A 63,099-nucleotide genomic window follows, 5' to 3' on the forward strand; every position below is an offset into this window, starting at 1 on the left:
GCTTATCGAGACGCAACAAACAAAAGTCTAGCACGCTGAGACAGCCGCTATATATATGTATCATAGGAGTATATAATATAATAGCATTGACAATATATTTATGTGGATGAAGTCCTGAACTTGGACTCATCAATGCCGATTCCTTCCTCGGCAGCACGCTCGCCCCCGGATTTGTCAATGGTGGTGAGGCCGCCCTTCCGCCCCATCTCCTGATAGCCTTCTCTCCCCAGCTGCTCCTTCCGCGTCTGCCCACCTCGGCTCCCCATTTCCTGGTACCCTTCCGTCCCTAGCTGCTCGCGTCGAGTCTGCCCACCCCGGCTTCGCCCTTTCGTCGCGCGAGAATGATCAATAACAATCAATTTTTTGCAATTACTAAAAAATATACTCATATAATTAAGAACATTCTCTGTACAATTCTCCTAATTTACTAATTTTATAAACATAAAAATAAATTTAAATTACGACATTTAATTAAATTCTGGACAGTCAATAAGATTCAAAATAAAAATATTATACACAAAATTTCATAATTTTAGAAGAGAACAATGAATACCTTGGGCGAGGTGCTCCTGGGCTTCGAGGCTCTTGCCGCCGGTGCCGCCGGGGATCACCGTCTCGCCTTGTCTAGCCCTGGCGTCGAGTTCCTGTCGCTCTTGCTCCGAAGCCATCTCTCTCTCTCACACACAGATGTTATTAATTTGTAGAATTGTAGCAAAGCAAGCAAAGGCGGCGGCGATTGAGAATCATATATAGTGCCGACCCTGCGAAATGAAGATGGAAGTTCTGGAGAAGCGGCCACGTGGACATCAGGTGCAGACGTGGCGGAAGAATGTGAGAGAGGGTGGCCCTTGCGGACACGCAGTCGCTTACTCGACCTCTCATGCCTGACTTTGGTGCCACGGATGCATCATTACTTTTTTTTCTTTTCACTTTTTTTGCATGCTTAATAATCACCTTTTAATTTTCAAATTTCACTTAATTTTGGTATACACTAAAAATATAAATTAAATATAATAATAATAATAATAATAATAATAATAATAATAATAATAATAATAATAATTGAAAAAATAGATGAAATTATCTTAAAGCAAACGAGCCAATGGGGCCAATTTGACTCGTTCTAACCAAAATTTTAATCTGGTATGAATATAGACTATTCTCATGCGTTGTACGAAGTGTATCACGTTAATTAAGCAGTACTATGATGTTTCCTTTATACAAAAATTGACTGTAATTTATTAAAATCAATCAAGTGGATATAGTTTGATTTTCCAATATTGTACTCCCTCCGTCTCCGATTAGGAGTCACAGTTTGACCGGACATGAGATTTAAGAAATGTAAAGAAAAGTTGGTTGAAAAAGTTAGTGGAATGTGGAACCCACCTTTTTATATTGGTTTTATAATAAAATGTGTGTGAAGTAAGTTAGTGGAATGTGAGACCTACTTACCATTTATGGTAAAAATGAAGTGTGACTCTTAATTGGGGACGGACCGAAATGGAAAAATGTGACTCTTAATGAGGGACGAAGGGAGTATCAACGATTTCCTTTTTATATAATGTTAATGCCAACGATGTTGTTATATAGATCTATAATATGAATTTGCTAGGAAAGCTAGTGCGCAATGACTGAAATTTATTAAAATCAATCAAGTGGATATTGTTTGATTTTCCAATATTGTATCAACGATTCCTTTGTATATAATGTATAATGTCAACGATGTTGATATATAGATCCATAATATGAATTTGGTAGGAAAAATAGTGCCCAATGACTGTAAATTGTTTGTTATATACAGGCACCAGAAACTTAAACTTTAAATCAGAATAAGAATTTCAAGATTTTAGCGATTTTTTTTTTGCCAAGAAACAACATATCACAAATAAAAAAATATTAATATAATTCTGGAAACAAATTGTCACTATATATAGGAAACAACAAATCACTTCAAACGGAGCAGCTCTGTTTAAATTATCACACTAAAGCAAATTTTCAAAAGAAAGTAGGAATATTGAAGTAGCAAATCAATAATGTTACGGACTCCTCCGAACTCTGTCTTAGTCTTTTAAGTTGAGTTCTCCTTTATCGTACAGCAGTTATAGGACCAATGCTCATCGCGGGCTGTTGACAGGATGGATCATATGGCTGTTCAAACTATGCTGCCCAGTGCTAAAATCCGAGCTCATTTGCTCCGGCACTGCATACAGATCAGAATGCTGCTCCCTCATCAACGGGACACCTTCCTCTTCAAGCTGCTGTTCGGTCCAAGGATGCTTGCTGAGCTTCCTCGAACCTTCTAGCTCCATCGCCACCTCCTTCATTGTCGGCCTATCCTCGCTGTTCATCTTCACGCATCTCTTCACCAGCTTAGCAACGTCCTGGATTTGCTTGATGCTTCCTTCCTTGAGCACCCGCGGATCCAGTATCTGGAACAGACGATCCTCTTTCAGTGCCATCACGAAGAATGTAGCAAGGCTCTTTTCTTGGTCGTTCTTCGTGTTGGAAAGGGGCTTCCTGGCTGTCATAAGCTCAGCCAGGACGACGCCAAAACTGTACACATCACTCTTCTCTGTCAACTGGCCTGTGTGGAAGTACTCAGGGTCCAGGTAACCTAAGGTTCCCTGGACCAGAGTGGTAACCATTGTCTGGTCAATTGGAACTAATCTGGATGCACCAAAATCAGCAATTTTAGCTGTGTAGTACTCATCCAACAATATGTTGGGTGACTTGACATCCCTGTGGATGACAGGCATTCCGGCTGCAGAGTGGAGATAGGACAGTGCGCCGGCTGCCTCAGCCGCGATTCTCAGACGATTGTCCCATGAAAACCAAGGCATCCCTCCGCTGTTATGGATGTGGTGGAAGAGTGTGTTGTTGGAGACATATTCATACACCAAGAGAGGGACGTCTGCCTCGAGACAACACCCCAACAGTTTGACCACGTTTCGGTGGTTGACTTGTGTCAGGATGATCACCTCGTTGATGAACTGCTCGATCTGGGTTTGATCCATCACTTTTGACTTTTTAATTGCAACAACTTGATGATCGCGGAGGATCCCTTTGTATACCGTGCCATAGCCGCCCTTTCCTAGTATCCGATCCTCTGCGTAGTTGTTGGTGGCCTTCTCTAACTCCTCAGCCGTGAAGATCTTGGTCAATTTCATACTCTGCTCATTTGAGGAGATTTGTTGCTTTAGAAGCACACCACCATTTTGCACAAAGAATTTCTCTCTTTGTTTCATAAGCTTCCTTTTCTTCACACCAAAGATTAGGACAACTATACCGATAGCTAATGCCAACAAGCCAAAGCTTACACCTGCGTATAGGTAATAGAAAGAAAAAAGGTGATTGGATTATTTTCACTAAAAATGATACTCATCTTATTAAGGATAAGAAATGAAAAAACATGATTATATTCTGTGAACGAAAAAAGTATATACCTAAAGAAACCTTAGTGGTAGAAGTCCCAGACTTCTTCATGCAACCACTCCCGGTCTTCTTGCCATCACCTGAGTATCCCTTTTTGCAAACGCATTTAAACGAACCATTAACATTCTTGCAAATCGCATGTTCACCGCAGGGATCACTTTCACATTCATCAATATCTGCAACAAAACTAACATAATTAAGCAAGTCTTAAGATTGAGGTGAATAATACTATTACTAAGCAAAGCACCTGTGCAGCCGGGGCTAAGATATGGATTGCCATCAAAGCCTTGACGACACAAACACCTATATCCTCCTCCCTCAACATCAACACAGTCGCTATTATCAAGACAAGCAAAGCCACTTGATTCCTTAGCTTCCTTGCAACCACTCCCCTCCCCGACCGTAACATCAAGAACAACCGGCACGTTGTCAATCGTCCTGTCGCGGAAGCCCGGGTCGTTGAGGTCGGCGATGCTGAATTTGTAGCTCTCGGCATCCCCTAGAAACGCATGGCCGCACGGATCGAACGACCAGATGGCGGTGTGATTCCCGAGCGGGATGAGAGTGGTGTTGAAGTTCTTCAACCCCTTTGGCACGACCGTCTGGCAGCATCCGGCGCCGGTGCATTCCCCGTCGATCATATCCTCGGGGCTCGAGCAGATGGAAATGCACCCACCGGTGTAGTTGCGGCCCAGCGTGCCCCTCACCAGCGCCATCTCATGGCAGCCCACCACGGTGAACCTGTTGTTCAAACCAATCAAAATATCAATGCTAAAATTAGAGCCTGTTCATAAAACAAGAAATCCCACCGGTCCTATTTAAAAAAAACATCCTAAGTCTTAACTATAAGAAACTAAGTAGTCTGTCGGCAATTGAAACTAAAAATATAACTGTTCCACATTGGTGGACCACTCCTTCTATTACCAATTGGTTTTAGGATGTAACCCATGGATTTCTATCATAGTCATCACAAATATGATTGGATCCATAATACTGAAAATATTTTGTTAAAATTCGCATGTCCCGGTTCCATATCCTGAAAGACCATCCAATTTAATCCCCAAAAAACTGAAATGTCACCAATTTAATTCCATATTCTCAAATCTCAGTTTGTTCCTCAAGAACACGAGATTCGAACCTAAGACTTTACTATCCAATTACATCTTTGAAGATTAGCTGAGCTACCAGTGCAATTATATATTTACTTTCCTTGGTAACGTGGAATATAATACTATCACTCTATATAAAGACTTAAAATGTATACTAATAGAGTTGAAATTCAAGTCAAGAGTAGAATGCATCATAAAGTTTTTTTTTGCAGTCCTATCTTTTATTTTCTGCATTTGTTATTATCACCTGTTCTTGTCGGAGAAGGTGTAGGGGGACTCCGCTCCGAGGCTGATCCACGCTATCTCGAGGTCCAACGTCTTGGCGCCAAAGCGGTCGAAGCAGGAGGAGGCCAGCCAGTTCTTGACGCGGACCTCGTTGATGGACATGTCGACGATCTCGATGTTGCTCTCGGAGATGAATGCCTTTGGGGGGTCGAAGGAGGAGTTGCAGTTCACGGCTAACCAGGGGCTTATTGAGCAGCCGGAGTTCAAGCCGATGCCGAAGGGATATGGGACTGTTATGTTTCCGCATTTGCTCTCGCAGTTCGGCTTCGCGACGCTGCTGGTTGCGGATGGGGATAGAGAGAGGAGGAGGAAGAGGAAAAGGAAGACTGAGGGAAAGAGAGCGTGAGACATTATGGGAATGTCAATGGGAAAGAGTTAGGACGTGTGTGAAGTTATATGCTTGATGATTTTATTTTTTCTTTAATATTCAAATTCATAGTTTTGCTAGGTCAAGTTTACTTTTTTATTCGTTTTGTCCTATCTGTGTTTTTCCTTGACTAACACAGAGCATTGCATTTGTCAATAATACCATGGCAAAGTTTGTGTGAGCTGGCATAATTCACGCCTGGTTTTAGATTATTCATGTATGGGATAGGTAAGAGTAGTATACTAATCATTATGATATGTATCATAGTCATATGATTGATGCGGTTGAACATTTAATCAACTTAACTCTACTTTTAATTGTCGTTTTAAACCTTGTACGTGGATTATCCCGAACTATATATTCACTAAGGTGGTGTATCAAGCTACAATCTAGGATTGAGTTGTGAGATTATTTTAGTCATAATAAGAGTTAGCTATGACTAATTATCCCATGATTATTCATCTAATATTGAATTGTGGGTTTCACGAACCAAACACACTATAAATTTAATGTGGGATATGCAAACCGAACCCCCCCTAAGAATACATTCGTACCAAATGCACGATTTGATAATCGATAAGATATGAGCTCTTGTTTACACACACTCCTTTGCTGTAGAATTTACTTGGTGTTTTGTGGTATCTTGACATAGTGGATGTTTTAATATTATTTGTAGAATTTGCTTTTGTTTAATTACGTTGTATGTTAATGTAAATATGACATGTTGACTTACAAAACTTGACTTGGTCAATTTATGGTAGAGTGGAATATATAAGATATAGTTTTGTCTACATATAAAAATTTCTAAGGAATATTAGGAAACGGAGTCTAAGTCGTTTTTTATTGCTAAGAATATCAAGTTGCTAGAGAGGTCATTGTACCAAACTTTCGACAGTGTGCTTGATTAGTTTACTTGACCAAGTTGGTTTTAAAGAAATATAACAAGTGCTTTCTCTATCTAGAAAACTTAGCCATGCCAGGGTATTATGCATAAAAATAATGTATAATGCTATCTTCATGTCGATTTGAGTGAGATTTTTGCATTCTTTTATTGTTAAGTCATCTGTATGCCAAACATGATCAGCCCTTCTTTCCGGACTTCTAATTCCCCTTCTTTGTTTAATATGGCCAATGATTTCCAATCTATCTCGTAATAAGTTGAATCCTAAATTTGTTGGATGGATGAAACACGTAAATTGAGATGCACTTCACCTCCAACTTCCAATCCCTCCTATCTTATGGTCAGAGTTTCTGTAGTTTACTATTTTTAGTCAAACGTAATCATGATAAATTGTAACCTTCGAACTTTAAAAGCATGTTAAACTATATTTTGCTTTCTTATTGGTTGTTGGTTAGCCATGTAACTAGATGATACATTTAGTTGCATTTGTTCTTTGAGATATTATTCCAACTAGATATTGACGTTTGAAACTCTCATCAACATCAAGTTCCCTTAAAAATGTATGTCAATTATCCCAACACAAAAATTAACATTTCATTTGTGAACGTCTATGAGATTAATATAGTTAAAATATACTACTATCAATTAAATTTAATTTATTAAAATAATATAAATCACAATACAAAGCGATTACCAGTTGAATTTGTATGGGTTGTACTCGCGTATCTGGGATATTTGGTTCAAGGGTGTAAAATAATTATATCTCATTGAGAGTACAAATTAAGACAAAAAAGAAATACAAATTATTCATTAATATACATTAAAATTGTGATAAAGAAAGAAGTGTACATATTGAGATAAAAAAACAGAAAAAAGAAGAGTAAAAAAGAACTCGATCCCAGGTCTCAAATTGAAATTAAAACAGAATACAAACTATTCATACATATGAATTAAAAATAAGATAAAGAAGGAAAGTGTACAACTTACGATAAAGAGAGAAAATTTTGAAAAGTTAACTCCAAGGGGAGAGACTCAAACACGGGGCAAGTAGTGTAAATGCTAGAGATCTACCACTAGATCACATGCGATAATACTACCAAATATTACCTGGATAATACTATCAGAAAAAGTTTTGGGTCTAATTTATAAGACTCCTTAATCCCCAATTTAACTATAGGCTCAAAGCCCACTTAATCCGGCTGGATTGGGTTGGGTTAAGTTGGGCTGAATTAGTTTGAAATTGGTGCAATGCATTACATCAATGCTACAAATAATTCATAATCAAACACCACCCAATTTTATGACTATGAATTACAGTTTATAAGGCATTTCCTCTCTAGCCAATAAATTAAGAGTTTGAATCACCACAAATAAATGAGGAATCACTATTGGTCCTTTATAAAAAAAATGCCACTCAATTTTATGTAATATTTTTCTATGTATTAAGTGATAAAAAAATAAAATAAAGAAATTAATGCTAACGTCTTTCGAAATGTATGGTAGGACATACTGCATCTCAAAAAGAAAAATGCACTATAATTTTAAATGACAGAAAGTGTTTTATTATTAAAAAAAGTAAAAATTAGGCAACGCAGTGTGCATGAGTGCACACAAGACTACAAGAGTACTATGTGATATCGAGCTTCAGATTTTTAATTAAAAAAGTTACATCGTCGTAATTATAAATAAATATTGTGAGATTGTCCAAATTATAAAAGTTAACTCTCTTTAATAGATAAATATTATGACTAGAACACAAGAGTACATTTATAATGTGTGCGATGACATGATTAAATCTTTAGAAAAAAAATGGTTTTGGATTCAAGTAATTAATCGAAATATAATTTTGAAAAAATTCTATTAATTTCTTCATTAAAAAAGACCATGATATTCGAAACTTCAAATAATTAATATAAATAATAGCTTTAAATTATCGTGATTATAAATACGAACTCCACTATAATACTGAGCAATAAAGAATTCAAGATACAAAAACAGACCACATTTTCATCATTTCAATTTTCACGTATGAATTAATACTTGCTAAAATATATGCACTTTTGTCGTGACATTTTTGTGAATTAAAATGAAAATTTAGGAATACAGTTTCTTATTTTGGGGGGTGGTGGGGCCAGGGCAACACTCCAAAACCCTACCCTAATCAAATCGCAGACAGAAACCACATTATATAAAGCACACTACTATTGCAAATTTGCAACTCAGCCGACCTCAACCTCTTTCCTTCAACTATCCTTCCCTCACTCATAAACCCTAGCTTGATTCATTTCTCCCCCAACTTCTGCACATCAATCTTCATTCGTAAGTTTTGCGCGTAATTCGATTACTTTCCTTTCGTAACTTGTTAACCGTCTTCTCAGCTTAATAATCGTTTCGTTGATTTATGTATTTCATTTCTATTGTGGATTTCTCTAGGTTTAAACGATGTCTGATGATGAGCGGGAGGAGAAGGAGCTGGATCTCACCTCTCCTGAAGTCGTCACCAAATACAAATCCGCCGCTGAAATTGTTAACAGTAAGTTTTCATCTTCATTTCGTGTTGCACTTTGCACATACACGGTTCATTATGTTTTGTTGTGTATTTTTGTCATCATGTGTGTAAAGTAAGGTGCTGATGATTTTTATTTAGAAGCTATCCGTTAGGCAAAATTCAACTATTATTGTTTTATTAATTTGCGTCACTGAAAAGTTTGTTGTTATATGCAGAGGCACTGCAATTAGTGTTGTCTGAATGCAAACCAAAGGCTAAGATTGTTGACCTTTGTGAGAAAGGAGATACTTTCATCAGAGAGTGAGTAGTCTCGTTTGCCTTATATTGTATTTGAGAAAATTTCAGGAGTTGAAATTGATAGTTTGATGATATGTGGGGTTAAGTGACCTGAGTTTTCACACTTGTTTATTATGATAGACAAACTGCCAACATGTACAAAAATGTGAAAAAGAAGATTGAAAAGGGCATAGGTTTCCCAACCTGCATATCAGTGAACAATACGGTTTGTCATTTCTCGCCGTTGGCCAGCAATGAGTCTGTTTTGGAAGCAGGAGATATCATAAAAATGTAAGTGTCTGTATGCATATTTATTTATGTTGGTATTTTTGGAGACTACAAATGCTGATTGTGTATTGATATGATTGTTTATTTGCAGTGATATGGGATGTCACATTGATGGTTTTATAGCTGTAGTTGCGCACACCCATGTACTTCAGGATGGACCTGTTACCGGCAGGGCAGCTGATGTTATTGCTGCTGCTAATACTGCTGCAGAAGTTGCTCTGAGGCTTGTGAGACCAGGGAAAAAGGTACTTTTAGCTTTTATTTTTGCTTTATTCAACCTGCCCGTTATTTTTTTCCCAGTCCAACATAGTGATTTTCTTAGGCATTTAATGCATGCACGTTTGTGTTTGATCTTTGCTGTATTATGCTATATTAACATTTGAGATGTTACGAACTCTATTAGAGATTCGATCCTTGACTAATACTTTCTATAATTTGGTTCATTTTGCTATATCCTCGATAGTCAATACTAGTATAATTTTTATCTTTAACTTGAATGCTTATTGGTGCGCCTATATGATGAACACTCTGAATGAGCTATGGTTTTATATCCAGATGATGCTATATTGTCATAGTTACTCTGATAGGTGCCATTGTTTATTTTCATCAGATACATCACATGTATAATTTGTATATGTATTTTTAAGATTATGCTTGTTTCAGATATTCACCTTATATGTTTGTTGATTGGTCTACATGATACTCTGAATGAGTTATACGTTTGTTTGTCTGCCTATATGATGAACACTTTGATTGAGCCATGGGTTTATATCCAGATGAGGCTATACTGTCATAGTTACTCTGATAGGTGCCATTTTTTATTTTTGAGATTATACTTTTTTCAGATCTTCACCTTATATGTATATTAATGTGCCTGCCTACATGATGAATACTCTGGATGAGCTATGGGTTTTATCCATATGATGCTATATTGTCATAGTTACTCAGATAGGTGTCTTTTTATATTTCATTTCTATATACTGTGTATAATTTGTACATGTATTTTCTAAAGTACTTGTTTCATACCTTCAACTTACACTTCTGTTAAATGTATTAATAAGTATTACTAATATTTTTACTAGTGGGGCAACTTTGCCGAGGTGATTGAGACCTTGTGAATCTCCTCTTTTTCCCTGTTGCCTAAACTGATGTAGGCTTAACATCAATATATTGGATGGTACTGTGTATAATGTGCTAACCCTCTATGGTGAGCCAATATTGGACTTCTGTTAAAGGTGTAATTTAGTATTAATATTTTTTATGAGTGGGGCAACTTTGCCGAGGTGATTGAGACCTTGTGAATCTCCTCTTTTTCCCTGTTGCCTAAACTGATGTAGGCTTAACATCAATATATTGGATGGTACTGTGTACAAGGTGCTAACCCTCTATGGTGAGCCAATATTTCTACACTTACATAAAAAGTATTTAAGTATTTGTTTGTAACTACATAATCTTACATTATAAATATAATGCCAATCTATTGAGTTGGTTTAAATTCAATAATTTTGAATTAATATTCTAGATCAAAAGCATGACTTACTACATGATGATAATAAACTTGAGTGATGGATTTTACGTCCAATGAAGTTCTCTGTAGTCATAGTTACACTGATAGGAAGTCATGCTTTCTTTTAAGCCTTTTCATATCTTGAAGGTTCCAGCCTCAATTGAGCATTGTGGAAGGACCTTTGCAATGAAGTTCTCTGTAGTCATACTATAACTGCTACTTTTTCCTATGTTTCTTTTCCAATACTGAAAGAGATGGAAAGGGCAACTTTGCCAGGTGATCGGTTTTGATATTGATTTCCTCTTTTCCCTGTTGCCAATATTGTGTTAGGCTGCATATCATTAATTGAGATTGATATGCTTCTTGTCAGTCTTGAAATCTTGTTCAGCCAAAATTTAAAAAATCAAGCTGTGAATGCCCAGAATATTATACTTATAATAAAATAAAATTTATTTATTACAGTTAAATTGCTGCTTCTGTCTTAGTCCAAATTGGTTCCAACTGACTTACAAATATTTTTTAAGTTTGGTAAGGTAATGGCAACTTTGCCAGGTGATCAATTTTATATTGATTTCCTCTTTTCCCTGTTGCCAATATTTATGTAGGCTACATAATTTGTTGAGATTGATATTTATGCAGTCTTGTAATGTTATTCAGCCAAAATAATTAACAATTATAGATACATTTTGTGTCCAAGTGCTTTTGTCTAAAGTTTTGATAGTCCAGTATGTATTTTCTTAAATTGTATGTGGCTTCTAATTCAATTTGTTGTTGAGAATCTGGTTTCACTATTTGACTTCTTTATTTTGCTACAACTATATGGTTTCTAACGAATTTTTTTGTTCTCAATGCTGGTAGAACAAAGATGTATCGGAAGCAATTCAGAAAGTTGCTGCTGCTTATGACTGCAAGATTGTTGAAGGAGTTTTGAGTCATCAAATGAAGCAATATGTTATTGATGCGAACAAGGTAGTTTTAAATGTCCCAGGCCCTGATACAAGAGTTGACGATGCAGAATTTGAGGAGAATGAGGTATATGCCATTGACATTGTAACAAGTACTGGTGAAGGCAAGGTAATTATTTTTCCTTGCATGCTTTCCATTTTCATCACCTTGTCATCAAATCATTTTATTCTTCAGCCTGAGATGAGACATGGGATATTGTATTAATTTTGCAGCCAAAATTGTTGGATGAGAGGGAGACAACGATATATAAGAGAGCAGTTGACAAAAATTATCACCTAAAAATGAAAGCTTCTCGGTTCATCTTTAGTGAGATTAGTCAGAAGTTCCCCATCATGCCATTTTCTGCTAGGTATGCAATCTTCAGCTTACGTGGTACATGCATGCTTACTTTCAGTTCTAAAGAGTGGGATGATTCTGTGACAGGGCTTTGGATGAGAAGCGTGCTCGTTTGGGTCTTGTAGAATGTACGAATCATGACCTCTTACAGCCATATCCTGTACTTCATGAGAAGCCTGGTATGGATTAATTGGATCCTTTTATAATGCCATATGTGGTGTACTAGCTTCTATCAAAGCTTATTTCTTACACTTTTTGCAGGTGATCTGGTTGCTCACATCAAGTTCACAGTTTTGCTAATGCCAAATGGGTCCGATCGGGTCACGTCTCATCCACTGCAGGAATTGCAGCCCACTAAAACAGTGGATGATCCTGATGTCAAAGCCTGGCTTGCATTGGGGACCAAGACAAAGAAGAAGGGTGGTGGCAAGAAGAAGAAAGGTTAAGATTGAATTCAGATTCTTGACTGAATCTTCTCCGTTATTTGTGTATGATATTTTTAGTCTTTAGTCGTAAACAAATTGGTTAAAATGTTATATTTTGCAGGCAAGAAGGGAGATAAAACTGAAGAAACAACTGATGCTGCTGTGCCTATGGATGAGACAACCAACGGTGCTGCTGCTTAAGCTATCAAGACATGCGATAAATCTGAATATAGAGTTGTTGCTGAGCCATTGGATGTGCAGCAACAACGACTCAGCTCCACGAGAAGAAAGAGGAGAAAGGTCTTGTTTTCATTTATCTATCTAACCATGGAATGAAATTTTGGCCTCTCCAACTGTACTTGGTTGCTTTTAGTCATGAATGTGAAAAATCTACTTGAGATGCTTTGAAATGTCTTTATTTGCACACGGCTTCTCGACCTTTTTACTGTATTCATTTTGTTGTTTTCATATAAAAAATGTTATTCATAGGTCTCAAATCAAGATTAGATTTACAAAGCAATGAGTTTTTTTACGCTAAGTTTGTTTCTTAAAAATATTAATGATAATTTCTCCTTATTCCTTTGAAATTTGAACTCTCGGCTTATTAGTTGGAAACAATGTATTATCAACTACGATAAGTTAGAATTATAAATCAATTGAGTTTTTGTATGCTAGTTTGTTTTGTAAAATTGATCAATAATAATTTTTCATTATTATTGAAACTCTAGGCGTATTAGATGGAAAAAAGTGTCTTATCGACTACGATATGATTCATTGTTTTATGTATATACTATGTGTCGTTCTTTTCTTTTGGGCTATATATATTTAAGATTTTTTGAATATAAAATTTTAATTTGCAAAACGTCAGAATCATTTTGATTGCAAATGATCTTCTATCATTAGATAATCTTCGTATTTTTCTGAATTTCTCCACATGAAATTTTGTTTATTATTAGTAGTGAACTGATTTAAGTTGACTTATTGAAATTAAAAAAAACAGTCCATTAAATAATTAGGCTCGCATTTGGCGTGCTTCATATATATATAATTTCTAGTACAATTACGGAATAACATGTGAGTGGCATATGAAAACACATAAATTTAAGTATCCCACATTTGGCATGAGGCAACCATTGCAATCCATATGCTCTGGTTGCAGTGGAACATGTCCAGGTCATATGTAAATTAGCTAATGTGGTTGTTACAAAAATCTTAAAAATTAAATGGACTACGATTCCATTGGTCTAGTTTACTTTTGTGGAAATAATTCATCATTAAATATTGTGTTGTATCGTGTGTGACATTAGTTATTTATCTAGTAAAGAAATCCTCTACTAATAATGCTCGAAGTTGATGGCTCTATTAGATATTGTTCTTTATCAATTACTAGTATCAATTACTAGTATCAATCCCGTGTGTTGGATGACTCAATTTTCTTCACTCAAAATACAAAATATTATATTTAAATAATTTTTTCAATTCACATTTCTTCAATAATTTTAAAACTTTAGGTGCCAGAAAAGAGGATATGTGATCGTGCAGTAACGGGGTAACAAATAATTATTCTCAATATAATTTGGTATAAATAAAAATTTATAATATGGTCAAACTAATTTAGTTAAAGATTACACAAATATTGAGGGACGAAACTAGAAATTAAAGTAAGCCGCCGGTCTTTAAAAAAATAAATTAATAATTATATTATTAAAATTTCGATTTTAATTATAATATTTGCATTCTCAAATTGCACAAATGATAAATATAATGTCTAACACATATAGTTAAAAGATACATTAATTCTTTTATATAGTAGATATGAGATATTAGTGTACATATGTACTAGTTTGTGATAATTTAATTTATTAATTTATACTGATATAATTATGTTCTTAATTATGTGATGCAGTCCTATAGTGGATGTCAAAATGAGCTGAAAACGTTTTGTGTCATAATGACTTGAAATTCACATAATACCATAGATATAAAGATAAACCATAATAATTGAATAACACATGACTGAGCCCAATATCTTTTCCCTCACACAAAGCTCCTATCTCTCTCCCTCTTTCTTCTACTCACAAACGCTGTCACACATGCCATCCGGAAGCAAGGGGTGGCCATGGCAAGACTAGATAGTCAAAAGATTCACTTGGAGTTAGTTAATTACTATCTCAATCCTATAAAAATAGTCTTTTTTTTTCCATATTGATCCGTCTCACAAAAATAATCCATTTCTATTTTTTAGCAAGTTTTTTTTCTCTCTTTTATAAGATGAGTCTCATTATCCATTAATAATACTTCAATCACTTATTCTTTCTATATCTCTAACATTTTATCAATTTCGTATTAAAATTCATGCCGCACTCAAAGTTTCTATTTTTATGGAACGGAGGGTTATAATAAACTGGAAAAATATGCTGATTATATTTGGAGTTTAGAGGTCATGTGTTAGACTAGACTTGGATAGTCAAGAGATTCAGTTGGAGTAGACAGAAGCTATGAATTAAGGTCTGTGTCCCAAGTTTATATCAATTGGTGAATAGTGAGACCATGCAATGCAACCATCTCACACACGTGTCACCGAACGCCTGCCTGCTTGCCGATCGCCACGTGTCCGTTCTCTCGCTGCAAACCCTATAAACCAAGTGAGCAGCTCTCCGATTTCTTTTTCCCTACGCCAACAATAATAACTCATCGATATTCATTTCCATTTTTTACATTCATGCATCCATATTAACATAAAATTGAGATTACTAAATCACTCTTTTTTACAAAGATTCATTAATTTATTTTGATGATTATATGAATTGGGTAACATGGTGAACTGGCTACTCCTAGTTTTTAGTCGATAGAAAAAAAATGTAGTGATAAAATATTAAGGGAGGCATTGGATTCCAATATTCCTGGGTGGATCCCATATATAATTATGCCAATTTTCTTATGACTTGATTACATTTCCCACAATTTTCTTATGCCAAGTTAAAATTATACTTCCTTGTCCTATAAAAGATATCATACTTATGGGACGACACAAGATTTTAAGAGTTTTTGTTTTATGTAGTATTAAATGAAAAGAGAAAATATAATATTTATACTATGTGAGGGTGAACATTTTCCAAAAATGAAAATGTGATATCTTTAGTTGGATAAACTAAAAAGGAAAGTGAGACATGTTTTATAGGAACGATGGAGTACTAGTATTTTTCATTACACTACTATTTTTTTTTAACTCTAGCCTCACAACTCACAAGAGAAATACATAAACAATGAGGAAATACTCCTTAACACAATAAAAAGTACAGATTTTCTATGTGAAATAACTCCATTCTTATTTTGTAAATATATAAAGATTGGACTAAAAGTCATTTCTACAAAGTGAAGATTAAGATTAACTCTAATATGGAAATAGTAGTAATTTTTATTATTCGTCCCTTAATTCGCCACCGAGAATAGATTTTAATTGTAACGAAACATAAGGTTAATTGTGAATTGCTTTTTAAATACGCAACCAAAAATATTCTTAGTTGTAACTTTCCCTGTAGGCGCAATAATTTGTTTGATCGTGAATTCAGTCCTAAATTTGTGAATTTAAGGCAAATGTATAATTTGTACCAAAAAATAGCAATTGTTCGTTTTGTGGTTATTTGTATTTTTTAGAATATGAAAATGACTATGTTGATAAATTACCTCAAAAATACAAAATGACTATCTATCATTGTATATATATGTATGTTAACATACAACTAATTGACTTGGGATGTTGAGTAAACAAGCTATATTTGTAGTAGTATGATTTTATATTTGTTGAACGCCTCATAATGTGAGTAGAAATCTCATCCTAATGTCACAACCTTTTTATATTTATTTTACATGGGAATATAATCTTTTGGATGATAATTCAGATATACTGCAAAAATAAGGGTGGAAAGTTCTAATCAATGAATTATTTTATTTTGAGCCAGTTTGATTTTATATTTCTTAACATAGTCTCAGTCTCATTTATCAATTAAAGTAAAGCGGCATTATGCATTAAGAAAATTACGTGGTGACTCTTTTTATTGCTGATATAAAGATCTTTAATCCCATTCATTGCTGATTTAAATTACTTAAGCGACTTTCAATTATTTGCATCACCTACCAATAAATGTATACACATATATAAATAAAGGAAATATTACATTAATCTTTTAAAATCAAAGCATGTTATATTTTAAATCCGTACAATTAAAATACATAACATCCAAATCATTATTGATTTGTTGATAACAACGTAAGAGTTGAAACACCGACGAAATATATTTTTAAAAATATAAATATTGTATCACTCCACAATTATATGACTCCACGTGAAATTACTTAGTAATACTAGTATTATTTTTTAATTTTATTTAATTAAAATATTATTTATTTTTGATATCCATTCACGTGATGATTGAGTATTTATAATTATAATGCACAAACTGCCCTTCCATACATCTATCGTATATGTATGTCTAATTTTGTCTGAACTTTTACATTATGATTCAAATCCTGAGGTTTACCCTTGCTGCAAGTTTCTTATTAAATTTCACACTGAAGTAGTAATTAATTAAATTTCACACTAATTATGATACAGTATCTTCCATTTTTAAAAACTTGATCTCATTTATTATTTTTCTTTACAAAATTAACATAAACATAATACTCTTCATGACGTCATATATTGTAATGCAATTTATTTTGTAATTACTTTGTGGACAAGAAATGATACTACTAAATGATAAATTGAGAGAAAACAAATTAGTTTTGAAATGAAATTAATTGTTTTTGCTTACCACCTTTCTCTTACTATGAACACCGCCCCCTGTTTAAGCATCTTCCAATTTTGCTCCCAATTCGAAACCTATAGATAGGTCACTCAGATTTCCCTCTCTCACACCAAATCAAAACTCAAAATCATCTGCATTTTCTCTCTCATTATGATACAGTATCTTCCATTACATTAAAACTTGATCTCATTTATTATTTTCATCACAAAATTAACCTAAACATAATACTCTTCATTACCATATACGAACATAGCATTGAGCTTAATTGTCTAGCAAGTAAAGTAATTAACAATTTAAGATGTTTATGGAGTATACCACCACGAGATTCAATATACCATACAAAAAATAAAGAGTTTCTTGCATCCAAATGAGAATACATAAATACTGTATTTTTAAAAATTTATTGTCATTTTTATTAGTTAAAAAATTGATTATTGAAGTTTATAAATTCAATAATATTGTAATGCAATTTATTTTGTAATTACTTTATGGACAAGAAATGACACTAAATGATGAATTGAGAGAAAACAAATTACTTTCTGTATTATTTGAAATGAAATGAATTGTTTGTGCTTACCACCTTCTCTCTTACTGTTAACACCGCCCCTCGTTTAAGCTCCTTCCAATTTTGCTCCCAATTCGCCACCTATAAATAGGTCACTCAGTTTTCCCTCTCTCACACCAAATCAAAATCATCTGCATTTTCTCTCCCCAAACAAACTTCTCAATTCTTCTCTTTTACTTCGTTTTCACTCTCAATTCCTAATGGAAACCAAAATCGGTTCATTGAATTCATGCAACTCGGCGAGCTCCAACGACGTCGGCTGCCTCCCTTCCAACGGCGTCGTCTCGTCGATCAAGCCGTCCGCCGTCGCTTTCAACTCCGCGGAGGCGACGCTCGGCCGCCACATTGCGCGGCGGCTGGTGCAGATCGGCGTCAGCGACGTGTTTTCCGTCCCCGGAGACTTCAACCTGACGCTGCTGGACGACCTCATAGCTGAGCCGGGGCTCAACGTCGTCGGCTGCTGCAACGAGCTCAATGCAGGCTACGCCGCCGACGGATACGCCCGTGCTCGCGGCGTCGGCGCCTGCGCGGTCACGTTCACCGTCGGAGGGCTGAGTATTCTCAACGCGATCGCCGGCGCCTACAGCGAGAATCTCCCGGTGATTTGCATCGTCGGAGGTCCGAACTCGAACGATTACGGCACCAATCGGATCCTGCATCACACCATCGGGTTGCCGGATTTTAGCCAGGAGATGCGTTGCTTCCAAACCGTAACCTGCTATCAGGTTCAATTATTTCCCAATTGCATTAAATCTTCATCCTCTTAATTTAGTCAATTTAGTTACTCAATTTTGTGTTGATTTTAGGCTGTGGTGAATAATTTGGAGGATGCGCATGAGTTGATTGACACGGCGATATCAACCGCGCTCAAGGAGAGTAAGCCGGTGTATATAAGCATCAGCTGCAATTTATCGGCGATTCCGCATCCAACGTTTAGCCGTGAACCAGTACCATTTTCACTCACCCCTAAGTAAGCTCCAATACTTTCTTCTTATTTGGTATGATTTGTGATGCGGAATTGCGAAACGTTGCTTGAATTTGAACAAATTTTCCCCTGTTTTTTTGAAGATTGAGCAATAAAATGGGTCTGGAAGCAGCTGTAGAAGCGGCAGTGGAGTTCTTAAACAAGGCGGTGAAACCGGTGCTGGTGGGAGGGCCAAAAATGCGTTTCGCAAAAGCTTGCGATGCTTTCGTGGAATTGGCGGATGCTTGTGGCTATCCTGTTGCAGCAATGCCGTCAGCGAAAGGGCTGGTACCGGAGAACCACCCTCATTTCATCGGTACATACTGGGGCGCAGTGAGCACAGCGTTCTGTGCGGAGATTGTTGAATCAGCTGATGCTTACGTCTTTGTTGGACCCATCTTCAACGACTACAGTTCAGTAGGCTACTCTCTGCTTCTCAAGAAGGAGAAGGCGATCATAGTGCAGCCTGATCGCGTGGTCATCGGTAATGGGCCTACGTTTGGGTGTATTCTGATGAAGGATTTCTTGACGGCCCTTGCCAAACGTGTCACGCATAATAAAACTGCTTATGAGAACTACCATAGGATTTATGTTGGCAATGGACATCCTCTGAAATGTGAGCCTAACGAGGCATTGAGGGTTAATGTTCTGTTTCAGCATATTCAGAAGATGCTGTCTGGGAAGACGGCTGTCATTGCTGAAACAGGGGATTCTTGGTTTAACTGCCAGAAGCTCAAATTACCAGCAGGATGTGGGTGAGTACTTCTCTCTGTTCTACTAGCAAAAGGTGTTTTTAGATTCTGTTGTTTTACATGGAGATCTTGGTTTTTCAGGTATGAGTTCCAGATGCAATATGGGTCAATTGGTTGGTCTGTTGGTGCAACTCTTGGCTATGCTCAAGCTGTGCCGGAGAAGCGTGTCATTGCCTGCATCGGCGATGGTAGCTTTCAGGTATTTTTCAAGATTTGAATGGTTTATGTTGATTTGCCATTTACTATAGCTGAGTCCTGTTTTCCTCTAACAATACTATTAAGATTAAAGCCGGTTTAACATGTCAGGCCATTTTGGTGAAAAATATTTGCAGGTGACGGCGCAGGATGTGTCAACGATGCTTCGGTGTGGGCAGAATAGCATAATCTTCTTGATAAACAACGGCGGGTACACCATTGAAGTGGAGATCCACGACGGGCCTTACAACGTGATCAAGAACTGGAACTACACCGGTTTGGTTGATGCCATATGCAACGGGGAAGGGAAGTGCTGGACTACTAAGGTGAGTTTGTGGTTGAAGTTATGATGTAGTATTATTCAGCTCTTGTGGATCAAATTACCTCTTTGACATTCTATCTATTTATCTATCTATCTACCTAGGTTCGGTGCGAGGAAGATCTTATTGAAGCGATTGACATGGCGACAGGGGAGAAACAAGACTGCTTGTGTTTTATTGAGGTGATAGTTCACAAGGACGATACGAGCAAGGAGCTTCTAGAATGGGGATCGAGGGTCTCTACTGCTAATGGTCGCTCACCAAATCCCCAGTAGACTCGGTTGATGCTGCAGATCGTTTCAAATTACTCTCTTGTTCATTATTCAGCTTTTATGTTTAGTTTGGTTATTTGCTTTTATATTTCAATGTTTTAGTGGATTATTTCTGTTGCTACTTCCGATTTCGAAATGTGTTTTGCTGTGCAAACATTGCTGACTATTGTTTATGCGTAGATTGAAATCTAAAAAGTTTATGAATATTGTTTGTTTGGGAAGTAGGATTGGATATTAATTGGTTGATGCTTCTTACAACTCCCTCCGGACTCTGTACCATAATAAGAGTTCTGTTTTGCAATTTTAGTCTGTCCCATAATAAAGTCATAATTCCCTTTTACTATAAATAATAAGTAACTCCACATTTCATCAATTTATTTCACTCATATTTTATTTTAAAACTAATATACATAAGTGAGACTCTTATTCCACTAACTTATTCAACTCACTTTTCCTTAAATTTCTTAAATCCGTGTCATAACTAAATAGGATTTGATTTTTCACTAATGCATTTGATTTTTATTAGATTAATATTAATTTTATCTTATTAGAATCTTATATTAATGCATTTTGATTCAAGATATATCCTTTGTGAATATTTATTTAACGGGCTTCAGATTTAATTAACTTTTTATGTATTAATTAAGAATATATAAAAATCATTTTCTCTTATTTATTTTGATATAAATTCAGTTGCAATATCGACAAGAATCATTAGGAAAACGATAACTTTATAAGTTGATATGGAACAATATCTTAATTTTTTATATTTTTCTAATGATTTTTGAGTTAATATTGAAATTGAGTTAATTTCAAAAAAAATAAAATAATAATAATAATAAAAAAATTAATTGATAAAAGAAAGTTAATTAAATTTTAAGTTGGTTAAATAAAGATCTAACCATCTAAAAATAAAAGTACAATTTGAAACTAAAAAATAAGGGGCCGTTTGGTAGCTATGTTTCGCCTAGATAAGAGATTAATCTGGGTTTATTTGTGTGTTTGGTAGTTATGTTACCAAACATAGTAGCCCGTGTTTTATTTCCGGCCCGCACAAAGCCCACTGAAAACCTTATGTTTTAGTCATATTTGTAACTACCCAAAATCCTATGTTATTTATCATGGAAGCCTAGTTAAGTTAGCAAAATACAATTTTACCCATCAAAATTTCTAACCCATCAATTTTACTTAGTTGTTGTATTGAAGGACGTCATTTTCCTATTAAATCATATTAAGAATTTTGTTGATGTCAATTTGTTGTTCTAATTATATTACTTTGTTATTTTATTTACATTATATTATATTATAATATTCTCATTATATTACTTTATGTTCTCATTATATTACTTTACATTAAATCGTATTATATTCTCATTATATTACTTTATTTACATTATATTATATTATACTTATAATTACGTAATACTTGAAGGCAATTGCTTTTGTTTTGAACATAAATATACGATGTTGTTCAATCCACAAACGCTTTAAACTTCAAAAAAATTGAACATATAAAATTTGGTACTTGATAAAATATTTTCATATAGAATTTGTCCAAAATAATAATTGATTATTCATAAAATTTGTCCAAAATTATTAATGCTCACAAAAATAGAATACCAAAATAAATATAAGTTTTTTGATATAAAGATGCTAATTTTTGTAAGGAGTTTAGCTTGAAAAGATGTTAATTTTAAACAAAACGATTTTATAGGAATAATTAGGGTAAAATGATGATAGTTTAGTAATTAACTTAAACTAATGAGGATAATTTTGACAATCATAATTTTAATCCTTACTTGTAACTTATTGTACCAAACACTACAATAAGATAACTCATAATTATCTTAATCTACCAAACACCCAATATATGTAAATTAACTAATCGAAACTATGATTACTATCATAATGGTATCATGTCTAGTCGAAACATGACATAGCTACCAAACGAGCCCCAAAATTACAAAGATCCCTTAAGTAAAAACGAATATATAAGGAACTATTGGGAAAAAAAAAATTCTAAATGAACTTATAAAAAAAATACATTAGTACAAGAATCGAGTAAACTAAAGATTTGTAAAAGGACTTAATGAAACGGTATGTAGTATAAGGATCTCTAAATGTGTCTTGCCATAAATAAACTCTTGTATCATTCTTTTTTTTCTTATTTATTTATTTTTTATATTATATTTGGATCTTATATGTTACTCCATACTACTGGAGTAGTTTTCTATTTTAGCAGCTTTGTAAAATAATGTAAGAATTTAGGATATGGACAGAGATAAATGCTAAGCCGCTTGAGAGTAACGCCAATAGTCATCCCTTAAAAAAAAAACTACTCCCTCCGTTCCTGGTTAATAGAGACGTTTCTTTTCAGCATGTAGTTTAAGAATATTGCGTTAAATGGATAGTGAATAAAGTAAGTGAGAATAAAGTAAGAGAGATGAAGAGACAATAAGACAGATGATTACTTTTTACTAAAAATAGAAATGACTCAATTAACTTGAAACTTTCCGAAATAATAAAATGACTCTATTAACATGGAACGGATGGAGTACATCATACTTAGCTAAAAAAAACATACATTACTAAACTAATTACTAAATTAATAAAAACCTAATTACTAGTTATCTAAATTTAACTTCGGGATCAAATTCTTGATCATCTTCTCAGTCCTCCGTCGTTTTTCTGGATCAGTTTCTTGATGAAGGCTGTTTTGTGAGTCAAGTATAAACCTATACTCTCACACCTCGCGAAAACCATCGAACTCCTGCAGTGCTGAGGCCACGAGATGAGTAGACGGAAGAGACGCAGCCTACGGGGGAGCCGATCCAGATGCGACCGCCTTCCTTTTGGCCTAGGCTTTGGCAGTCTTGTTTCCAATGGGACGTCTAAAAGTAGACGTAGGCGTGCCGGAACTCCCTTCCGGCTCAGCGTTGAGATCCACAGGCGATGGGCCGCTGCTTGTGTAATCGCCAGTGGCAGTGTTCTTCGTCCGCTTCGCAGCTGAGGATGCGGCCGGTATCCCTCCGTCAAATTTCGGCTTGTCCTTCAAGATCAGCCATATGTTGTAGAACTTGAACTATTCGTACTTCGACTGGTAAGTGGCCATCGACTTTTGGATGACATCCTCCGTGCTCTTACCGCTGGCCCTTTCATCCCTGAACTTCGTGTAAATATCTTTGAAGTTGTTGACATAGACCTCGATCAGATCCAACACTTGCGCAACCGATCCTTGTTCCGCTTGTACGCCCAACTCGCCTTCACTGAGTTGTATTTGGCCTCAATGCGATCCCACATCCTGCCCGAAATCGGGTTGTTGGAGTTTATCGAATCCTCTGATATATCGACCCAATATTGAGTCACCTTCATGTACTCCTCCATGTCATAGTCAGTACACCCCACGACGTACTCTTTGCTGGGATCGTTGGATGGGAGTGTGTGACTGGGACGGCTAGAGCCTTTTCCTTCCGCGCCATCTTCTTCTTTCTCCTCGGCGGCTCAGGAGCAGGAGGTTGCCCACAACTCGGCTTCATGTCCTCAACCCGGTAGGCGCCGGTGTTGAAGAACTGATTGAACTCAGAGTCAGAAACGAAAGTGGACCCTACAGATCCAGGAGTCTCGACCCGGTAGTCTTCGTCGCCGGGCCAACGACGCCGTCGCCAAACATCGGCATATCGTCGTCGACACTATGCAAGTTTGAGAATTGACTCGGATCCATTCTTGAAAGTATGAAAGTGAGAAAAGAGAAGAGAAAGAGAGTAAAATAGAGAGTATTGTGTGAAAAGTGAACGAGGATGGAGTATTTATATTGGTTTAACAAAGAATAAATAAAAATTATAAAATCGTCGAGATCGGGCTCAGACACGTCTCTATAATGGGCGCCCGACGCGTCGGGCGACCGAGTGGGACGACCAATATTTCGGTCGTCTCACTCGGGCACCTGCAATGGTTGGACGAGGACGCCCGACCCCGATTTCGCCCGATCGTACTCCTGATCCCCACACCATTGTGAAGGCTCTTAAGACACATCACAATAACCATTCACCCCGTATCATTTTTTCCTTTCACTATTAATGGATCCAATATTGCATTTGTACAATTTAAAAATGCAATTAATATCAAATATTTAAATAATAAAACTTAATTATAAAACCAAAAATTACATCAAAATTTTTAAAAATTAAAAATTATATAATTAAAATCCTAAAAACTAAAAGTTGCATGGTTGATCCTAAAAATTAAAAAATACTACTCCCTCCGTCCCGGATAATTCGGGTCACTTTGACCAGGCACGAGTTTTAAGAATTGTAATGAAAAATGAGTTGAAAAAGTTAGTGGAATGTGAGTCATACCTTTATATAGTATTGGTTTTAAAATAAAATGTGAGTAGGAATGAGTTAGTGGAATATGAGGTCCACTATAAAAAATGGTAAAAGTGAAATGAGACAAATTATGTGGGACGGACCGAAATGGAAAAATGGGACGAATTATCCGGGACAGAGGGAGTACTACATAATCAAAATCATACAAATTAAAAATTAGTACATAATCTAAAATCATACTTCCCCTGTTCCATGTTAATAGAGTGATTTTTCTATTTTGGGAAGTTCCAAGTTAATTGAGTCATTTTATATTTTGGCAAAAATTAACCCTTTTAATTTATTCTCTCTTCATCTCTCTTACTCTTTCACCATCCGTTTAACACCCTATTCTTTAACTCTGTGCCGAAAAGAAATACATCTATTAACAAGGAAAGGCGGGGTACTAAAATGAAAATTTTTAAAAAGAAAAATGAGTGAGAAATAGTTTTTTTTTTAGTGAAAAAAGAATTATGTGATGAATGAGGTATTTATAAAAGATTTTTGGATGAATTAGAGATAAAAAATAAAATAATGAAAAAAGAGAAAAACTATATTAAAAACCTAACATTTTAGAGAAGCCAGGAAATTTTATTATTAAAATTTTTTTCAAGATTTTTTTAAAATAAAAATAATCAAATTTTAAATGGCCAAAACAATGACTAAAAAGATATCAATCATGTGAGCTGGCATGGAGGGAGTATAATTTATGAAACAAAAATTTCTAAATGTTGCACTCCTCTGTCGTCGGATGGATACATTTTTGTACTCATTCCGTCCCTTTGTCGTATTCCTTTTTGGGTTGTCTTATTGTAGCCGAGTCATTTTACTTTTGGTAATAAATAACTTTTCTTTCCTAAACTTTGTATTCTCTTACTTTATTCTCTTTACAGTTTTTCTTTTCTACTATATTATTTATTTACTTAACTCATTTAATATAATATTTTTTTTAAATTATGTGCCAGAAAGAGTCCTATCAAGGGACAAAGGGAACAGTACTTTTTAATAGAATTAATGTTTCACCTGACAAATATTTGATATAGTACAATTTGTGATAACAATATATCGTCACCATTTATGTACTCAACTTGATTAGTCGTGTTTGGATACGAGCATCGGCCATTCAGGTACCTGAAAATATAATCAGATCTAATATTTGGTGAGATGTTAGAGGCTATTTTCGGATGCATGTCCTACACTAGTGGACCTTAGCATGGTGACTGGCCAAGATGATAGTAAGTACTATTGCCAGTAGTCTGGTAAGGCCATCCGCATCCCTGTCTCTTATCCGTCTCTTAACCGTCTCATCTCTTAACTATTTATGGACCTTACTGTACTTTTCAGTTCATCTCTTAATTAAGAGACAACACATACATCCCTTCATCTCTTAACTATCTCTTAACTATTCATTCAATTTCATTTTTTATTTTTAATTTTAACAAATTCAATTAAAACACACACACTTCATTAAATAAAATAAAATTACAATTTAAATACCTAAAAAAATAAAAAAGACATAATTTAAAAAACTAGAAATTACAAATTGCACACTTAAACTCAAATAAAAAAAAATGGAGGCAAAGAAGCAGAAGAAGGAGTTCTTTAGTGACGATCATCTAACGCTTGCCAAATTTTGCCCAAATGTGCTCCATTAGATCCTCCTGGAGTTGGGCGTGGGCGGTAGAATCACGTGTCCTTGCCCGAATAGACAACCGCTCTTGCAAAGACGGATGCACTCCCGTTCAAGGCGGACTACTTGCAGTTGAGCTTCCCGGGGTTTCAGGGTCGAACCAATTTCCCGCCTCAGGTCCTTCGTCGGCGACAATCATATTGTGCAAGATTATGCACGTATACATGATGTCGACCATATTCTCCATAAACCACTGTCGAGCCGGGGCATTGATAATGTTGAATCGAGTTTGGAGAACCCCGAACGCTCTCTCCACATCCTTGCGAGCAGCCTCTTGCTTCTGCGCAAAAAGAGACTGCTTTTCGTTCGCAGGCCTATTGAACGTCTTCACGAAGGTTGGCCACTTCGGATAGATGCCATCGGCAAGATAGTACCCCATTTTATACTGGCGATTGTTAGCGATGAAGTTGATGGCCGACGCTTTACCATTCAGAACTTCAGCGAAAAGGTCGGAGTTGTTGAGCACGTTAACGTCGTTGTTCGAGCTGGGGACACCGAAATATGCATGTCAAATCCATAGCCGGTAGTTGGCGACGGCCTCGAGTATAACGGTGGGGTGGGTGCCTTTGTGGCCGCTCGTGTATGACCCCCTCAACGCCACAGGACAATTCTTCCATTGCCAATGCATGCAATCGACACTCCCGAGCATCCCGGGGAATCCGTGCACTTGTTCGTGAAGTCGGAGCAGAATCTAACAATCTGCGGTGGTTGGCTTCTTCAGAAATTCGTCGGTGAAGGCTGCCCGAACGCCTTTGCAGAAGTTCAACAAACAAAGTCTCCCAGTGGATTCTCCGATGCGCAGGTATTCGTCGAACGAATCCGCCGTTTGTCCAGTAGCAAGCTGACGGATCGCCACAGTACATTTCTGGAGCATCGTGTGGCTAGGACGACCAGCAGCGTCGAACCCTTCTCTGAAGTACTCTTCCCGTCCCGCCAATGTATTCGCGATATGCAAAAATAGCGCGCGTGACATACGGAAACGGCGACGGAAGTAGATATCTCCCCATACCGGGTTCGGACTGAAGTAATCACGTTCCAACCTTGCAGCGGCTTCCTCCCGGTTACGATGGATGTAAGTCCGGGGTCGCCTTTGACGAGGCGCAACGGCTTCCTCCTCCATATGTCGATCTTCTTCTAGCGATTCTTCCATTATTCGACACATTTGCTCAAATGGATCCATAATGGATTAAATTTGGGAGAAGAAAAAAGTAAATGAATGATTTTATAGAAGTGATTGGAGAGGAAAGAAAGAGAGATGAGAGAATAGATGTGTGTTTGTGTATAAAATGGAGAATGGAGAAGAGTATATATAGAATATAAAAAAAAAATTTAAAATATGACCGTTGAACGGTCATATTACCTTTTTTTTTAAAATTTTTTTTTTCAAAAAATTGATTTTTTTTTAAAAAAAATGAATTATGACGTCATAATTCCGACGCCCACTCGCGGGTAGGCGAGTGGGCGTCATGCCAGCTGCCCCCGCGCGCCACATGGCGCCGGGCGCGTGTCTCGCCAGCTCGAGGCCGGCCTCGCCGGGACGCGTCACGCGTCGAGACAGCTTGTCTCGTCGAGACGAGACGGATCCCCCATCGCTGTCTCGATGCCGTCTCGTCTCGTCGAGACGAGATCGAGACCGCATCGCGCAGCGATGCGGATGCCCTAACCTAATTTATGTCTACCTAAAATGTTGTGAAATCAATGTGATTCATTTGAATATGATTAAGACCGTATACCTAATCGTTTAGTTAAATACTTTTACTCTATAAACTCTGCCCATTTTCCCTCTCAAACAAACCAAATTCAAGAAATAAATACTCCACTCGTCTCCTGAAACAGACCAAATTTAAAATGACACATGTTAATTGGTAACCTAAGAAATTGGTAACCTAAGAAAGAAAAAAGAAAAATTGATTGAAGTATTATTAAAAAAAAATGATACTTTGATTTAAAATTACTAAGTATATGTGAGTGAGTTAACGTCTGAGGCTATTTGAGGGTACAAGTACTTTATTTGCCACAATCCCACGCCTAGTTGACCTTAATAACTAGGCAAAATGATAGTGTACCTAATCGTTTTAATTACTCCATCCGTCTACCAATAATTGTCCACTTTGGTTTCAGCATGAGTTTTAAAACATACTCTATATAAAGAAAAGTGAGTTAAAAAAATTAGTGAAGTTAGTTTCATACTCCCTCCGTCCCAAATAGACCCTTTAAAGCTGACACGAGTTTTAATTTGTAATTGGTAAAATAAGAGAGAAGAAGAAAAAATAATTGAAATTGAGTAGTAGATGGTGGGACCATAATAAAGTAAAATAGAAGAAGAAAATAAGGATAGGATATGAGTTATTTATGTGGGACGAACGAAAAATGAAATATGACCTATTTTTATAGGACAGATGGAGTAATAAAATGTAAGAGGAATAAGTTAGTGGAATGTGAAACCTATTACATTTATGATAAAAAGTGAAAGTGGACAATTAATGAGGTACATACGAAAATGATAAAAGTGGACGAAGGAGTAAGTACTTTTACTATATATACTCTGCCAATTTTGCCTCTAAAATAAAAAATCAAGCTCAAATACCAAACGTCCACACGTATGGAAATGGAAACAAAAACTGTTCAGTCAAATTCAATCAAGTCCGCAGCATGCAACGGCGTCGTTTCCGGCGAAGCGACTCTCGGGCAGCACCTAGCGCGGCGGCTCGTGCAGATCGGCGTGAGGGACGTGTTTTCGGTCCCCGGCGATTACAATATGGCGCTGCTCGATTACCTCGTAGCCGAGCCGGGGCTCAACTTGATCGGCTGCTGCAACGAGCTCAATGCGGGCTACGCCGCCGACGGATACGCCCGGGCCCGCGGCGTCGCTGCGTGCGCGGTCACGTTCACCGTCGGAGGGCTGAGTATCCTGAACGCGATCGCGGGCGCGTACAGCGGGAGTCTCCCGGTGATATGTATCGTGGGAGGTCCGAGCTCGAACGATTACGGATCGAACCGGATCCTGCATCACACAATCGGGTTGCCGGATTTCAGCCAGGAGCTGCGTTGCTTCCAAACAGTCACCTGCTATCAGGTTCACATATTTTTCGATTAATTTGACTGTATAATTGCAATTTTGTCAATATAATTACTGAATTTGTGTTGATTGTAGGCTGTGGTGAATAATTTGGAGAATGCGCGTGAGCTGATAGACACGGCGATATCAAGCGCGCTCAAGGAGAGTAAGCCGGTGTATATAAGCGTCAGCTGCAACTTGCCGGGCATTCCACTCCCGTCGTATACACCTCATCCTCTGCCATTGTCTACCTTCCCAAAGTAAGGATACCTGATCCTTTTGTTTCAAATACGCACCGCAATAAATGTACTTGAAAAATACTCCGTGAAAAATGCAATAAATGTCCTTGAAAAATAAACAATTGAAATAAAACAGATTTTAATGCTTAATTAATAAAGTAAAAGAAAAAAAATTGATAAAATAAAAAAGATGAAAAAGAAAATGAGTAAAAAATAGTGAAAGTAATGTTCGTGGATGGTAGGGTCCACACCCTCAAATAGAAAGTTGAAAATTTCTATTAATAAGAGACAATCCAAAATAAGAATAATTTTTATTTTTAAAAGATAAATGTAGTATTTTTTCAGTGGATCTTCTCCCATTTTATAATAAAATATATTTGAAATTCACTAATTAAAAATAAAAATAATTTTAAATGATAATAAAATGTTTATTGGCTGATGGACGGAAAAAAGAAAATGAGACACTTAAAACGTGGAGGTACGTAGTACTAAGTTTCATGCAATTGGTAATTTTTGACATGGAAGTTAAAATATTAGATATACCCAAATACTTCCTTGAATCAGTATTTTATTTTGGCCATGTATATTTCTCTTGCTTTATTTTTTTTCCCATTTCATTATTTTTCTAATTTATTCATTTATTTTTTCTTTTTTAATCCCTTATCCAAATCATATTAATCAAGTAACGTGAAAAGGTAACGTGAAAAGGATGAAGTAACTCTATTCACTGTAGTATTATCACTGATTATTGATTCTCTATCTTTCCATAAAAGATAATCTTATTTATAGACCATACGAGTTTTAATGAGAAATTGGTAAATTAAAAGAGATAAGGAGAAAAAGAGAGCAAAGTAAAAGAAATAGAAGAAAATGAAGGTAAAGTATGAGAAAAGTTAAGAGATAAACTTTCCATTTTAAGAAATGAGACTATTTTTTGTGGACATGGGGGTATTATAATACTCCATCTATCTCCTAAAAATAAGAACTTTTGAAATGACATGAATTTTAGTGCAAAATTGACAAAGTAAGAGAGATAGAAAAAAAGGCATCTTAGTGGAAAATGAATTTTACCCTATTAGAGAGAAATAAATTTCCTTAAAAAAAGTATTTCCTCCGTCCCATAATAGATGGCACAGTTGGCGAATGATACGAGATTTTAGGAGATGTAGTTTTTGTCTATTAGCTGGAGAGAGAAAATAGTAGTATATTTATATTAATGTGAGATAGTATTTTTTTCAAAAGAGAAAATGAGATATCTTTTGTGGGACAAACTAAAAAAGAAAGTATGACATTTATTATAGGACGAGGGGAGTATATTTTTAAAAAATGGACTAAAAAAAGGAAAGAATTTCAATTTTTAAATGATGGAAGGAGTAATAATGGTTTTCTTTCCCATATTTTTATGATTCCTATTTTATACTCCACATGAGACTAAATGAAGGTCACCAGTAAATTTATAATTTAATACTCTATACTAGTAATAATTATACTCCATTTGTAAAAATACACTGGCTTTTAAAAAATACAAAAACTAAATTTTTAGTAAAAAATATTTCCTTCACTTTCGAAAAGTATGAACCGTTTCTTTATTAGCCTGTATAAGCTTTTAAATTTGGAATAGTTAAACAACATATTATCTACACATCATTTTATTTACCACTTATAATAATGACGTGGAGTCCTCTTTTCACTAACACTGCTTATATTACACTTTATCCTTTTCTCTTTTTTCCTTTACTAATTATACATTAAAATTAGTATCGAATTAAATGTTCATACTTTTCAAGAAGGGACAAAAGGAGTATACTCCCTCCATCCTTGAAATAAGCTATTTGGGATATGGACTATTTGTATGGGATGGACGAAAAAAGAAAATATAGTCTATTTCTATGGGACGGAGGGAGTGCTTTCTAATCTATTGTGTTGTTTCGATAAATATAAAACAAAAAGAGAGAGCAATCAAACGAGTCTAGAGTCAGCAGTCAAAGCTGCAGTGTCGTTCTTGAATAAGGTATCGAAACCAGTGATGGTGGGAGGTCCCAAACTGCGAGCCGCAAATGCAAGCAACGCCTTCCTAAAACTGGCAGACGCTTGCAGCTATCCCGTTGCCGTGATGCCGTCTGCCAAAGGCCTAATCCCCGAGCACCACCCTCATTTCATAGGCACCTACTGGGGCGTAGCGAGCACACCGTTTTGTGCCGAGACTGTCGAATCTGCCGATGCATACCTCTTTGCTGGACCCATCTTCGACGACATAAATACAGTTTGCTATTCTCTGCTTCTCAAGAAGGCCAAGACAATACTAGTGGAGCCCGACCGCGTGGTCATAGGCGATGATGGCACGACATTTGACTGTGTTCGGATGAAGGACTTCTTGTCTGCTCTTACCGGAATGGTTAGGCATAATGCAACTGGCTATGAGAATTATAGTAGGATGTATGTTGAAGATGGACGTCCTCAGAATAGCGAGGCGAATGAGGCGTTGAGGGTGAATGTTCTGTTTCAGCATATTCAGAAGATGTTGTGTGGAGAGATGGCTGTCGTTGCTGAAACAGGGGATTCTTGGTTTAACTGTCAGAAACTGAAATTGCCATCTGGATGTGGGTGAGTAGGAAATGAGTTTTGGATTCAATTTGTTTTTATTTCCTGATGTGTGTGGTTTGAATGGAAATGTTGGTTTGAAGGTATGAGGTTCAGATTGAATATGGGTCGATTGGTTGGTCCGTTGGCGCGACTCTGGGTTATGCTCAAGCTGCACCGGAGAAGCGTGTGGTTGCTTGCATCGGGGATGGTAGTTTTCAGGTATACACACCAATGTATTCAGAATTTTTTATTTGAATGCGAGTCATTTTAGTTGAACTATATATATTATTTAGCGACTTGCTATAGTTGAGCTATTTTTTATTTTTTAAAAAAACCATATACTTATTACCTTTACTTTATTCTTTTTCATATTCTCCTTGTTCTCTTAAACGATCTACTTTTGATTATGAATTATTGTTTTTTTAGCAAAAAAAAGTACTAACACTTTACTATCATGTGCATTTTATAAATAATTTAGAGATACACTACATATTAATATAATAAAATACTTCTAATAATTATACAAATAGTCACACTCTTTAAATTTAGAGGTTATATGCAACTGTATGTCGTCCGCTGCAGCAGACTCCACTTGGATTTTGTATTTGTAGATGACAGCACAGGAGGTGTCAACGATGCTTACATGCGGGCAGAATAACATAATCTTCTTGATAAACAATGGCGGCTACACTACTGAAGAGGTGATTCATGAAGGGCCTTATAATGTGATAAAAAACTGGAATTATACTGGTTTGGTTGATGCAGTCTGCAACGACCAAGGCAAATGCTGGACCACTAAGGTAAGTTAGTTTACGAGTTTAATTAGGCATTGTGAATAAAATGGATTAATCGATGTCCTTGTGTCATATCATGTTACATTAATTAGGTTGGATGCGAGGAGGAACTGATTGAAGCCATTGATGGGGCAATGGGAGCTTATAAAAATTGCTTGTGTTTCATTGAGGTGATACTTCACAAGAATGATACCAGCAGAGAACTTCTGCAAGTGGGTACCAGGTTTTCTGCAGCTAATAGTCGTCCTCCAAATTAAATACACCCTATTACTTCATGTGATTCTCATTCAAAACCAGTACAATTATATATAGAGGTGTATTCAATAATAACTAAGATTCAAATAATAAAGTTACATCGATCAATTAACAATCATATTAGAATATTACTCCATAAGAATGTCGATTATATATACTCATTATTTTTATGTATACTAGAATCTTTTTTTTTATCATATTAAATGGATTAGTTATACTAACTAATTTATAGAGTTATAGTCTATACATAAGTAATTTATGTGAGCATTCCAGGAGAACAAATATTGTACTACTTGTCTAGGAACATTATTTATTTTGTTTTGATTCTAATATTTTATACTCCTTCCGTCCCATAAAAGTTGAGATAAACCTTTTGGGCACGGAAGTTAAGAATTTATATTAAATAAATAAGAGAGATAAAAAAAGTAGTAAAAATAAGAGAGAGTAAAGTAAATGATGGAATAAAAAAAGAGTGATTAGATATTTTATCTTTTATTAAAAAATAAAATCACTCAATTTTTTTGGGACGGACTAAAAAGGAATACGACTCAATTTTTTGGGACGATGAGAGTAATTAATAATTAAGATCATTAACTATACAAATCAATAATGATTAAAGAAATTAAATGATTTGTTATTTTTTTTCAAATTTAGATAAATAAACAAAAACTACAAAAGATCAAATTGAACTTTAATATTTTTTTCATAATTTGTAAAATCAATGTTGGCAATAATAATTTATATGGTGTCAGAATCAATCTATATTTATAAAAAGCAATGATAATATATTGACTTAAAGAGACTAATACTCACGTATAGTGAATTTCATGTGGAATGATGTATGAAATAAAAAAGGAATTTTTCGTAAATTAGTATTCATGACCATAAATTTATTTGATAAGATAATGAATCCGCCGTATAAAATTAGATGAGTTTCGAGTCTTTCGACTTTTGACTTGTCAAAATTATTTATTGAGCAAATGATTAGAAAAGTCATGAATTTTCTTAGTTTGTCACGTAACTTTGAAAAATTCTTGGTAAATTTATAAATTTTACTCCACGGAATAACATATACGTATCTCAATTTTTCAACGGAGTTTAATTAGAGTGGATTTGTATCTATTGGGCCATTTGAAAAATTATATGAGGCCGATCGATCATCGTCCGTGAAATTTTATCAATTTTCTCAACACTTACCAAGTAATATAATAACGTCATCAATTTTAAATCCATATTAGTAAAATCAACAATATATTATAAATGGAAAATTAAATTTTTTTATCAGCAGAAAATTGGGATTCTCTTTACATTATATTTTACTGCTAATTTTAACATTGCGGGCATACGACCAAAATTAATAATTTTTCCGGTCCATTAGCCCGATTTGAATTACTAGTAATTTTCTGTAAATTAGTTAAGGTGACAGGATTTATGATAAGAACCCAACATCAGAAGAGTCTACTGATAACTTTATAGATTAAGCTATCGTCGGTCCTTCGCTCCATGCTCCACCACCTCGTATAAGGAGGCCTTCCAAGACTAAGTAGGGAGTTAATTATTTATAGTAACTAGTTATGTTCGTTTATCTAATGTAATAGAGTAGGAAGTCGAGCATATTTATAAGCTCTATCTCGGATTTTCTTTGTGGTTTTTTTCCGGGAGATAGGAGGTCGAACCGCCCTAGGATCCTAGATAAAAAAATGGAACTTGTCAACGTATCAAGACTGAATGAGAAAATATTTCCCAATTTGCTGTTTTTCTCTCTTTTATTTCCATCGCCCATGAACTGCCTGACGGAGGTCACCTCCGCACGCAGAATTTGATCGTCGAGTGTCCCTCGCCGCCGATCCTACTCTCTGGTACGACTTACGTAGTACCAATTTAAGATTTTAAATTATACTAATAAAGTAGACTGCCAATATTCATATGATTCAAATCCTGAGGTATACCCTTGTTGAAATTTTCTTTCTTAAAATTTACAAGTTTATGTTTAGTTTGGTTATTTGCTTTTCTATTTCAAATTTCAATGTTCTAGTGGATTAAATCTGTTGCTACTTCCGATTTCAAAATGTATTTTACTGGTAAATATTGTTGAGTACTCTCTCCATCCCACATGAATATGCACCTTTGGCTATGCATGAGTTTTAATGCACAATTGGTAAAGTAACAGATAAGTAGAAAGAAAATGTACTAATTAAAGTATTGTTAGTTGAGAATGATCAGTCCTAACTCATTAGCAAGAAAAAGAGTTTCCAAATTTAAAAATTACATATTCTTGTAAGACGAACTAAAAGAAATAGTGCATATTCTTGTGTTAGAGGGAGTATTATTATTAATGCATTGATTGAAATCTAAACTGTTTATGAATACTGTTTGTTAGGAAATAGGATTGGTTACTTAACTGAAGATGGTACTTGGGATTAGAATTGGCTTATGAGATTTGGCGAATGAAAATGAATCTATGGCATAATCAAAACAAACGTACTCTCTCAATCGGAGTTTATATTTGACTCAACCTAAGTTTTAAGAAATGTTAAGAAAAATGATGGAAAATATTAAGTGGTCATTTTTATACTTATAATATGTATTAGTTTTATACAGAGTATTGAAATATGAGTGACACGAGTTAATTAGTGAAATAACGTGAGGTCTACTTTTATTTATAGTAAAAATGAAAAAATAGACTCTTATTGTAAGACGAACTATATAAAGTGACAAAAAAATAATTTTGATTGTTCAGAATATACTCCCTCAACTTATTTTAAATGACACATTTTTATTTTGACACAAGTAATTAAAAAGTGGTGTATAATGAGTTAAATTAGCTCGGAACGTCCCAGCCTAAAATGATAATTTAACCTGTAAAAGTCTGTAAGTTAATGGAGTAATTGTGTAATTTTTGTCATATGAAAGCAAAAAAATATATTGGCAAACGAATTAACTCTTGTTTGTATGATTATCTTTTGTTATTTAATTTTTTATACTTTATTCGGGTCATATCTGTATATTTGTAGTAGTTTTCCATGCACATTAGTAGAATTGTGAATTATAGCCTAGAGTCTAGGTTATGAACCGAGAGAAATCCTATGCTACTTGAGTCATCAATACATAGGGGAAATGCTATTTCGTAATGTATTTTGGGTTGATGTAACATTTGAGAGCAAACGAACTTCCCTTATTAAAACACGTTAAGCACATAAGTATGTATTTATTATATTAATAATTAAATAAAAAGATCAAATATGGCACAATTTCTTAGATACTATTAACTATCCTAACGAACTAGGCCACTTAAGTCGCTGAAGAAACTAGTACTTAACCCTTTATTAGAGATGGAAATATGAATATTGGATATTAGGTAGTATCATTTTGAAAATGCAACAGTTTGGGTGAGAAATCAATATTAACATCTCAAGAGCAAAATCATCATAGTTTTATAGCCTGGTTCAGTGGGTGTATCCAGTATTTTTGATTAAGTACTAAGCCAAATAATTACAATGAGTTGGAGCTTCAAAATCTAATCAATTGGAGAGAAAAAGTAAAAAAAAAAAAAAATGTAAAACAGTGCAAAAACGACCGTTCTAAAAAACTGAATTTATTATAAATACATTATTAATTTTATTTTTTAAACAAAAAAAGATTAATATTAAGGTGCAAAATTAATGATAAGATTAATAGTAAGTTAAAAAAATTAATGATTTAAAAGTTATTTAGATTATTTGGATCAAATTAAATAGCTTTTCATATAGTTAGTGAGAAGCAAATTCATGAAGCCATCTACATTAAAAAGGTGCTCTATTAAAAAATCAACCATAGTATTCCATTGTGAAGATGGGGCAATGTTCCGTTGTGTCGCTAACGCTTTTAATTTTACAAACCTCTATTGTCTAGTAAATATATTTTCAAAGAATTAGTGTTTTAAGAAACAAATAAGTACTCCACTTCACACGTCTTCTAAAAGTAGAATAGATCAATTTTGAAACGATGCGGATTTAATATGTAATTTGTAACTTAGAGAGATAAAAAGAAAAAGTTATTGAAATGTTAGGAAAAATAAGACACGAGTGTCTATACTATTTCGGAGCACAGGTACTCTATTTGTCACACCTAGTGGACCTTAACCTAGTGGGGCTTAATAACTAGGCAAAATTGTGGAGCAGTAATTTCCTGTCGTGCCTAAAATATATACTCTGCCAATTTTGCCTCTCAAATAAAAAATCAAACTCAAATACCAAACATATGGAAATGGAAACGAAAACGGTTCCGTCAAATTCATGCAACGGCGTCGTTCCAGCCGAGGCGACTCTCGGGCAGCACCTAGCGCGGCGGCTCGTGCAGATCGGCGTGAGCGACGTGTTTTCGGTCCCCGGCGATTACAATATGGCGCTGATCGATTACCTCGTAGCCGAGCCGGGGCTCAACTTGATCGGCTGCTGCAACGAGCTCAATGCGGGCTACGCCGCCGACGGATACGCCCGGGCCCGCGGCGTCGCTGCGTGCGCGGTCACGTTCATCGTCGGAGGGCTGAGTATCCTGAACGCGATCGCCGGCGCGTACAGCGGGGGTCTCCCGGTGATATGCATCGTGGGAGGTCCGAGCTCGAACGATTACGGATCGAACCGGATCCTGCATCACACAATCGGGTTGCCAGATTTCAGCCAGGAGCTGCGTTGCTTCCAAACAGTCACCTGCGGTTGGATATTTGGATGGACTATTATTTGGGCTGTGTTATTTCTTAAGTCCAGATGTTATTAATTGGGCTGAGCCCAATTACTTAACCCCTCTTACCAGATGCTGCCACGTGCCTCTCTCTTTGGATGATGGCTTCCAAGCCGTTGGATGTAGGGTTGTTTGTGTTAAGTGAGAATGGGGTTGTTGCCAGTTCTCATTCTATTCATCATCTCTCTATCTCTGCTCTCTTCGACTCAGAGCTTCTCTCTCTTCTCTTCCTTCTCCTCCGATGATCTTCTAGCTATCTCTTGGTGATCTTCCATAGTTCTTTGTGTGGTAGATCTTTTGTGAGTGCTGGTGTGAAGCAATCTCTTCGATTGCTTAGTTCTGGAGAAGTTTTAGGGTTTGTGAGAACTTGAAGGCCGTGTGTGGAGAATTTGTCCGGTGGATCTGGATCTGGTGTGAGGGGTTTCATTAGTGGAGGTGTTGGTGGTTTGAGGGTTAACTCTATCCAATCCATTGGTGCTCCCTTGGATCTAATTCTGGAAGAATAGATCAGTGTTTGGTTGCGGCGGGTTCTGAGCCAAGTTTCTTTGATCTCTTGTTCTTGCTCTCTGGTGTTTAGTTGATTACTAGTGTTTAGATCCGAGAGGATCTCTCTTAGTATTACTAACTTGTTTCTTGAGTGTGCAGGTGCAATTGAGTACGATTGAAGTTGGAGTTACAACTTCAAGACCTTGTAATAGTTAGAACTAGATTCGTAGCAATTTTAGTTTGTATTACTTGTGTAAATCAGCCGCGTGGGTGAGAGTTTGGCTGAGCTCTCTTGTACAAGAACAAAGAGGTCTCGGTAATTAGTGAATCTAGACTAATCTGATCCCTACACCTGCTATCAGGTTCATATATTTTTCGATTAATTTGACTGTATAATTGCAATTTTGTCAATATAATTACTGAATTTGTGTTGATTGTAGGCTGTGGTGAATAATTTGGAGAATGCGCGTGAGCTGATTGACACGGCGATATCAAGCGCGCTCAAGGAGAGTAAGCCGGTGTATATAAGCGTCAGCTGCAACTTGCCGGGCATTCCACTCCCGTCGTATACACCTCATCCTCTGCCATTGTCTACCTTCCCAAAGTAAGGATACCTGATCCTTTTGTTTCAAATACGCACCGCAATAAATGTCCTTTGAAAATAAAGTAAGAGAAAATGATTGATAAAAATAAAAAAGATGAAATAAAAAATGAGTAAATTAAGAGATATGAAGATAAAAAGGTAGTGAAAGTAATATTTGTAGCCTAAAACAAAAAGTTTAGAAAGTTTTTATTAATAAACAGACAATCCAAAATATAAATAATTTCTATTTTTAAGAGATAAATGTAATATTTTTTTTAGTGAATCTTCTTCCATTATATAATAAAATATATGTGAAATTAACTAATTAAAAATAGTTTTAAGTGAAATGAAATGTTTATATAGAAAATGAGACACTTAAGAACGTGGAGGCAGTACTAAGTTTCATGTGATTGATATTTTTTTGACATGGTGGTTTAAATATTAGATATACCCAAATTACTTCCTAGAGTCAGTATTTTATTTTGGACATTTTTATTTTACTTGTTTTATTTTTTATCCCATTTCATTATTTTTCTAATTTATTCATTTATTTTAATAATTTATTTTTTCAATCTCTTATCCAAAACAATTTATCAAGTAACATGACAAGGTTACGTGAAAAGAATGAAGTAACTCTATTCACTGTAGTATTATCACTGATTATTGATACTCTTTCTGTCCATAAAAGATAATCTTATTTGTGGACAAAATGAGTTTTAATGAAAAATTGGCAAATTAAGAGAGATAAAGGAGAAAAAGTGAGTAAAGTAAGAGAAATAGAGGAAAAAGGTAAAATATGAGAAAAGTTTAGAAGATAAACTTTCCATTTAAAGAAATGAGACTATTGAAATGACATGAATTAATACACAATTGAGAAAGTAAGAAAGGGATAGAAAAAAATGTGTGTTAGTGGAAATAAGGATCTCACCTTATTAGAAAGAAAGAAATTTCCTTAAAAAAATTTATATTTTTAGAGAACCGATTAAAAAAGAAAAAAAATCTATTTTTAAATGATGGGAGGAGTGATTGTTTTCTTTCCCATATTTTTATGATTCCTATTTTGTACTCCACATGAGACTAAATGAAGGTCAAAAGTAAATTTATAATTTAATACTATACTAATAATTATACTCCATTTGTTAAAATACATACTCATTTAGAAAAAAACAAAAATTAAATTTTTAATAAAAAATATCCCTTCATTCCTGAAAAGTATGAACTGTTTCTTTATTAATTTGTCCCTAAAAAGTACTACTCCATGCATCTACAAAAAAATAGAGCACAATTACCATTTTTTGTCTTTCACAAAAAATTGAGCACATTCATTTATGGAAAGTTTTCAACAAATAATAACCCTACACATCATTCCACTAACACTACTTTTCACTTATCTTTTCTCCTTCTCATTTACTTTTTTCCCTTCTCTCTTACTTTACCAATTCTACATTAAAACCCGCGGAGTCCAATTTTCACTAACACTACTCTTTATCCTTTTTTTTTTACTTTACTAATAATACATTAAAATTAGTGTCGAATTAAATGTTCATACTTTTCAGGTGGGGAGAAAATATAAGTTTAGTTAAATTCTAGTGAAATCTAAAACTTTGAAACTCTATTGTAGATGTGTACTAATTTCGTTAAATTAATTTTCGAAAAAATAAGAAATTTTAGTTAAATTCTTGTTAGTTTCCGAACTTTCAAAACCAACAACTAATATTACGATTTTGACATTATTCATAAATGTCTCATGGCGCACGATTTTGTCATTTCATAATTGTCTCACGGTCCAAATTAAAGGTATACTAAAACCTAAAATGAAATAGATACGTAGTTAGTACTCAAAAAATAATCTCATTTTTTAATTTAAAAAGAAAATACCTATTTTAGGTTTACACTATACTCAAACTCAAAAAATTTTCAAATTTTATATTTATAATAAATGATTGAAATAAAATCATAGACATTTATATTACAATATATTTAAGTTTAGCATAAATAATTAGAAAATAATTAGAAATAGTCTTTATCTTACCGTGAGTATTTTCTATTTCATCTCTTAACAAAATGAAACTATTTAAATGTCATAAAAATTGCTTACTCAAAGGAAGGTGAATCATTATTGTGACAACACAGAGTTTTCCGCACACTTATTTTAATAGGTTTAAGACTGAGAAAGAAAAGATTGTTTATTGTTTTAAAGTAGTAAAAAAATAAATAAAACACAGAGAAAAAAATGTCAATTATTAGTATAAAGTAGAAAAGAAGATTAAATTAAAGAGAGAAGAGGTTGCAGTATGATTAAAAGGAGTAATATAAAAGAAAAAATAATTAAATATTTTAATTATTTACTAAAACAGTAAGGCCATTTCAGTTGGGATAGGACGAAAAATGAAAATGGATAATCTCCGGTGGGACAAAAGGAGTGTACTCCCCCCCCGTCCTTAGAAATAGGTCATTTGGGATTGACATGAGTTTTAATGTGTAATCGATAAAATAAGAGAATGAGAAAAAATAGTTGAAATTGTGTAGGGCCCATAAATAATACTCCCTCCGTCCCGTTTTAGGAGTCCCGGTTGATCAATTTTGGGCGTCCCGCTTTAGGAGTCCCGGTTGATCAATTTTGGGCGTCCCGCTTTAGGAGTCCCGGTTGAGATAAATTAATAAAAAATGCCTACAAAGTGTTAAAAGTGGGTCCCAACATCCACTACAACTAATAAAAAAGTGTTAAAAGTGGGTCCCAACATCCACTAAAACATTTATTTATTGGACACTCAACTAAAAGTGGGTTCCAACATCCACTAAAACATTTATTTATTACACACTAAACACTTTTTTCTTAAAACATGTGCCCGACTCAACCGGGACTCCTAAAGCGGGACGGAGGGAGTAAGTGAAAGAGAATCAGAAAAAGATTGTCATAAATAGATATGGACTATTTGTATGAGACGGACGAAAAAGGAAATATGACCTATTTCTATAGGACAGAGGGAGTACTTTCTAATCCATTGTGTTGTTTCGATAAATATAAAACAAAAAGAGAAAACAATCAAACGAGTCTACAGGCAGCAGTCAAAGCCGCAGTGTCATTCTTGAACAAGGCATTGAAACCAGTGATGGTCGTGTTGGAAAAATAAATTGAAGTATCCCATGTATGTTGGGAAGAGAATGTTTGGAGTCCCAAACTTGTTGGGAAGAGAATAACATTATATTGTGGAGTTCCAATAAGTATAGTTCCTAGGTATATTTATATCTAGGTCCTATAAATATCTATGTAGTATGTATCTCAAAGAAGAATTCAAACCAAATACAATGTAGTCGATAAAGCTTTGAGTGTTTTTATTTTCCGCATTTTTACTTTTCAACATGGTATCAGAGCAGCTAACGATCCTTCGTTAGTTTGTTCAAAACCAAAAAAAAAAAGTATCATGCGTATCCTAAAATCTAAAAAAAAAAAAATGAGAGATTCCTTTTTATTTCCACATTCAAAGCCGAGAGCAAGGAGAGAATGAAAGCTGCTTTGAAGAAGAAGGAAAAAAAAATCAACAACCAAGTGATGGACGAGAGGAGCAGCACGTCGTCGAGAATGTCGGTCATGGAGGCTGCTGGAAAAAGAAACCAGTTGCCTATCCCGCCAACCAGGAGAAGCCTGCCTTATCAGAGTACACAGCCGAGGCGGCCGAGGTGGCCAGAGAGCTGCAGACCGAGCTGACAGAAGAAGTAACGAGCTCCAAAGAAAAAGATGACGAGTTATCCTGCCGAGGCCCGAGTGGGCGAGATGCTGCCAATCGGACTACTCGTCTTCAAAACAGAACCGCTCGCCTCGCAGAAAAGGCTGCAAGATAAGCGGCCGAGAAGAGGCTCGATGTCTTGGTCGTTGCAGTCCGGTAAAGATGCATGGAGCAGCAAGAAGGCCGAAAGCCTCCACCCATAAAGCCGGCTCTACATGTCGGGGGTGGAGAAGAGAAAGAAGGGAGCACGATGAGAGTCAGGTGGAGCTCGTTACACGGACTTAGTCTGGGAACGCTCAGGAGGCTGATGAGAGCCGCTGACGATAGAGGCAATAGCAAGGCCACAAAGGCTACTGGAGAAGCGTTGATCGAGGGAGGAACGAGCAGAAGAGACGACGAGGAAGGAGGTATTGCCGTGCAGAAATACTGGAGAGGTTTGCAGATGCGAGCCCTGTGATAAAAAAGATGTCAGCCATGACAAGTGAATGACTCTCTGAGATGGAGACCAAAATGAAAGAGTTTAGTTGGTGGTCGCTGATGGAGCGGTGTCACTCAGCTGCAGCCAAGAGAAGAAAACAGAGAATGATTCCTCGGTTTGTCCGACCGAGGGGGAGGAGAAAAGTATTCGACCGAACAATCCCTCTCCAAATATATGTCCGCCGAGAAGGCGAGTGAATGGAGAGGATGTGAAGCCTGCTTATCAAGGAGAAGAAAGATTGAGAAGAGCTCATGGCGGTCTACTAGAGAGGTGGTCACCGAGCAGGGAGAGAAACGGGCAATGAAGAGTGTTGCCGATAACACCAAAATGAATAACACAATGAAGACGGCCAACAAGCCCTCGAGAAAGAGTGTTGAATCATCCCGCCTTAGGGGGGAGAGAAGGTACACAGATTCCTCTTCGAACTGAGGAAAGAACCTCCGATGGAAGAACAAATGCTGTCAGAAAGGCCGCAGAGTAGCAGCCATCTATCACAATGAATCGTCTGGCAAGGGGGAGACGACAGCCACTTCCAAACGATTCATCGCGCCTACAGAAATGCTGAGAAGATAGCAGCAAAAGCTGCCCGTAGAATATGGACCGCCAAGAAGGCCGAGGTGATGATTGAGCAGATGTCGTAGAGTTGCCTGCTTGGATAAAGGAGCCCGTCATGGAACCACCATGGAAAGAAGGCTGTGAAGAGCCGTCGTTGGTGTAGGACCAACAAGCCCACAAAGGCTGCTGGAGAAACGTTGGTCGGTGCGAGTAGCCATCTTCACTTGGGCATCAATGGCGAAGCCTGACCATGGAGACGCAACAGCGAGATTTAGAGACAGCAGCGCTGCGGAAGTAACATAGACGGCAAGAGGGCGTCGCAGTGAAGCGCTGGCGGTGAGGAAGCTGGTTGAATGCAGCACGGTGCCAGCTCTGTGCCAGCAGCAGCGAGCGCAATAGAGCCGACGGAGAACTAACGAGCAAAGAGTAGAAGGCAAGAAGACTCCAAAAGAGAATCGTTGACAGCCATAGTAGCTCAGTCCGTTTCTCCAGAGAAGAGATGATGGCTCCATAGATGAGTTAACTGAATCGTCCCTCAATGTTTGGCGGCGAGAAGAAAAACAGAAAAGAAAAGGAGGCACTGTTTGACCGTCCCTCAATGTTTTCACGTAAAGATGGCAATTTGGGCTAGTGTTGGGCTCAAAGAAAGTTAAAGAATTTAAAAATGAAAAAGAATATGGGCTCATTGTGTTTGAGCGGAATGGGCCAAGTATAGCCTTCCAAAAATGAAGTTTTGGGCTGCAAATTAAATTCAGTCCAAAGACGAGTAAACTCCTCGACATGAGTCAAAACTGTCAGAATGGCTCCTAATGGCATGAGCTAAAACTGCCGAAGTTGGCTCCTAATGGCATGAGCTAAAACTGCCGAAGTTGGCTCCTAATGGCATGAGCTAAAACTGCCGAAGTTGGCTCCTATGGCATGAGCTAAAACTGCCGAAGATGGCTCCTATGGCATGTGCTAAAACTGCCGAAGATGGCTCCTATGGCACGAGCTAAAACTGCCGAAGATGGCTCTAGACACGAGCTAAACTGTCATCAGAAAAAGTGAAGAACTCCTGAATACGAGTATAAACTATTTATCAAAGTGAAGATTGTGCAAGTTAAGTTTCCAAAAACTCGATACTTAACTTGAGGGGGAGTGTTGGAAAAATAAATTGATGTATCCCATGTATGTTGGGAAGAGAATGTTTGGAGTCCCAAACTTGTTGGGAAGAGAATAACATTATATTGTGGAGTTCCAATAAGTATAGTTCCTAGGTATATTTATATCTAGGTCCTATAAATATCTATGTAGTATGTATCTCAAAGAAGAATTCAAACCAAATACAATGTAGTCGATAAAGCTTTGAGTGTTTTTATTTTCCGCATTTTTACTTTTCAACAGGTCGGAGGTCCCAAACTGCGAGCCGCAAATGCAAGCAACACCTTCCTAAAACTGGCAGACGCTTGCGGCTATCCCGTCGCCGTAATGCCGTCCGCCAAAGGCCTAATCCCCGAGTACCACCCTCATTCCATAGGCACCTACTGGGGTGTAGCGAGCACACCGTTCTGTGCCGAGACTGTCGAATCTGCCGATGCGTACCTCTTTGCTGGACCCATCTTCGACGACATAAATACAGTTTGCTATTCTCTGCTTCTCAAGAAGGCCAAGACAATACTAGTGGAGCCCGACCGCGTGGTCATAGGCGATGATGGCACGACATTTGACTGTGTTCGGATGAAGGACTTCTTGTCTGCTCTTACCGGAATGGTTAGGCATAATGCAACTGGCTATGAGAATTATAGTAGGATGTATGTTGAAGATGGACCTCCTCGGAATAGCGAAGCGAATGAGGCGTTGAGGGTGAATGTTCTGTTTCAGCATATTCAGAAGATGTTGTGTGGAGAGATGGCTGTCGTTGCTGAAACAGGGGATTCTTGGTTTAACTGTCAGAAACTGAAATTGCCATCTGGATGCGGGTGAGTAGGAAATGAGTTTTGGATTCAGATTGTTTTATTTCATGATATGTGGTTTGAATGAAAATGTTGGTTTGAAGGTATGAGGTTCAGATTGAATATGGATCGATTGGTTGGTCCGTTGGCGCGACTCTGGGTTATGCTCAAGCTGCACCGGAGAAGCGTGTGGTTGCTTGCATCGGGGACGGTAGTTTTCAGGTATACACACCAATGTATTCATAATTTTTTATTCGGGATGCGAGTTAAACCTCAAATAATTACTAAGTACTTTATTTATTTGTTTCATTTTAGTTGAACCGTATATTATTTAGCTGTATACAATATTATTTAGCTGTCTTGCTATAGTTGAATTATTTTGTTAAAAAAAAAACAATACATTTATTATTTTTACTATATTTTCTTTCATATTCTCCTTGTCCATCTTAAAAGATCAACTTTCTATTTTAAATTATTCCTTTTTAGCAAAAAAGTAGTAACACTTTACTATCGTGTACATTTTATAATATTAATACAATAAAATACTACTAACAATTATAGAAATAGTTACACTCTTTAAATTTAGAGGTTACATGCAACTTGTATCTCGTCCGCTGCAGCAGACTCCACTTGGATTTTGTATTTGTAGATGACAGCGAATGAGGTATCAACGATGCTTACATGCGGGCAGAATAACTTAATCTTCTTGATAAACAATGGCGGCTACACTACTGAAGAGGTGATTCATGAAGGGCCTTATAATGTGATCAAGAACTGGAATTATACTGGTTTGGTTGATGCAATCTGCAACGACCAAGGCAAATGTTGGACCACTAAGGTGAGTTTGTTTACGAGTTGGGGCTTTGAATACATTTTCAATTTGGTGTTGTGAATAAATTGGATTAAATCGACGTCTCTGTTTCATATCATATGATATTAGGCTGGATGCGAGGAAGAACTGATTGAAGCCATTGATGGGGCAATGGGAGCTTATAAAAGTTGCTTGTGTTTCATTGAGGTGATACTTCACAAGGATGATACCAGCAAAGAACTTCTGCAAATGGGTACCAGGTTTTCTGCCGCTAATAGTCGCCCCCCAAATTCAACCTAATCTCACGTGGCCTCAATCCAAAATCAATACAAATCTATATATAGAGGTGTATTGAAAATTGAAACAATAACTAGTACTAAGATTTAAATAATAAAGTAACATTGATCAATTAACAATAATTAGATTTATTGATCTAATGGCTATGTGGAATTTTCAAATTAATTAAGAACATCGATTATATATACTCATTATTTTTAATGTATACTTAAAAAAATTTATTCATAAATGCATTAGTTATACTCCCTCCGTCCCAGATAATTCGTCTCAGTTTTTCATTTCGGTCCGTCCCACATAATTTGTCTCACTTCACTTTTACCATTTTTGGTAGTGGACCTTATATTCCACTAACTCATTCCTACTCACATTTTATTATAAAACTAATATATAAAGGTAGGACCCACATTCCACTAACTTTTTCAACCCACTTTCCATTACAATTCTTAAAATCCGTGTCCGGTCAAAGTGACCCGAATTATCCGAGACGGAGGGAGTACCAAGTAACTTATACATACACAGTGGTATGTGAGCATTACAAGAGAACATTGTCCACTACCATGTTCAAGTACCAAACGTCCAAACATATGGAAATGGAAACAAAACGGTTCCGTCAAATTCATCCCCTGTTTTGATACGATAACATTACAACAAAAGAGAGAGCAACAAAACGAGTCTAGAAGCAGCAGTCTTTGCCGCAGTCTCATTCTCGAACAGGCAGCGAAACCAGTAATGGTGGGAGGTCCGAAAACGAGAGCCGCAAACGCAAGCAACGTCTTCCTAAAACTAGCAGATGCTTGTGGCTATCACGTCGCCATGATGCCCTCCGCCAAAGGCCTAATCCCAGAGCACCTCCCTCATTTCATAGGCACCTACTGGGGCCAGTGGCGGATCCAGGATTTGTCATCTGGGGGTACGAGTCGTATGATAAATAATTACATAATACTAAAAAAATAGAAAATAGCAGTAAAATAATATTTGAAATATTATTCAATTTTGAACTCGTATATTTTAAAATAAAATAAACTAAAAACTGTATATAACATTTAATTTATTTTCCTACAAGTCTTCATTTCCTCGAAGTGATGGACTATATCATCATCAGAGACTTGTAGAAACATTTCTTTCTCAATGAAAGTCACCAAACAATCATTCAAAGGTTGATCACCAATTCTATTTCGCAACTTATTCTTCACAAACGTCATTCCAGAAAATACTCTCTCTACACTTGTAGTAGCAACCGGAAGAATCAAAATCAACTTGATAAGCAAAAGGACAAAGAGGTAAGCCACATCCATTTTTGTTTCAACAAGCTTCATTGGAAGAGTACTAAGATCTTGCAAATTCTTAAAGTTATTATCACTTCTCATATCCTCCATGGATATATCAAGTTGATAATCAAGAGACCTCAAAGCTTATATTGTGATTTATTTCCTTAGATAATTCTTCCTTCAATATTCATAACTATCTTTTGGAATATTTTTTTTAAAATACATTACTAATAAAATTATATATAATAATAGTAGTAGTAAAAACAAAAAAAATGGGGGTACCAATGTCCACCCTTGTTATGAGTTCCCTCTGCCACTGACTGGGGCGCAGCGAGCACACCGTTCTGCGCCGAGACTGTCGAATCTGCCGATGCATACCTGTTTGTAGGTCCCATCTTCGACGACACAAACACATTATCCCACTCTCTGCATCTCAAGGAGGCCAAGACAGTACTAGTGGAGCCCGACCGCGTTGTCATAGGTGATGATGGCTCCACATATGGCTGTGTCCTGATGAAGGACTTCTTGTCTGCTCTTGCGGGAATGGTGAGGCGTAACGAAACTGGCTTTGAGAATCACCGTAGGATGTATAGTTGGGGATGGAAAGCGAGGCGAATGAGGCGTTTTGAGGGTGAATGCGCTGTTTCAGCATATTCAGAAGATGTTGTGCGAAGAGATGGTTGTGGTTGCTGATGCAGGGGATTCTTGGTTTAACTGTCATAAACTAAAATTGCCACCTGGATGTGGGTGAGTAGGACATGAATTTTATTGATTGGATTTTTTTGTTTGAATGAAGTGTGGTTTGAATGTAAATCTTGGTTTGAAAGTATGGGTCGAGATGGAGTATGGCTCGATTGGTTGGTCCGTTGGTGCGACTTTGGGCTATGCTCAAGCTGCACCGGAGAAGCGTGTGGTTGCATGCATCGGGGATGGTAGTTTTCAGGTATACTCGAATCACAAGATCAAATTTTGGCAAGTCTCATAAAAGTTTAAAAATTAAATACTAAATTACCATTTCAATTTTAGTGAATTGTCTATTTTTTTGTTTATACTTAGAATTACGTTTTAAAATTTCTTTTATTAGATTTTATTTGTATTTAACCAAATTTTATAATTTAAATAACTACTAGTATTATTTATTGGTGTCGGTCTAATGAGGTTTGAAGACTGGAATAACTTGAGATGCTATATGTATAGATGTCGGCGCAGGAAGTGTCAACGATGCTTGAGTGCGAGCAGAATAGCATAATCTTCTTGATAAACAACGGCGGCTACACCATCGAAGCAGTGATTCACAAAGGGCCGTATAATGTGATCAAGAACTGAAACTATACAGGTTTGGTTGATTAGAGATGTGTTGAGCTTCAGTCCTTTGAAATATTCATCTGGTGGAGTGCCACAGAGCTTGAAGATTATGTGGACTTGCTCAGCCTTAAAAAACATGCATAGAAAATAAAATAAAAGACTTTATTTTCATGTAAATACACGAGCTTTCAACATTTTTTTTAATTTTCTCCCAAAAATGTGAATGAACTATTACCACAGTTCTACCAGGCAGAATTGGTCTACCGGCAAACATCTCCGCCATGAGGCAACCAACGCTCCAGAGATCAATGCCAACTCCGTAATCCATGGAGCCGAGAAGCAGCTCTGGAGCTCTGTACCAAAGCGTCACGACGCAGCTGGTCAGAGGCCGTTTTCATCTCTTTGGATCGATCAAATTCGCCAGCCCAAAATCTGCAAGCTTGAGTGTGCCGTTCTTGTCTATTAGTAGATTCGACGGCTTAATGTCTCTGTGCAGCACACCGCGCTCGTGGCAGTGGCGAAGGCCGGAAAGCAGCTGCTGCATGTAACATTTGATCTGCACAACACCATTGCATTGCTCAAAAAGGGAAAAACACATTCATTTCATGATCAGACAAGAAGATCAACCTGTGGTTCCGTTAGCCTCTCGTCCGGCCTAGACAGGATTCTCGAGAGATCGGAGTGCATGTATTCGAAAACCAAGTAAACACTGAACTGCATTCTTGAAGTGGCTAATCCCTTGAGCTTTATGATGTTGGGGTGATCCAGCCTCTCCCTTGAACCTGATCTCTCACGCCATGAACTCGATGCTCTCAGCTTCTGAGGTGTCGAACCGGACCTTCTTCAAGGCCACCGTCTCCCCTGTCGCCCTGTCCCTCGCCTTGTACACGTTGCTGTACGTTCCCGCACCTATCTGAAACATCAATAACTTCAATATTCGTGTCTGACACATTCGATTCAAATTAGTTTACCTTGTCTATTTTGATGTAAGAATCAGAAGACTTGGGCACGATGTCCTTCAAAATTTTGTGCTGGAATGTTGTCTGTTAGCCACTTGGGCCATATATTAGTTCATTTCTTCTTCCTCCTCCCTCATATCCGACACTCTTTCTCTGGCCTCTAACTCCGTTCATGGCAGAGCCGATTTTAGTCCTTATGCAGGGGAGAGGGTTGTTTTTGTTGATTCATTGTTTACTTATTGTCAAACAAGAAGAGCATCGAACAAGAAAATAGTAAAATCGTCTTATGTTTAGGACCACAGATGACCTTTAGTCTAAATCAATCAACATATATAGATTAACTCCTTTTTTTTTGGCAAAGAATAAACTGTTCATAGGGATATTTCAGGGGAACATAAGTTATAAGGTCAAGCAGATGTGATTAAAAATAGGAGTAAACCCATTAATTAAGAAAAGATAATATGATAAGAAAAACATAATCTATCAATAATCAAAGAATTTAAAGATTTTGTCTTAATCAATCAATTAACATTTAAACAAATTTCTTTTTTTTGCAGGTGATCAAGAGTTCAAAAAACAAATAAAAAACAGACCATGGACTTAAAGATTGCATGATAAAGCAAAAAAACAAAGGTTCGTTTTTCCCAACCAGCAATAATTCATTGTTTGCTGATTAAAAAACAACAGAAAAAATAATGAAGGCATGCAAGGAAGAGATATTTTTACAATGAAATGAACAGAAACCATAAGATTAACTCCTTTTTGGGCAGGGAATAAGCTCCTCATAAGGACATAGATTGGGAACAAAAAGAAGGTGAAAAAGTTCTAAATAAGAAAAAGATATTCTTCAGTCATGATTGTATTTAAAGAAACAAATATAATCAATCAAGTAAACTATAAATTAATCTCATTTTTTTCGCAGATGATGAAGAGCTTAAAACAGGAATAAAGAACAGAGCATGGACTTAAAGATTGCATTCATTTATCCTTAAACTGAAAAACTATGCATTTCTTACTGAACTAAAACAAATACGATAAAATCTAATGAAGGCATGCATGGAACAAACATTATTACAGTGAAATGGACAAAAATAAATATTTATATAACATAAAACAGAAGTACATAAATAAAAAGTTGCTGATTGAAATAGAGTATAAATAAATAAATTGTTATAAAAAGACTTTAATGGCAGCAAAAAAAAAGGGGTGGAACTACTGAGAAAAAATTATGGATCTGAATTGTGAATGGAGAGAAGAAGAATAGAAAGAACAGAACTATCTAAGAACCGAGTTGATAACTATCAGATGATTAATGTTGTTCAGTAAATGTTGCTAAGTGTTTTACAGATTCATAGAGGAGGATATTTATATCGAGATGGATGGTGAGCCTCCACTCCTAAAAAACAATGCAGGTTCCCAAAAAAAGAGCATAATAGGAAAGATTTGTCATTTATCTCGTGCCATTTGAAATGAAATAGTATTTGCTTTTCAGTACTGGATTTATGAAGTGTTGTTTTGTGCGTTAATGAGAGAATAAAGTAAGAGAAATGAAAAAGTAGAGATGATGATGTTTCCATTCTAGGAAACGTTTCATTTTTAATTAGATAACCCAAAAAAAAATATTTCATTTTTAATTGGATTTAAGAGTTTTAGAAAAGATATAATCTATCTGATGTTAATAAGAGTATGAAAATTTAAAATTCAGGTTTGTAAAAACAAAAAAAGAATGATGTGGAAGAAAACATACTCAATAGCAGCATGGAAACATGAAAGTCTTCTTGTTTATCACATGCGCGCACACAATTTCTGCATTTAAGAGGTACTGTCTTTATTCTCTCTATTTTTAAAACATGTGAGTCTTCTTGTTTGTTGTGTTTTCATATTGTCACATATGCACATACAATTTCTGCATTTAAAAGGCATACTATTGTATTTTAAAACATGGCTTTTGTATTTAATAGGCTGTCCCTTTCTCTCTCTATCTCTCTATCTCTCTCGCTCTTTCATATTTTCCATGTTCTAATATTATGATTTTATTCTCTCTCATATTTTTCATGTTCTAAAATTATAATTTTATTCTCTCTCTCGATTTCACAGGTGGTGCTTCATTCATAATTTTCAAATATTTACTCCTACATTACAGGTTTATAAATGAATACCAACATAGTATTATTAATCTTTGTTCAGGGTTTGATTGCATTGGCATGGGTAAGAGCTAAAAAGATGAATCTCAGCGTTAGAAGAATAGAATAGAATAGAATAGATATATATTGTAATTGAATCGTACTCATTCTATCCAACAATAGGAGTCATTTTTATTATAGACACGAATTTTAAAAAATGTAAAGAAAAATGAATTAGGAAAGTTTGTGGAATATGAGATCCATTTTTTATATTTATTTTATAATAAAATGTGATTGAAGTGAGTTAGTGGAATGTGAGATTTACTTATCATTTATGGTAAAAATGAAGTGTGACTCTTATTATGAAAGGGACCAAAATGACAAAGTGTGACTCCCAATGCCTATAAACAAAACCGATATAAGCTTTATTTCTAAGCAAGTGGATTTAACAATAAGATCACAAAATTTTAGCCAAGATATGCCAAAATTTTATGATGTTTCCAGCTAAAAAGGGTATCACAGTCCTTTCATTCACTGCTACTTTAGATTAGTATAGATATAGATATACTCTGTTCATCCCATAAAGTACTAAGTATATTCTTTCTTTTTTAGTCCTGTCATACAAGAATATCCACTTTCTAATTTTGGTAACTCTCTTCTCTCATAGTTGTGATCCATTGAACACTAACAATACTTTAATTACTTTTTCTTTCTATTGTCCTTTATACATTAACAATTGACCATTAAAATCTGCACCCAATTAAAAGTGCACACTCTTATGTGAAAGAGGAAGTATAATTAATGAAATGAAAATTTCTAAAAGTTGTAATCCTCTATCGTCTGATGAATACATTTTCGTACTTATATTTTAAGATAATTAATGTTTCACCAAACAAATATTTGATACTTCATCCGTCTCATGGAAATAGACCATTGAATGGTGAAGTCCATTAATGATAAAATAAAAGAGAAGGAGAAAAATGTTATGGATATGAACTATTTCTATGAGACGGACGAAAAATGAAATATGGTCTATATCTATGGGACGAAGGGAGTACATTGTAAGCTATGGCAATATTTCGTCATCATTTATGTATACGTATACTTGATGAGTCATGTTTGGATACCCGTATCGGGTCAGGTACAGGAAAATAGAATCAGATCTAGATGTCGAGGCTATTCGGGTGCCTCTGGCCACACCCAGTGGACCTTGATGGCTGTTCAAAAATGAAAAATGATGCTATAGTACTACTCCCTCCGTCCCAAGATAAGTGACTTGTATTCCTTTTTGGGGTGTCCCATAAGTGACCTATTTCCATTTTTAGCAAAAAGTCATCTCTCTTGCTTTATTCTCCCTACTTTATTCTCTATTTTCTTCTCTACTTTTCCCTCTCTTATACTTTACTCTCTCCACTTTAACTTATTTAAATACTATTCCTTAAATCTCATGCCCAAAAGAAAGAAATAGATCACTTATCTTGGGACGGAGAAAGTATTAATTAATGTCTAATCTAAAATGCTGTGAAATTAATGTGATTAAGACCGCTCGCCACACCTAGTAGTACTATATAACCCCAGCCAATTTTCCCTCTCAAATAAGAAATCAAACTCAGAATTAAATTCCTTGTTCATTTTGCCATTTTTCAGTAGATCGATCAAATCTACCATACATATGGAAACAAAAACGGTTCCGTCAAATTCAATCAAGTCCGCAGCATGCAACGGCGTCGTTCCAGCCGAGGCGACTCTCGGCCAGCACCTAGCGCGGCGGCTTGTGCAAATCGGCGTGAGCGACGTGTTTTCGGTCCCCGGCGATTACAATATGGCGCTGCTCGATTACCTCGTAGCCGAGCCGGGGCTCAACTTGATCGGCTGCTGCAACGAGCTCAATGCGGGCTACGCCGCCGACGGATACGCCCGGGCCCGCGGCGTCGCTGCGTGCGCGGTCACGTTCACCGTCGGAGGGCTGAGTATCCTGAACGCGATCGCGGGCGCGTACAGCGGGAGTCTCCCGGTGATATGTATCGTGGGAGGTCCGAGCTCGAACGATTACGGATCGAACCGGATCCTGCATCACACAATCGGGTTGCCGGATTTTAGCCAGGAGCTGCGTTGCTTCCAAACAGTCACCTGCTATCAGGTTCATATATTTTTCGATTAATTTGACTGTATAATTGCAATTTTGTCAATATAATTACTGAATTTGTGTTGAATGATTGTAGGCTGTGGTGAATAATTTGGAGAATGCGCGTGAGCTGATAGACACGGCGATATCAAGCGCGCTCAAGGAGAGTAAGCCGGTGTATATAAGCGTCAGCTGCAACTTGCCGGGCATTCCACTCCCGTCGTATACACCTCATCCTCTGCCATTGTCTACCTTCCCAAAGTAAGGATACCTGATCCTTTTGTTTCAAATACGCACCACAATAAATGTCCTTGATAAATACTCCACGAAAAATGCAATAAATGTCCTTGAAAAATAAACAATTGAAATAACAAAGATTTTAATGCTTAATTAATAAAGTAGGAGAAAACAGTTAATAAAATTAAAAAGATGAAAAGGAAAATGAGTAAATAAGAGGTATGGGTAAAAAATAATGAAAGTAATGTTCGTGGATAGTAGGGTCACGTCCTAGAATAGAAAGTTTAGAAAGTTAAGAGACAATCTAAAATAGAAATAATTTCTATTTTTAAGAGACAAAGGTAGTATTTTTTCATTGGATCTCCTCCCATTTTATAATAAAATATATGTTAAATTCACGAACTAAAAATAAAAATAATTTTAAGTGAAATGAAATGTTTATTGGCCCGTGGACAGAAAATAGAAAATGAGACTCTTAAGAACGTGGAGGCAGTACTAAGTTTCATACGATTGATAATTTTTTGACACAGTGGTTAAAATATTAGAGATGTACCCAAATTACTTGAGTCAATATATTATTCTGGGCATGTATATTCTTCTTGCTTTAATTTTTTTCTCATTTCAATATTTTTCTAATTTATTCATTTATTTTAATAATTTATTTTTTCTTTTTTTAATCTCTTATCCAAAACTATTTATCAAGTAACGTGAAAAGGATGAAGTAACTCTATTCACTGCAGTATTATCACTGGTTATTGATACTCCATCTGTTCATAAAAGATAATCTTATTTGTGGACAACACAAGTTTTAATGAGAAATTGACAGACTAAGAGAGATAAAGAGAAAAATTGAGTAAAGTAAGAAAAATAGAGGAAAGTCGGAAAAGTATGATAAAAGTTAAGAAAGAAACTTTCCATTTAAAGAAATGAGACTATTTTTTGTGGATAGAAGGCTCATTACGTGTCCTAGAAATAAGAATTTTTGAAATGATATGAATTTTAATGCAAAATTGAGAAAGTAAGAGAGAGATAGAAAAAAAAACGTGTTAGTGGAAAAAAGAGAGAAATTTCCTTAAAAAAATTTATATTTTTAAAGAACCGATTAAAAAGAAAAGAGTTTCTATTTTTAAATGATGGAGGAGTAATTGTTTTATTTCCCATATTTTTATGATTCCTATTTTGTAATCCACATGAGACTAAACGAAGGTCAAAAGTAAATTTATAATTAATACTATACTAATAATTATACTCCATTTGTAAAAATGCATAATACTCGTTTTTAAAAATAAAAATAAATTTTTAGTAAAAAATATTTCAATCATCTCTAAAGAGTATGAACTGTTTTTTAATTAGTCTGTCCCGAAAAAGTACTATAAGCTTTTAAATTTGGAATAGTTAAACAACATAATACCTATACATATTTTATTTACCACTTATATTAATGACGTGGAGTCCACTTAATTTTCACTAACACTACTTACACCACTCTTTATCCTTTTATTTTTTTTACTTTACTAATTACACATTAAAACTAATATCGAATTAAATGTTTATACTTTTTAAGAAGGGAGAGAATATAAGTTTGGTTAAATTCTAGTGAAATCTAAAAGTTTGACACTCTACTGTAGATGTGTACTAATTTCGTTAAATTATTTTTTGAAAAAATAAGAAATATTAGTTAAATTCTTATTAGCTTCCGAACTTCCAAAACCAACAACTAATATTACGATTTAGAGATTATTCATAAATGTCTCACGGCGCACGATTTTGACATTATTCATAATTGTCTTACGACGCTTAATTTTGGAAAATCATATATCTTTTCCTATTTCAAATGTACACTAAAACCTAAAATGAGATAGATAAGTAGTTAGTACTCAAAAATCAATCTCATTTTTTATTTAAAAAAAATATATATCTATCTATAGTTTTACACTACACTTAAACTCAAAAGTTTTTCAAATTTTGTAAGTAAAAAATGCATTATATAAAGAATATTCTTTTAAATTTGAATTTATTATAAATGGCTGAAATAAAATCATAGACATTTATATTAAAATGAATTTGAATTTAGTGTATCATTCTCGTGACAACACAAATTTTTCTGCACACTTATTTTAATAGGTTTAAGACTAAGAAAGAAAAGATTGTTTGTTGTTTTAAAGTAGTAAAAAAATAAATAAAATACATAGAAAAAAATGTTAATTATTATAAAGTAGAAAGAAGATTAAATTAAAGAGAGAAGAGGTTGCTGGGTGATTAAAAGGAGTAGTATAATTAAATATTTAATTATTTACTAAAATAGTAAGGTCATTTTAGTTGGGACGTGATGAAAAATGAAAATGGATAATCTCCATTGGGACGAAAGGAGTATACTCCCTCCGTTCTTAGAAATAGGCCGTGATTGACACAAGTTTTAATGTGTAATCAGTAAAGTAAAAGAGGAGGATAAAAGGTTGAATTGTGTAGGGGTCCATAAATAATAAATAAAAGAGGAGAAAAAAATTGTCATAAATAGATATAGACTATTTATATGGGACGTATGAAAAATGAAATACACTTATTTCTATGGGACGGAGGAAGTACTTTCTAAATCCACTGCGTTGTTTCGATAAATATAAAACAAAAAGAGAGAGCAATCAAACGAGTCTAGAGGCAGCAGTCAAAGCCGCAGTGTCATTCTTGAACAAGGCATCGAAACCAGTGATGGTGGGAGGTCCCAAAATGCGAGCCGCAAATGCAAGCAACGCCTTCCTAAAACTGGCAGACGCTTGCGGCTACCCTGTTGCCGTAATGCCGTCTGCCAAAGGCCTAATCCCCGAGCACCACCCTCATTTCATGGGCACCTACTGGGGCGTAGCGAGCACACCGTTTTGTGCAGAGACTGTTGAATCTGCCGATGCGTACCTCTTTGCTGGACCCATCTTCGACGACATAAATACAGTTTGCTATTCTCTGCTTCTCAAGAAGGCCAAGACAATACTAGTGGAGCCCGACCGCGTGGTCATAGGCGATGATGGCACGACATTTGACTGTGTTCGGATGAAGGACTTCTTGTCTGCTCTTACCGGAATGGTTAGGCATAATGCAACTGGCTATGAGAATTATAGTAGGATGTATGTTGAAGATGGACGTCCTCAGAATAGCGAGGCGAATGAGGCGTTGAGGGTGAATGTTCTGTTTCAGCATATTCAGAAGATGTTGTGTGGAGAGATGGCTGTCGTTGCTGAAACAGGGGATTCTTGGTTTAACTGTCAAAAACTGAAATTGCCATCTGGATGTGGGTGAGTAGGAAATGAGTTTTGGATTCAATTTGTTTTATTTCATGATGTGTGTGGTTTGAATGGAAATCCTGGTTTGAAGGTACGAGGTTCAGATTGAATATGGGTCGATTGGTTGGTCCGTTGGTGCGACACTGGGCTATGCTCAAGCTGCACCAGAGAAGCGTGTGGTTGCTTGCATCGGCGATGGTAGTTTTCAGGTATATACACCAGTGTATTCATACTTTTTTATTGGGATGTGAGTCATACCACAAATAATTACTACTACTACTACTGCTAGGTGCTTTATTTATTTGTTCCATTTTAGCTGAATCGTATGTACTAGTACTCCTATACATTGTTTTTGGAAAAAACAATATACTCTCTTATTATCACTCTTACTTTATTTTCTCTCATAGTCCATCTTCAACTTTATGTGAGAAGCTGGCATATATACTAGTAACATTTGAATCCATACTTCTTGAACTATTATTAGATTTTTCTTAGATACCGATGGCTTTCATCCTAAAATTAATTGATGATAAGGAGGAGTTCATGAAACTTATAGTGATTTCGATTTTCCTTTTACACTAATATTAGATAGTTATATTTGTAGTTTTAATTGTCAACACCATACCTCAAATCTTTGATGGTGGAGGGGTTATATTTTTTCTATCGGTTGGACCAGTGACTGAATTTTCTAAAAAAAAATTTCAATTGGTTGTATTACTGACCCAAATTTTAAATCCAGATATATTGCTGGGTCAATCAACTTTTTCAGTTTCAACACATATATACTGTTGGGTCAATTAAATTTGACCCATAGTCAGCGACTTGCTCCGATACCATATTAAAAATCCATAAGTACGTCCTAAAACCAATTTGTTGTAGAAGGAGGGCCCATGAGAGTTAAATAGTAATTTTACAATGTATTATTTTATAAATAAATTAGAGAAACATATTAATACAATTAAATACTTCTAATAATTATAGAAATAATTACACTGTTTAAAATTTTGAGAATACAACTGTATCTCATCCATTGCAGAAGACTCCACTTCGATTTATATTTGCAGATGACAGTGCAGGAGGTGTCAACGATGCTTACGTGTGGTCAAAATAACATAATCTTCTTGATAAACAATGGCGGCTACACTACCGAAGAAGTGATTCATGAAGGGCCTTATAATGTGATCAAGAATTGGAATTATACTGGTTTGGTTGATGCAATCTGCAACGACCAAGGAAAATGCTGGACCACTAAGGTGAGTTAGTTTACGAGTTTAATTAGGTGTTGTGAATAAATTGGATTAATCGATGTCTCTATGTCATACTCCCATATTACATTAATTAGGTTGGATGCGAGGAAGAAGTGATTGAAGCCATTGATGGGGTCATGGGAGCTTATAAAAATTGCTTGTGTTTCATTGAGGTGATACTTCACAAGGATGATACCAGCAAAGAACTTCTGCAAGTGGGTACCAGGTTTTCTGCAGCTAATAGTCGGCCTCCAAATCCACCCTATTCCTCTATGTGATGTGATTGAGTGTATCCAAAATCAATACAATTATCTATAGAGGTGTATTGAATAATACTCCCTCCGTCCTGCTTTAGGAGTTCCGGTTGAGTCGGGCACATGTTTTAAGAAAGTGTTTGAGTGTGTAATAAATAAATATTGTTGTGGAAGTTGGGATTCACTTTTAATTGAATGTGTAATAAATAAATATTGTAGTGAATGTTGGGACCCACTTTTAACACATTTTTACTTACTTTGTAGGCCTTTTTTATTAGTTTATACCAACCGGGACTCCTAAAGTGGGACATCCGAAATTGATCAACTGGGACTTCTAAAGCGGGACGGAGGGCGTAATTAAGATTAAATACTCTCCATGTCCCACAATAAGAGTCACATTTTGCAATTTTGGTCCGTCCCACAATAAGAATCACACTTCATTTTTACCATAAATGTTAAGCAGGTCCTACATTCTATTAACACACTTCATTCACATTTTATTGTAAAACCAATATAAAAAAGTGGGTCTTATTTTCCACTAACTTTTCGAAGTCACTATTTTTTATATTTCTAAAACTCGTGCTCATAATAAAAGTGACCCATATTGTGGAACCGATGGAGTAATAAAGTTACATTGATCTAATGGCTAAGTGAAATTTTCAAATTTATTTAGAATATTACTCCATATGAATGTCGATTAATTTGAAAAATCCACATAGCCATTAGCGGGCCAAGATGGAGTTATTTTTCCGTCAAACGACTAAATAATACTCCCTCCGTCCCATTGAAGATGACTCAGTTTTATTTTTGGTTTATCCCAACCAAGATGACTCATTATCAAAAATAGAAACACATTTATCTTTACTTTATTCACTCTCTCTTACTTTACTCTCTCTACTTGACACACACAATAAAGTTGCATAAAATTCCGTTCCGCCCAAGAAAGGGTCATTTTCCTCGGGACGGAAAGAGTAACTCATATATCTTGGTCTTATTTAGACTATCAAACAAGCACTAAGGTTGTAAGTCACCGGAATAATTTTGTAATTTTTGTCTTATATATGAAGCAATAAAATATCGGCAAACGAATAAACTCTTGTTTGTATCATTATCTTTTTTTTTGTATTTAATTTTTTTTACTTATTTGAAGTAGCTTTCCACATTAGTTTATAGCCTAGAGTCTAGGTTATGACCGCCTATGCAACTTGAGTCATCAATACATAGGGGAAATGCTATTTCGTAATGTGTTTTGTGTTGACGTAACATTATAGCGGTGACGGATCCAGGATATATAAATAGAGGGGGCGAAATATATATTAGTAGATTGATTTAGGGCGAAAATGACAATTTTTTTTTATTTTCGAGGCGACGTCAGGACAAACGGAAGGGGCAGACATGGTAATTTTACGTTTAGATAACAGGAAATTAGTCATACGGGGGGGGGGGGGGGCGACCGCCCCCTCCTGCCCCCCAGATCCACCAGTGCATTAGAGAGCAAACGAACTGCGCTTATTAAAACTCGTTAAGCATTTAGTATATATTTCTATTAATCAATTAAAAAGATCAAATATGGCATAATTTCTTTAATTGTGTTGAAAAATATGCTCTCATCTCGCGGGTTGCGCGCACACTTTTGTTTTAATATCATCACATTAGGTCACGCACTTATACATATCCTAACTAGACCACTTAAGTCGCTGAAGAACTACTTAATTACCGACTTAGGGCTCGTCTGGTAGCCGCAAAAATATTAAACATGGGTACATGGTTAATGGGCTTTCATGAATGGGTGGATAGTGTTAACCCATGTTTGGTTTGTTAGAGTTTGTATACTAGAAATCACCTTTCGAGTGATTGAATACTGTTAAAACTCTTATTTTATTTTCCAAATGAATAAACAGATTATTTTTGTCATAATGTTGTTATATTTTACATTTAATGGATGTTAATTGCATATTTAAATGTATAAGTAATTTAACAAAGTCTAAGTCTTTGTTTTAGTAGACCGGTTGTGGGCGTCGTCCACTTTAAGGTAACACGGTCAGTTCTAAACAAAGAAAAAAAAGAATTTCACAACCTAGATAGGCTTAGACTACCTATCGTGAAAGGTTGCAATGTCAGTCCGATTATTTCTAAGCCTTACTGAAATAAGATGACGTTGGTGTGGTAAAGCACTGAATGGATCTAACAGCGAGACAGTCTTTATGCTATCTACTGAAAGACGAGGTCTCGTAAATTATTTCTAAATCAATGTACGTTAGCATTGAGCATACGGTATTGATTATGCACTACTTTGACTTACCAAATGGTGCGGGTTTTTCGTAACCCAATAAGCCTGGTATATTGGGTAGTAGTGATTAGTATCTAGCAGTGCTAGGATTGCTATTATGTTGAATCGTGCGCGAGGTGAGTCTCGTTTGATAACATCCTCAAGAGAAGCTTGAAATAAGGTTTTATTATTCGGAACCTAGCTAGTTGGAGTTTAATTACTCTATTAATAATAAATAAGATTTTCTTGCTGAGTCCTCTCTTGGAATAAACAAGATATTAATGAATTAAGTCCATAGCAGACAATAATTAATTAATGGATGTTTCTATCTTAAGTGCGGGAAATAAATATAAAGTATTGGAAACCCGAAGTACTTGTAATTTCGGATTTGGATGGGGAGTGCAGTATTACTTCTGTAGTGGCTGCTCGTAATATTCCAATTTTAAGCTTATATTAAATTGGGTTTAATTTAATTAGTAAAAAGCTAATTGGAGGAGCCCATATCCAAAGCCTTCCATAGATCCCTGTCTGGGCCCAATATGTGACTTATTATAAATAGGAGAATAAAGGAGACAGAAAATACACTTGTTTTTCTCTCAAAATTTTCGGCCCTCTCTATTCCTAGTAGAGGTCGAATTTTTCTCCTCCGTGGGAAAGGATTTCTGTCTTCTCTATTTAAGTCCTAGTGCGCTGGTGAGATCAGCCCACCCTGATATCAGTTCACAGTCCGGGAACCAGTCAGAAGATCCGTGGTTTTGTACTAAAGATCTTCACGAGGAGAAGGCGCTAGCTATCTTCGATTCTTTGGAGAATCATCAAGGTATAATGGCTAAACCATAGAACAGCATGTTTTAGATTTCATTTAATTTAAAGCATGTGATTATTTGAGTTATGAGCATGATACGTGAGATGATTACGCGAATAGAATTTATCTAAATAATCCGCTAAATAGATCTGATTATTATGTAATTGATTTATGAATGCGCTTCCGCTGCCAACCCCTTCATGGTTCAGCCCATCCAGAATGATAAGCCTATTTCCATTGTTTGGTTGAAATGGGGAATGGCTGAAACCGAAGCCCAACAAACAATCATTTGCCTAAACTACCCCTCTCCCGGTTGTTTGGTGAATTATCCATCCTCACTCACAAATTGTGTGAAATTATGGCGGTAAACACCGAGTCATACACAAACTG

The 63,099-nt window shown here is 35.9% G+C and overlaps 7 protein-coding genes, 1 long non-coding RNA gene and 2 pseudogenes across 12 annotated transcripts in view; 6 read left to right on the forward strand and 4 right to left on the reverse strand.

The window, feature by feature from the left end:
- EM1 (Stress induced protein) overlaps positions 1-725 on the reverse strand; it is an 821-nt gene extending 96 nt beyond the window's left edge. The window contains exons 1-2 of the mRNA XM_048121212.2: positions 554-725; positions 1-325 (exon numbers count right to left, since the gene is read on the reverse strand). The exon at positions 1-325 is cut by the window's left edge and continues 96 nt beyond it. Coding sequence (XP_047977169.1) covers positions 99-325; positions 554-668 — 342 coding nt within the window. The 5' untranslated portion in view covers positions 669-725 and the 3' untranslated portion in view covers positions 1-98. The remainder of the gene's footprint in view (positions 326-553) is intronic.
- A 1,152-nt stretch (positions 726-1,877) lies between these two features.
- Positions 1,878-5,186, reverse strand: LOC125224299 (wall-associated receptor kinase 2-like). The gene is made up of 4 exons (XM_048127681.2): positions 4,789-5,186; positions 3,680-4,173; positions 3,444-3,608; positions 1,878-3,319 (listed from the first exon to the last, which is right to left on the reverse strand). Exons 1-4 carry the CDS (start codon positions 5,175-5,177, stop codon positions 2,115-2,117), a joined length of 2,253 nt encoding a protein of 750 aa, XP_047983638.1. The 5' UTR covers positions 5,178-5,186; the 3' UTR covers positions 1,878-2,114.
- Positions 5,187-8,261: 3,075 nt separating this feature from the next.
- LOC125224303 (ERBB-3 BINDING PROTEIN 1) lies at positions 8,262-12,827 on the forward strand. The gene is made up of 10 exons (XM_048127688.1): positions 8,262-8,413; positions 8,528-8,627; positions 8,819-8,903; positions 9,021-9,170; positions 9,259-9,412; positions 11,533-11,748; positions 11,853-11,989; positions 12,064-12,155; positions 12,238-12,417; positions 12,523-12,827. The coding sequence occupies exons 2-10, from the start codon at positions 8,537-8,539 to the stop codon at positions 12,600-12,602; spliced, it is 1,185 nt and encodes a 394-aa protein (XP_047983645.1). The 5' UTR covers positions 8,262-8,413; positions 8,528-8,536; the 3' UTR covers positions 12,603-12,827.
- LOC148933171 (uncharacterized) lies at positions 9,420-11,126 on the forward strand. The gene is made up of 2 exons (XR_016134584.1): positions 9,420-10,557; positions 10,822-11,126. It is a non-coding gene; the product is annotated as an uncharacterized LOC148933171 (long non-coding RNA).
- A 5,077-nt stretch (positions 12,828-17,904) lies between the features above and the next one.
- Positions 17,905-20,515, forward strand: LOC125224300 (pyruvate decarboxylase 1). The gene is made up of 6 exons (XM_048127682.2): positions 17,905-18,499; positions 18,581-18,744; positions 18,843-19,493; positions 19,572-19,689; positions 19,823-20,011; positions 20,110-20,515. Exons 1-6 carry the CDS (start codon positions 17,975-17,977, stop codon positions 20,278-20,280), a joined length of 1,818 nt encoding a protein of 605 aa, XP_047983639.2. The 5' UTR covers positions 17,905-17,974; the 3' UTR covers positions 20,281-20,515.
- An 8,382-nt stretch (positions 20,516-28,897) lies between these two features.
- LOC125224304 (pyruvate decarboxylase 1-like) lies at positions 28,898-33,375 on the forward strand. The gene is made up of 6 exons (XM_048127689.2): positions 28,898-29,404; positions 29,483-29,646; positions 31,576-32,229; positions 32,310-32,427; positions 32,820-33,008; positions 33,095-33,375. The coding sequence occupies exons 1-6, from the start codon at positions 28,931-28,933 to the stop codon at positions 33,257-33,259; spliced, it is 1,764 nt and encodes a 587-aa protein (XP_047983646.2). The 5' UTR covers positions 28,898-28,930; the 3' UTR covers positions 33,260-33,375.
- A 4,111-nt stretch (positions 33,376-37,486) lies between these two features.
- On the forward strand, positions 37,487-46,983 carry LOC148933172 (pyruvate decarboxylase 1-like). The gene is made up of 7 exons (XM_089059348.1): positions 37,487-38,009; positions 38,903-39,066; positions 42,083-42,161; positions 45,190-45,764; positions 45,842-45,959; positions 46,387-46,575; positions 46,678-46,983. Exons 1-7 carry the CDS (start codon positions 37,497-37,499, stop codon positions 46,846-46,848), a joined length of 1,809 nt encoding a protein of 602 aa, XP_088915474.1. The 5' UTR covers positions 37,487-37,496; the 3' UTR covers positions 46,849-46,983.
- Positions 46,984-49,271: 2,288 nt separating this feature from the next.
- On the reverse strand, positions 49,272-50,483 carry LOC148933173 (putative serine/threonine-protein kinase At1g54610; annotated as a pseudogene). Its single transcript, XR_016130803.1, has 4 exons — positions 50,390-50,483; positions 50,046-50,331; positions 49,654-49,974; positions 49,272-49,544 (listed from the first exon to the last, which is right to left on the reverse strand). The product of XR_016130803.1 is annotated as a putative serine/threonine-protein kinase At1g54610 (transcript).
- Positions 50,484-54,101: 3,618 nt separating this feature from the next.
- Positions 54,102-59,870, forward strand: LOC125224301 (pyruvate decarboxylase 1-like). 4 transcript variants are annotated; one of them, XM_048127683.2, is made up of 6 exons: positions 54,102-54,640; positions 54,723-54,886; positions 57,493-58,146; positions 58,226-58,343; positions 59,199-59,387; positions 59,477-59,870. In XM_048127683.2, exons 1-6 carry the CDS (start codon positions 54,173-54,175, stop codon positions 59,657-59,659), a joined length of 1,776 nt encoding a protein of 591 aa, XP_047983640.2. In that variant the 5' UTR covers positions 54,102-54,172; the 3' UTR covers positions 59,660-59,870. The 4 variants fall into 4 exon arrangements, with proteins under 4 accessions (XP_047983640.2, XP_047983641.2, XP_047983643.2 ...); XM_048127684.2 differs by having other exon boundaries at positions 59,211-59,387; XM_048127686.2 differs by lacking the exon at positions 59,477-59,870 and having other exon boundaries at positions 59,206-59,383.
- A 3,178-nt stretch (positions 59,871-63,048) lies between these two features.
- Positions 63,049-63,099, reverse strand: part of LOC125221377 (phototropic-responsive NPH3 family protein NPY3 pseudogene) — a 2,914-nt pseudogene continuing 2,863 nt past the window's right edge.

Source organism: Salvia hispanica, chromosome 1 (assembly GCF_029641045.1).
Source record: "Salvia hispanica isolate PSC_SH4W2 chromosome 1, Shi_PSC_v1, whole genome shotgun sequence".
Taxonomy (NCBI): domain Eukaryota; kingdom Viridiplantae; phylum Streptophyta; class Magnoliopsida; order Lamiales; family Lamiaceae; genus Salvia; species Salvia hispanica.

Bases quoted from the DNA above. Each gene is read 5' to 3' on its own strand.
- LOC125224299 (XM_048127681.2), bottom strand. From the start codon at position 5,177: ATGTCTCACGCTCTCTTTCCCTCAGTCTTCCTTTTCCTCTTCCTCCTC. The intron at 3,609-3,679 runs GTGCTTTGCTTA...GTTTTGTTGCAG, and splicing joins TCTTAGCCCCGGCTGCACAG to ATATTGATGAATGTGAAAGT. The intron at 3,320-3,443 runs GTATATACTTTT...ACCTATACGCAG, and splicing joins TACCACTAAGGTTTCTTTAG to GTGTAAGCTTTGGCTTGTTG.
- LOC125224303 (XM_048127688.1), top strand. From the start codon at position 8,537: ATGTCTGATGATGAGCGGGAGGAGAAGGAGCTGGATCTCACCTCTCCT. The intron at 9,413-11,532 runs GTACTTTTAGCT...CAATGCTGGTAG, and splicing joins TTGTGAGACCAGGGAAAAAG to AACAAAGATGTATCGGAAGC. The intron at 11,749-11,852 runs GTAATTATTTTT...TTAATTTTGCAG, and splicing joins CAAGTACTGGTGAAGGCAAG to CCAAAATTGTTGGATGAGAG.
- LOC125224300 (XM_048127682.2), top strand. From the start codon at position 17,975: ATGGAAACCAAAATCGGTTCATTGAATTCATGCAACTCGGCGAGCTCC. The intron at 18,500-18,580 runs GTTCAATTATTT...TGTTGATTTTAG, and splicing joins AAACCGTAACCTGCTATCAG to GCTGTGGTGAATAATTTGGA. The intron at 19,690-19,822 runs GTATTTTTCAAG...AAATATTTGCAG, and splicing joins TCGGCGATGGTAGCTTTCAG to GTGACGGCGCAGGATGTGTC.
- LOC125224304 (XM_048127689.2), top strand. From the start codon at position 28,931: ATGGAAATGGAAACAAAAACTGTTCAGTCAAATTCAATCAAGTCCGCA. The intron at 29,647-31,575 runs GTAAGGATACCT...TAAAACAAAAAG, and splicing joins CCATTGTCTACCTTCCCAAA to AGAGAGCAATCAAACGAGTC. The intron at 33,009-33,094 runs GTAAGTTAGTTT...TACATTAATTAG, and splicing joins GCAAATGCTGGACCACTAAG to GTTGGATGCGAGGAGGAACT.
- LOC148933172 (XM_089059348.1), top strand. From the start codon at position 37,497: ATGGAAATGGAAACGAAAACGGTTCCGTCAAATTCATGCAACGGCGTC. The intron at 38,010-38,902 runs TAATTGGGCTGA...TGTTGATTGTAG, and splicing joins TTCTTAAGTCCAGATGTTAT to GCTGTGGTGAATAATTTGGA. The intron at 45,765-45,841 runs GTGAGTAGGAAA...GTTGGTTTGAAG, and splicing joins AAATTGCCATCTGGATGCGG to GTATGAGGTTCAGATTGAAT.
- LOC125224301 (XM_048127683.2), top strand. From the start codon at position 54,173: ATGGAAACAAAAACGGTTCCGTCAAATTCAATCAAGTCCGCAGCATGC. The intron at 54,641-54,722 runs GTTCATATATTT...GAATGATTGTAG, and splicing joins AAACAGTCACCTGCTATCAG to GCTGTGGTGAATAATTTGGA. The intron at 59,388-59,476 runs GTGAGTTAGTTT...TACATTAATTAG, and splicing joins GAAAATGCTGGACCACTAAG to GTTGGATGCGAGGAAGAAGT.